The following is a 62,582-nucleotide window of genomic DNA, read 5'->3' on the forward strand; positions in this document are numbered from 1 at the left end:
CACACCAGGAAGCAGAGGCGCTTGCCTCCCAAGAAGGCACATGAAGTCCCAGAGCAGCCCGGCCTGTTGGAAGATGAGGTTAAAGGGCCTGGGAGTGGCTTGGGTCAGGGAGCCCTGATTTCTGCACAGCCAGCAGAGATCCTGAGGGAGCACCCCCCCCCCGCCCGTGACTTTAGGGATTGTTCAGGCCTCTGAAGAGATTAGTAAAGTATGGCATTCCTGGCTGCAGACCAGCTCCAGATAACCTCAGAAAGATGGAAGGAGAAGGGTGGTGCCAGCAGGAAGCATAGGGAGCTTAGAGGCTCAGGGGGGGATTAGGCCGGCACTGCTCAGTCCGTGATAAAAATCTCCTCCTTTTGAAGGGTCGGTAGATGGTAATAACGACCCACTCTCTATGTACCGGACCCTGTGCTGGGCCCTGGGGACACAGCCATGAGTGTCAGGCTCCTGCCACCATGGGGCTCACAGTCTGCTGGAAGAAACAGCCAATAAAGAATGAAGCAGAGTGACAGGAGGTGATGGGGAGGGGTCCTCGAGAGACGCGAGTGAACGAAGGAAGCTAACCACGCAAAGTCTGTCTGCAAAGGTGCATCCGGTGGAGGGAAGGGTCAACAGCAAGCTTGAGGCTGAGTGAGTTGGTGGGCCGGCGGTGGTGAAAGATAGTTGGATGGAAGGCAGGCAGGAGCTAGGTGGCCTGGAGTCCTTCTGGGCTCGTGGCCCGAGTCCAGGTCTTATTTTGTGTGTGATAGGGAGTGAATGAGGGTTTTGAACAGGGTAGTAAAATACTACCATTTCTACTTTTTCAACATCACTGTAGTGGTGCAAGATGGCTAGAGGCAGGGACATGAGACTAGCTGTCCAGGTAAAAGAAGAAAATAGCCCGGACTAGCATTGGTGCAAATGGAGAAGTGTGCGTGGGGGGTGGGGGGGGGAAGCACCTTCTGGAATTCGGGACAGCAGGATCTGCTGACATGAGCTTTCAGGAAGTACGAGATGCAAGGATAACTCCCCTGCTTCTGGGTGAGCTTCGAGCATCTGGGTGAGCATGGGCCCGTGATCTGAGATGAGAAGCCTGGGAGAGCAGCAGAATTTGGTACCAGAGTGGGGATCGTGCTGAAATACAGCGCTAGCTGGGTGGCAGCGGAGAGGGAGGCCGAAGGGCTGTTGATGTCCTCTTGGCTCCCGGCTGAGGGAAGGTTGGGCCCTCAGAGACTGCGGCAGCAGAGCATCTTGGAAAAAGTCAGGATGCTGCAATGTTGGGGTGCTTCTCGCACCCTTTGGAAAGGCCTGCAAAGAGACAAGCATATGCTGAAGATGGTGACCCATCCTCATCATCAGAGGGAAAAGTCACTGCCGCTCGCAGCCCCCTCCCTTCAGTTACTTGGAAATTTCTATTTCTGGCTTATGAACTCCAGACATCTAGGCAGCACTGAACACATCTTCCACCCCTTCCTCAAAGCAGTGAGCAGCTGGGAACCCCTTGCTGAGCACTAACGAAAGCAGGGACGGGAGGTTTAGAGAACCATCACGAAAGAGGCCCCCATGAGTCAGAGTCAGCTAGAGGCTGCAAGAGGCCTGGAAGCTGGGAGGGGGAGTGAACGCGAAGAAGAGGAGAGAAGTCAGGACAAGTAGGCTGCTCGAGGCCAAGTTGCTGGAGATGTACCAGGGACAGGGGTGCACAGGGCCCGGGAGCCGGGGAGCAACACCCCATGAGAAGCATTGGAGTCCTTGATTTTGAAACCTGGAAGATCCTTCAGGGGCCACGTGGCCGGCTCCATCCACAGAGAAAGGAGCTGGTCTTCAAGGAGAAAACGGGAAAGAAAAGGAGAAACCAAAAAGCCAAGTGTCCAAGCTTGAGAAGCCACAGAAAGGCAGTCAGCCACTCTGCCCCGGTTGAACTCAGGAAGCCCCGGTCCTGTGTTTCTCTTATCTCCATTTGGTAAATGTCTGGCCCCCGCCATGTGTGGTCATTCTGCCTGTTTGGGGAGATGTGATCAGAGTCTCCTGGTCTGACATCTGCCCCCCACACATGCCTCTTCCCTCATTCCAGCTCCTCCCCCTGTTACACGTTCCCAGGCACACCCACGGGGACCAGCACAGGCCCCTCCATACGCTGCAGGGAGAGGGAGGGGGCTCACTTCCTGAGGGGCAGCTTGGATGCGCCTGGGGGCGGGGGCGGGAGAATGGTCAGGAGGAGAGGTGGGCTGATGCAGCTTCGCCAAGCCATACAAGGATCCAAAGAAAACACAGCTGGAGATGGGGCGAGGGAGGGGGAAGCCAGGCTACGCATATTGACATCTTGGGCAGAAATCCAACTTGGTGTCCTGTGGTCAGTGGAGCCTGTGTTTACTTACTCGCACCAGTTACTTCCTCCCGCTCTACCTCAGTCTGCCGGTCTGCAAAACAGGGGCAACGATAGCTATCTCAAGGCACTGCTGCGAGGATTAAATGGGGTCATTTAAAAAGAGACATAATTGAGTGGCGTGGTTAAGAGCAAGGGCTCCGGAGCCAGACTGACTTGAGCAAGTTCCTTAACCTCTTTGGGTCTCTATTTCCTCATCTGTAAAATGGGATGATGATACCTGTCTTAGAGGACGGTATGAGTTTTAAGTGAGTTAGTATCTAGAAAGCACTTTTTGTTTGTTGAACAACTGGTTGATAATAACAACCAGAGACATTTATTGAGCCCTTTAGTGGGCCAAGTACTAGGTTCAGCACTTTATATACTTTTTCTTAAAGATTTTTTTATTTTTAATTTGAGAGAGAGAGAGAGCGTGCACGCATGAGCCAGGGAGGGGCAGAGGGACAAGCAAACCTCCCGGCCCAGCAGGGAGCCTGAGGAGGGGCTCGATCCCAGGACCCTGAGATCATGACCTGAGCCGAAGTCAGACGTTTAACCGACTGAGCCATCCAGGTGTCCCATATACTTTAAAAACAAAAAAAGATCTATTTATTTATTTTAGAGAGAGAGAGTGAGTGGGCGAGGGGCAGAGGGAGAGAGAGAGAGAATCCTGAAGTAGATTCCCCACTGAGCGCAGAGCCAGACGTGGGCCTTGATCCCAAGACCCTGAGATCATTACCTGAGCCGAAATCAAGAGTCAGCCGCTTAACCGACTGAGCCACCCAGGCGCCCTGGCACTCTGTATACTTTATTTAAAATCTCACCACCACCCAGAGAAGTAGGCAGGTACGAGATCATCCCCACCTTACAGATGTGGGAACTGTGGCTCTTAAAGAGATTTACTTTTCAGTTTACTCTAGAACAGGGGTTGGCAAACTACAGCTGAATCCAGCGAGCGCTCTGTCCATTTAAGTCTTGTTTATAGCTGCAATGGTAGAATTTGAACAGCTGTGACAGAGACCACAGAGCCAGCAAACCCTAAAATATGTACCATCTTATCTGACTTTTTACAGGAACAGCTCTCCGACCTCTGCTCTAGAAAATGACAGAAGCAGGATTTGAACCAGGTCTGGCTGATTCCAAAGCACTTAATTAATGCTTTGCTCTCCTCGCGGTTTAACAATATCGCTGTGCTGGGTGCACAGTAGAGGCTAGAAAAGCATTTCTTTCCTGTCCCTTTGAGGGCTGGGAAGTCCCTCCTTCCCTCTTCAAAGCCAGGAGTGAAAGTGGAAAGGGACTTGGGGCTTCTGATCTCTCCATCCTTCAAGTCAAGTGTTGAGGACTCGGGAAGGTTGCCAACGACCCTCCTGGGCTGCCCACCTGCCAGTATCACTGAAGTGTGAGGATTGGGGGCACAAGCTCTGGGAGAAAGGGAAAACCCATGTGATGGAGAAGGTCGGGCTGACAGGCCAAGTCCCTGGAATCAAGGCCAGTGAGTACATCTTGTCCTCCAGCCCAGGGCTGTGTTTAGAGTCAGTTGGACTGAGACAAAGGAGACGCAGGAGTTGCTGAAGAATCCAGGGGTTGCAGGTAATCACCCGCCCCCCAAGACACATCTGAGGGCTCCAAGCCAGTTTAGTCACTCAGCAAATAGGCAGGACCTCCTCCGCTCAGGCACTGTTCAAGGTATGCGGAAAAGTGGGGAACCAGATCCCAGCTCTCGTGGAGACAGACCATGTCTCCATCAACCAGTGCTCGGGTAAACCAGTATTAAATAGTCACAAGATCTATAAAGCAAATAAACCGGGCTGATGGGATTGAGAGCAACTGCTAGGTAGGCAGGGACGTCCTGGCTGAGGAAGTGCCATCGGAGCTGAGACAAACGTGGCAAGGAGCTAGCGGAAGATCAGGTGGAAAAGCATTCCAAGCAGAGGGACAGCAAGTGCAAAGGCCAGTGTGGCCGGAGCAGAATAAAGGAGGGTGACAGAGGGTGGGTGACGAGACAGGTATGCGTGTAGCGTGCCTGGAAGTCTGGGCAAGGAGGCAGGAGTTTATTCTGAGGGTGGTGGGAAAGCCACTAGATGCTGGCAAAGGACGCTGATGACTGTAGCTGACATTTTTTGAGCCTTTCCTCAATGCCAGGTGCTCATCAAGCCCTTTAAATGCACGACCTCTTTTTTAATCCTCACATGCAATCCAGATGTGGAAACAAGCCCAGAGAGGTTAAACCACTGGCCCAGAATCATGTAGCTACATTTAAAGCTCACTGGGGCTGCTGTGGGGACAGTGAAGTGCAGGAGACAAGAACCTCCTGGTTAAGTGTCTGCCTTTGGCTCAGATCATGATCCCAGGGTCCTGGGATCGAGCCCCATGAGCCCCACATTGGGCTCCCTGCTCAGCGGGGAGCATGCTTGTCCCTCTCCCTCTGCCTGCTGCTCCCCCTGCTTGTTCTTTCTGACAAATAAATACATAAAATCTTAAAAAAAAAAAAAAAAAGGAAAGTGAGAAGAAAGAAAACTAACACTGCCAGGTTTTCTGCTTGAGCCAGTCTCCAGGAAGAGTGAGGGCTACTAAAGTTCAAAGGCATTAGGGCACTTCCTCCTCTGGATATCCTTAGCTCTTTCTTCCTTCCTCTCCGTCGCCCTTGCTGTCTCTTGTGCTTGTGGTGTGTGCCCCTAATCTTAATAGCCATCATTTACTGGGCACTAATGGTGAGCCATGTACCGCGCTCGGCGCTGCACTAGGCCCATTTAATTTACTCCTGCATCAACCTATTGTTTCTGTTTTAGGAAGAAGAAATGACGTCTCAGAGCTGCTTCAGTAAGGGGTCCAAGAATTGGACAAATTCCAAGAATTTGAATCCTGGTCTGTCAGACTCAAGGGTCTAAGCACTACTACTGGGTTATAAACATCACCGCCCACCCTTTCACAGTTCAAGGTTTTCCAGTAGTAGCTGTAGGATGGTCTTGACCTCTGGTTTCCTGCTGGGGTGGGTCCATCCTAGTGCCAACCTGATAAGTTAAGAAGATGAAGTAAGTCAGTCGAGATCTAGGATGACTAACCATCCTGGTTTGCCTGGGACTGAGGGGGTTCCCTGGAAGGGTGATTTTCAGTTTCAAAGCTAGGAAGGGCCTGGGCAAATCAGGACATGCTGGTATTCCTACCTGGGTGAGGCCTTGATGCTACAGTTGTGTTCAGTGGACGCTCACCTTTATCGCTTTTCCTTTCCACTTTCATCCATTTGACAACAAAAAAGGTAGCAAGCACCTAGTGTGTGCGGGTCCCGGGAGCTGGGAACACGCTGCAGGCCGTGGGTGGAGATACTGTGCAGAGAAGGTGGCTCCAAAGGTTCACACACACACAGAATCCACAGTCCCTGGGCAACACCAAACCTCCCTCTGGGGTGATTCCAGCAGCCTGTGCCCTGTGCTCCTGGGTGGGCAGCCCTTGCTTGGACCCCAGTGGGAGCAGTCTCTGGGCCTGAGACATTTGGGGGGGGGATGTCCCCTGGTGAAGCCTGGTAAGGAGAGGTCTTGATGATTGTGGGTGGAAAGGAAGAAAATGTGTCTTGGGCATTGATTTTATGGGTGGTCCCAAGTATCCCGCACATTTTGCCAGATGAGGAAACTGAGGCTCAGCGACCCAAGTGAAGTGACCCACGTTCAGGATCATACGGGAAGACATGGGCATTTGAAATTTGAACCAAGGTCCCAGAGAAGCAAGGACTGTTGAGATAGGGCGGGCCAATTCCTGCACTTCCCTCCCCCCTTCCCGGCGTGGGTCTCCCACTTGTCTTGACAGCTGCCCGGCCTGTCACGGGGCTCTGTACAGCCCTCTCCGCCCTCCCGGCTGCCAGCGTTCCGCCCCGTCCCCTCCCAACCCCCGGGGGAGGAGGGGAGAGCGGGAGCGAGGAGGGGGGTCGGAGAGGCCCGGCATTATAAAGGCGGCTGGAACAGCACTGCCCGCCAGACCCCGCCGCCCGGATCCCTTGCGCAGCCCGCCGCCCCACGTGACCGCATCGACCCCCAGCTCCGCCGCAGTGAGTTGGGGCGCGTCCCCATTCACCCCCAGGCTCTAGCTGAGCCGCATGGTCTACTGAACCCGGGCTGGGGAAGAGATCCTATGAAGGAGGGCGCTGATATGGGGGGTATCAGGCCGAATCCCGATGGCAGGGATTTAGGACCCGGCGAAGCCGGGAGACCCGGGAGCCCGAGGTCGGGCAGGCGGCCCCCTCTACTCCCCCGGCGCGGGGCCTGGGAGACCGCAAGCCACCCCCCAGGAATGCGCGTGCAGCCGTTTCCATGGTAACAGGCAAGCCGCGCCCTCCCTCTGCTAAAGGAAAGGGGAGGTGGGGGGGGGGCCGCTGGTCCCCGGGAGGTCCAAACTCGTCACGCGGCGGGTGCACGGGGGAACCGAGGATGTCGCCTCTCCTTCCCCCATGCCCCAAATCCTCTGGGAGCCAGAGCGCGAGTCGCATCGCCTCTCTGAGCCTCAGTTTCCGCATCTGCCAAATGGAGGCAATATAATTGGTTCCAAGTACCCTGAGGAGCTATTTTGAGGGTAACGATCCGGCCAGTCCTCTTCTGGTCGGACAACCGGGGAGTGGGTTTTAGCGGCTCTGATGACTCCAGCGACCCCACCCCACCCCAGGCCCGCTCGCCATGGCCCTCTTCGGGGCCGTTTTCCTAGCGCTTCTGGCAGGCGCTCATGCCGAGCTCTCCGCCTGCAAGATCCGCGTCACCTCCAAGGCTCTGGAGCTGGGTAAGGCGCGGGGCGGGGTGAGGGCCGATGAGGGAGGGGTCGCCCCAGTAGTGAGCGCAGGACCTAAGGGTCTCGCTGCTACCTCAGTGAAGCAGGAGGGCCTGCGCTTTCTGGAACAAGAGCTGGAGACCATTACCATTCCGGACCTGCGGGGCAGGGAGGGCCACTTCTACTACAACATCTCGGAGTAAGTAGGGGACCCGGGGCGGGGTCTCGGACTCCGGGGGGCGGGGCCTAGCGCCGGGGAAACGGAGTGGGCGGGGTAGGGGCGTGGCCATATCGAGGAGGCGGGACTCAAGAAACAGGATGGGGCGGAGAAGATAAAGGCCAAGCCCGCCGACATAGGCGGGACTAAACCGCAAAACAGAAGCCTTGGGGGCTGAGGCGTGGCCAAAGAGCACCGGAGAGGGAGAGTCACGAAACTTAACGATGGATGAGAGTGGGGTCTAGGGCCCGGGGTGGAGCTAATGGGAGAGGCCCCGGAAACAGGAGACAAGAGCCTTCCTTGGGACGGTGGGGATAGGAGATATGGGATATGCAGCTCAGCTGATAGAGACAAAATCAAAGGATTTGGTGAAAAGACCAGGTCAAGCAATCACAGGGTGTGGGAGGGAAGGGAGTGCCAGCAATAAGGCACCAAAGAGAAGGGGTCAAGCTCACTTTTAACACCTGGGTCAAGAGAAGCTCATCTCTGAGCTGTCCAAGTCCAGGCTGGGGGCACTTGAGGGGAAAGGGAAGAATTCATTCCACCCCCCTCAGCTTCCCCAGGCTTGGACTGGAAGAGGAGGGAATGAGTTTCCTGTGGTTGGGTGGGACTCCCTCTTAGTGGTCCTGAAATTGACCCTGAGGCTGCCCGCAGGGTGAAGGTCACAGAGCTGCAGCTGACGCCCTCTGAGCTGCATTTCCAGCCGGAGCAGGAGCTGGTGCTTCAAATCAGCAACGCGTCCTTGGGGCTGCGCTTCCGGAGGCAGCTTCTCTACTGGTTCTTGTGAGGACCTGGCACCCTCTGGGGAGTGGAGGGTGGCTTGGGAGGGCTGGGATGCTGTGGGGCTGGGGACGATCCTTTAGCCTTCCTGTGTCTCAATTTTCACCCGTACAATAGGGACAAGCATACCCACTTCATAAGGGTTGATAGGTTTGGCAGAATGGCTAGTAAACTGCCGAAGTGAAGGTAGGGGGATGGCGAGGACACGGTTAAGCTCCAAGCTGGACATTTTGACTGCCCCACACCCCCTTGCAGCTATGATGGGGGCTATATCAATGCCTCTGCCGAGGGTGTGTCCATCCGCACTGCTCTGCAGCTCTCCGGGGATGCCACTGGACGTATCAAAGTGTCCAACGTCTCCTGCCAGGCCTCAGTCTCCAGAATGCACGCAGCCTTCGGGGGAACCTTCAAGTAAGCCCCATCTTCAACCCAGTGCACCCCCCTTTGAGCCTCACTGCCCGTTTGCCTAGTGCAATGCAAAGTGCATAGGCTTCGGAGCCTGCGTCCAACTGGGTCCAACTCTGAGCACCCTCATTTCCCTGCTCTGTGACTTTGGGCAAGTCATTGAAGCACTGCGCCTCAATTTCCTTACCGGTAAGATGAGGATGATAATAGCAAATATTTTGTAAAATGTTGTGAAGACTAGTTGCTAATATATGTAAAAATACTTAGAACAGTACCTGGCATATTAGTGGCTAGCTTCCCAGATAAGAGTAATTGTGAGAATCAGTATGCACACTTGGGCATGAACTGAGTTCTCAATAATTGGTGGCTCTTACTACTACTAATAAAAACATAATTTTTAGGTTTTGGGCTGAGAAGGGGACTTTGTGATAGCTCTCAAAGAGAGTGGGAGAGACAAGATGGTGAATTTATCATCTGGTGTTGGTATACTGTCAAGTTTTTATTTACTTGACAAATAAAGTATACGCCAGTCCCTGAGGATTCATAAAGGAACTCAGAGCCTAGCTGAAGCGACAAAACATTTGTCATCAGGGCTTTGAGGGAGGAACTGAGAACTGCAGGGGTTCAGAAGAGGGTAATCTGGGAAGACTGCCTGGAAGAGGAAGCATCTGGGCCCATACAGAGGGCAATACAGGAAAAGGACATTGAGGGTGGAAGGGAGGGCACGAGTAAGCATCTGGAGGTGGGGATGCTGACAGCAGGTTTGAAGAACTGGGGGTAAATTCATTAGGCTGGTGGGGGGGCAGGGGTTAGGAGAGGTCTTGAGAATCAGGCTAGTGAGGGGATTTGGAAAACCTCCATTAAAGAACTGGTAATACAGGTCAAAGTTGAACCACCTCCTCCCCGTCTCTCTGGCCATTGATTTCTCCTGGATCTGGATTGGGGTAGGACAGAGTGTCTGGGCTCATGTGGTCTCTCCCCTCCTTGCAGGAAGGTGTATGAGTTCCTCTCCACATTCATCACCTCAGGGATGCGCTTCCTCCTCAACCAGCAGGTACAGCCGTGGTGGTGGGGGTGCCCTCTCTTTGGAGGTCGCTGACTCTAAACCCCACCCCGCAGATCTGCCCCGTGCTTTACCACGCAGGAATGGTGCTCCTCAATTCCCTCCTGGACACCGTGCCTGGTGAGTTGGCACTGGCTGGGAGGGGAGCTCCGGGCCGTGCCTGGGACTGGAATGGGGGTGAGGAGGAGGCTGGGTATGCAGCTGCCAGGCAGGGCCTCAGAGTGGGACCCTGCCATGCCTGGCTTCAGATATGGCCTCTGCTACTGACTGGCCATGTGACCCTGGGTAAGTACTCACTTCTCTCTGGGCTGTGGCATCGTCGCTTGGCTGGCGATGCCTCCTCATGGGGGTTGTTCTGAGGATTAACTGAGTGATGATTGTCAAGGTCCTCAATATGGGCTTGCTGATCATTGGGACCCTGCACTTACTAGGTGCTCAACTAACATGAATTCCCTTTTCCTAAACTGCAACCTCTGTCTGCTGTGGGGTAGAGATCACAGGCATGGGGAGGGAGGGAGGAGCCAGGGAGAACCAAGGAGGGAAGGGAATCCCTTGCCATCTTGTTTAGTGATCTGATGAAACCCCTGTAATAGGGGTGGCGATGGTGGCGGTAGGCAGTGTCATTCACATCGCTCAGCACTAAGTGCCTCCCACATAAAACGAATTTGATCCCCACAACAAGCCTCTGAGGGAAGATTTATAATCACCGCTTTGTGGATGAGAAACAGGCCCAGGAGGGTGACCACCTCGCCCGGCCTCACGCAGCTTGAGTGACTGAGCTCCTCCCCACAGTTCGCAGCTCGGTGGATGAGCTGGTTGGCATTGACTACTCCCTCCTGAAGGATCCTGTGGCTTCCGACAGCAATCTGGACATGGAATTCCGGGTGAGCTGCCTGGCTGGTGTGGCGTCTCTGACCTAACCAGACCTCCGCTTGTCCCCTGTGTGGCTCGTTTTGTCCCCCTAAGGCACAGCTCTGATGAGGCCACTCGGCTGCTGAGTGTGCCGTGGCTCCCCACTGCCCCAGAATTAGCTTCAACTCCTGGGTCTGGCCCCACCTTTCTGACTTCACCCTGTTTCTTTCCCAGATATGCCCCTTGCTTCCTACCTCAGGGCCTTTGCTCGTGCACTGCCCTTCCCCATCTCCCCCGAAGCAGGTGGACCTCTATGCACATCCTCTCATTTCACCCTCGCAACTGCGGGACTCAGGCGCTCATGTTTTATTCATTTGGGGGAGGCGGAGACTTGCTCGGAGAGGTGCTGTCCCTTGCCCAAGGTCACACAGCTAGTATGCGGCCATTTCCTGTGCTCTGTGTAGTAGATGGAGGGTAGCAGTTTCAGAGCACGGACGGAGGCCGAAGTTCAGGTCCTGGCTCTGCCACTTACTAGCCGCATGATCTTAAGCAAGTGGCTTAGCCTTTCTGAGCCTGTTTCTTACTAACATGGAAATGGAAATAATAAAGAAAACATCCCTCATGGAGTTTTATGTGGATGAAAGGAGTTAGCCTATGTCAAGGGCATGGAAGAAGCACTATGTAAATTCACATTCCCACCAACAAAACACAGTCACACTGGAACATTCAGACGTACTTCTCCACACAGCTACAGAGAAAGTCCTTCGTGCATAATTGTAGGTTTACGTTGCCCATTTCCTGATTTTATGGAAAAAAATATTTCCCCTATTTCTTTTCAGTGTACAAGGGAGGTTATGCATTTTGTTGTCTTTCATAGGGAAAAATATAATAGATTCTTAGACTTGCAAATATCATTTCTCCCGATTATGTCTTCCATATGCCTTGTGATGTTAATTGGTTTTTGGAAAACCTCTCCTCACTGAACATTGATGATATGTGAGAATTGAGTTTATTTGGTTCCATAATGGTACTGCAGTTCTGTGGACAATTGTGCTGGTATTTTAGAAGCGCAGACTGAAATATTTAGGTGTGCAGTGTTGTTATGTCTGTAATTTACAATACACAAATGTGAAGCAAAAAAAAAAAAAAAGTACTATGTAAATGTAAACAGCAGCTTTTATCATTCCTGCTCTGTATCTTTCAAGGCCCACTCACATGCCACCTCTTCCCCGAACCCTTTCCTGGGCGTCCCTTCTCTGGTCTAATGGGAGTGCTCCGTTGGAGAACTCCAGCTGCCCTCCTTTGAATGCCTTTTTAAGAGGTGTCCTAATGGGGGCACCCGGCTGGCTCAGCAGAGCACGCAACTCTGAATCTTGGGGTCAGGAGTTCAAGCCCCATGTTGGGTGGAGAGATTGATGCAGCTGGGTCCCACCCCCACCATCCCTCATAGTGCCTGGCACCTGGCGTGGGAACATCTGGGTGCTGGGCCAAGCTGACCCTGATCCCCCACCTACAGGGGGCCTTCTTTCCCCTGGCTGAGGGGAACTGGAGCCTGCTCAACAGGGCGGTAGAGCCCCAACTGCAGGAGGAGGAGCGGATGGTGTACGTGGCCTTCTCGGAGTTCTTCTTTGACTCTGCCATGGAGAGCTACTTCCGGGCGGGGGCCCTGCAGCTGTCACTGGTGGGGGACAAGGTATGCCGGAGTCTGTCCGCGGGATGGGAAGAGGGGCCCTGTCCGGAACTCCTGATGGCCCTGCCTCACCCCCCTTCCCCTCTGCAGGTGCCACACGATCTGGACATGCTGCTGAGGGCCACCTACTTTGGAAGCATCGTCCTGCTGGTGAGTGTTGGCGGGAGGTAGGGACGTGGCCAGGGTGGGCGACCATACCACCTCCACGCCAGCGAGGGGACACGCGAGGTGTGCAGGCAGAGGCCCCTGTGGCCACTGTGGAGTAGACCGAAGGCCTGACCTCCCGCCTGAGGCCAGGTCCTCTTATTTGTCAAGCTCGATTCCAAGTCTGTGAAGGGCCCTTGCTACTTCTCTTCTTCACAAAGCTACGAGCAGGGCAGGCGGAGAACCTGAGTTCAGTAAGTGTAGGGACTTCGACAATGACCCATGTATTCTTTTTTTAAGCTAAAGTTTATTTAATTATTTTAAAAATAATCTCTATGCCTATTGTGGGGCTGGAACTCGTGACCCCAAGATTAAGAGTCGCGTGCTCTACCGACTGAGCCAGCCAGGCGCCCTGATGTATTCTTTTTGCTTATTATTTTCCCTTGTTTCATGGGGAGAGGGGTGGGCAGTCAAAATTTAAAAAGTATCTCAGTGATCATAAGAGGACCTGCCCTGAATCTCCTCCCCACACAACCTCCCAGGGCTGTCGTGAGGATTAGCTGAATCAATTCATGTAAAGAAAGTAGGGCAGCCCCTGGCGCAGGGAAGTGCTCAGGACACACTAGCTGCTGTCCCCACTGCTGTCATCGCCATCGTCCTCATCAGCCTGATGGCCAAGCATTGGCAGGGGCATGGACTCTCTGGCCAGACTGTCCGGGTTTGAATCCCAGGTTCTGCACCTGGATGACTACAGAACCCTAGACAAGTTACTTAACTTCTCTGTGCCTCGGTTTCCCCATCTCAAAGATGTGTATGATAACACCTGCCTCACACGGTTATGATGAGGTTTAAATGAGCCAACAGAGGTGAAGTACTGGTCAGCGCCCACAGGAGAAAGAGCACAGCAGTTCAGAGCAGGACGAGATGGCAGAGGGCGGGGATATTTGATGCAAACACTGTCCCCGAGGAGTCTGGTTGGAGATAGATCCCCACTAGCGAGAACTCAGGAAAGCAGGAAAAGGACGCATTCCGTCCCTCCTGTCAGCAAAGGCACAGAGGCGAGACACAGTTCTGAAGGGTCTGGGAGGCCACGCCAGTCCCCCTATTTGTGTATGGGCTCCCAGCGGGGAGAGCGTAAGCCACCCCATCTCCCCTCCTGGGGCTCATCGGGGAACAGATCTGGGACTTCCCCCGCCCTCCCTCCTCTGTCCCCAGAGCCCAGCCGTGATCGACTCCCCGCTGAAGCTGGAGCTGCGTGTTCTGGCCCCACCTCGCTGCACCATCAAGCCCTCGGGTACCACGGTCTCTGTCACGGCCAGTGTCACCATCGCCCTGGTCCCGCCCGACCTGCCTGAGGTCCAGCTGTCCAGCATGATCATGGTGCGGGCACCACAGTGGGGGCCACTGAGGGTCAGGGATGAGTGTGCTGCGGACCCTGTGGGTCGGTAACACTTCCCCAACCCCCCTGCCTGCAGGACGCCCGTCTCAGCGCCAAGATGGCACTCCGGGGGAAGGCGCTGCGCACCCAGCTGGACCTGCGCCGGTAAGCAGCTGGCCAAGCTCTCGGGCAAGTGCTTAACCTCCCTGAATCTCCGTGCCTTTGGGATAATTGCACCTGCCCAACAACTGGGGAGCTAAAATTCACTCAGACCGACAGCCACTGGGGAGCTAGGGTCTTTGTTCATGCACAACAAATGCATTTTATTCAAGTATAACTTCTCTGCATCGTCTTATGACCCAGAGGCAGGCAGAGCAGAGATGAGCAAACTGGCCCAGCAAGGTTAAATGACGGGCCCACAGTCACACAGCGAAGAGCCTAACAGCAGGGGTTCGGGTAGAAACCTCTGCCCAATTTTGTGATCTTGAGAAGTCTCATTGTATCTTCATTTCCTTCATGGGCTAACTGTGGGGGAAATTGCCCTACCATGCTAGCCACAGGGAGCTAGGGGCTCCCCCTGCCAAGTGCAAAGGTGCAACAGTCTGCAGGAAGCTCCAGTGTGCCAGGGGTTAAATGGGATACTGCAGGGTCGCGGTTAAGAGCCTAGATTCTAGAGGCAGGTTCTGCCCTTGACCAGCTGTGAGACCGCAGGCAAATGACTTACTCTCTCTAGGCCTGATTGGCCTCATCTAAAAGGTATAGACGGTTTCATAGTGTCTACTTCTTAGGATTGTCAGGAGGATGAAGTCAAGCTGGCATTTTAAAGTATCTTAATATTTAACTTCTGTAACATGCTTCGTATCTGGTAGGGAGTCGCTCTGTAAGTTTTGTTAAATAAACACAAACCGTGCATGTACACGCCAAGCGGCCAGCACAAGTCTGGGGTACGGGCAGTGGTCAACAAATTAAAAGTAGCAACTTGGAGAAAAGGACCCGCAAGAGGGAGAAACGACGCCCCCAAGGCTGCACACCTGGCGAGTGGCAGAGCCCCCGGACAGGTGTGGAGGTGGGAGCATCTGAGACTGAGACTCAGGGGCTTCTGGTGGCCTAAGGAAGGGGGAGCTTCCGGGTCTTGGGCCTACTGGACACTTCTTTGTCTCCTGTAGCTTCCGAATCTACTCGAACCAGTCTGCCCTGGAGTCGCTGGCCGTGAGTCGGGGATGGGGGTGCCGCGGCCGGGTCAGGGCAGGGCAGCGAAGGCAAGTCTGCTTCTCGCTGGCTGCCCTGACGTCCTGCCTCCCCCCTCCCAGCTGATCCCACTGCAGGCCCCTCTGAAGACCATGCTGCAGATTGGGGTGATGCCCATGCTCAATGGTAGGGTTGGGGGGCAGGAGGCAGGAGAGGGAAAGGGGAGGGGAGCTGGGCGGACCCAGGCTGAGCCAGCTGCTCCCACCCACAGAGCGGATGTGGCGGGGGGTGCAGATCCCACTACCCGAGGGTATGAACTTTGTGCGCGAGGTGGTGACGAACCATGTGGTGAGTAGGGGCTGGTGAGTAGGGGCGGTGGTGATGGAGGAGGGCAGAGCCTCCCGTTCCTCCTTCACAACCGACCTAACTCTGCTACCTGACCCCAGGCCCTCCCTCATCAGTGGCCCCTCCCGTTTTAATCTTCCATCATCAGACTTCTCTAGCCCTCTGCCCAGCTGTGCGGTCACGTTGTAAACCTCTTCCCGGATTCCACCCCCACTATCTACTCATATTGAACCTCTGAGCTAAGAGGTCACCTCCTCTAGGAAGCCCTCCTTGACCTCCACAGACTGCTCCTGCGGCCTCTTTTACACCCTTCACAGGGAGCTAGAAGAATTTCTTTGCTGCTCCTCCTGTCCCACTAAACTGAGAACCCCTCAAGGCTAAGGACTCTGTCTCTATCTTAAAACTTCGCTCTCTGCGATGGAATGAACAGACTCTCCTCTCTGCCCCACCGCACAGGGCTTCCTCACCATTGGAGCCGACCTCCACTTCGCCAAAGGGCTGCGAGAGGTGATTGAGAAGAATCGGCCTGCCAACACCAGGGACCCACTGGCCTCCAGTGCCCCACCGCCCTCCACGACAGCTGCGTGAGTCCTCAAGCCCACCCTGGCAGGGGCATTCAGGACTCCGACGCCTCTCATCCCCTCCCCCAATCCCTCCCAGCCTATAGTGTCCTAATCCCCAGTGCCACAGAGAAGACAGGGCTTTAAACTGTACCCAATTTAATTCCATCATCAGTCAATCCATCAATTACAGTCCGTCCACCCTCCCTGTGGGCTGTCCTGAGCTCTGCTGTGTTCCAGTGCATGAAGGGAGGGGCCAGGCCCCACCCAGTCAGGAATAAAGTGCTAACTCCCCAAGGCTGTCTATGTGAGGCACTGGGGCCTGGTCTGGGAAGCAGAGGGCTGGCGGGGGAGTTCTGGAGGCAGGGACCTGCCCCACAGGGGCACTGTGCATAAAGGAGGACCTCCCTTCTAGCAGGAGGGGTGGGCAAGAGGGGCTGGATCAGGCAGAAGGGGGCTGGTCTCCGTCAGTACGGCTGCTTATTCAGGAAGCGGGAGAACATGGTGAGGGCAGCCTGGGGCTTGTCGGTGGGGACCATGTGACCAGCGCCCTAGGAGCAAAGCTCTGTGAGATCACCTTCTTGTGTAACCCCTGCCCCTGGGTGCTTCCTCCATCCTACTGGATCCCTTCAGCCAGTGACACTCCTCTTCTCCCAGCCCTGCCCCAAGCACTGCATTCTTCCCACCGCCCCCCCCCCCCCCGAAAACCTGCTCTTCTGGGGCCAGATGGTAACCCGGTAACCCAGTGTAAGAGTGAGCCAGAAGGAGAGGACAGGTGGGTCTTGCCCCATCCCCTCCAGCCAAGCCAGCCCTCACCAGGCCCAGGCCCTACCTTGATGGTGAGAAAGGCGATGTGGGAGAACTCCTTCACGAAGCCAGCAATCTGCTCCCCACTATCCCCGTAGTCCACTAACCAGGGCCGGCGCTGGACCTCCATCTGCCCCACCAGGAAAGACTTAGCTGCCTGCCGCCGTCCCATCATCTCTCCTCACGGCTGCCAGCAAGACCTCAGGGGCCTGGAACTTCCCCAGGTTTGCCCTCTCTATCTGCGCAGAGCCCAGCTGCCAGGCCCAGCCGCCCCATCCCTCCCCAGAGCCGGGATCCTTGCACCGTACCTTCTGGTTGAGGGAATCCACAAACCACTCATCCCCCATGAAATTGCAGGCCATGTCCACATCTCCGTTGTAGAGCAGGATCCGGTATTTCTGGAGCAGGGGAGGGAATGGAGGGTCTGTAATGAGCCCAGACCCCAGCCCTTCCCTGGTTCAAGCCCTACCCCTTCAGGGAATTCAAGGGGCCCAGCTAAATAGCATGAAGCAGGAAACACTCCTGTCTTCTGTTTTCTACATGTTCAGCGCTCTCTACTAAATGCTTTACGTATGAAGGTAGATTCTATTGTTAACCCCATTTTACAGGTGGGGAAACCCAGTCTCAAGATATGAGAAACTTGTCCCAGGGTCACATGGCTAGTAAAGCAACTTGCACAGAGGCGATCTGACCTTAGAGCTCGTGCACTAAGCGCTGGTGTACAGCACCCGGTCCTGACCGGCTCCGTCAGGGTGTCCCGGATGGTCTCGGACAAGGCCCTCTCCCACCCTGGACCTCCATTTGTTTGTCTGTAACACGTTCTCACTAGATCTTCTCCATCTAAAGTCTCCGACAACAGAGTGGCATGGTGTGGGGACAAAGCCATGTTCAAATCATGACCCTGCCAGTCACTGGACCTCGCTTCTTGGAGTTTCAGCTTCCTGTGTCCGGAGTGGCACTCTAGAGGGGGCCCAGCCTTATCGTGCTGCTCCCGGGTCCCGAGGCTGCTGGTGGACCCGGCTGGGCCGGCCCCTCACCTGCGTGGTGAGCAGTTTCAGGTACTGGGACTGCATGCTTTGGTAGAGACGGCGGTACTGTATGTTCACCAGGAAGCTGTGGGAACACGTGGGCAGGCCCCAGGAAGACGGCGTAAAGGGAGACAGAGTCACAGAGCAGACCTCCTCTCCTATCCCCTCCTAGCTCTAAGCTCCAGCCCAGGAGGCAGAGCTGGGATTCCGTCCCCTCCTCATGTCATCTCTCTAGGACTTACTTGGATGAGGGGCTGGAATTCAGAGGTCCTCAACTCACCGCCCCCCCGCCCCCAGCTTAGAAATGTATATAGGAACATCTAGTGACTAGTCCACAACCAGCATTTAGTGCAGAGGGGCCCACAGGTGTGGGAACCACAGCACTACCAACAGTAGGGCAGGGGCACCAACCCATTGGAATGGACCTCAGGGGCCCCCGCTGTGCCAGGCGTCACCCTGTTACCCACACGGGTCACAGGAGATCCATGCAACTGGGGGCTGTGGAGGAGTGGGGTTGGGGGAGAGGGTCTGTTTACTAAATACCAGGGCAGCACACCGCCGTTTTACCAACCGACGTGGCCATTTAAGAATGAACTGGCGAAACATCAATGCATTGAAGGGGTTACACATCCTGCAGAGCTCGCCGTCCCTCCCTGAGTGCCACCCCTGAGAAACCCTGGCCAAGGGATCCCTGGGAACCCTTCTGTTACCCACGAGCCCCGAGAGCCTGCCCCCCCAGCCCAGGCCATGGCTGGCCCCAGAGCCTCACTTGCACATGTCCCAGCGGGGCAGCTGCTCAGGGATGTGGAGGGCCTTCCGCACGTAAGGGTTGTTGAGGTAGGTGGAGGCCGCCGTGGTGTTGGTGCAGGGCGGGTCCATGCGCAGCCTATCCCCGGAACGCAGCAGGGCCTGGGGACACGGACCTAGGTCAGGGTCTTCGCCTCCTTGGCCCACCCCCGCCAGGAAGCAGCCCGTGCGCTTGCTTGCACACCTGATGCCACATCCGCTTGAGCGGGAGGCGAGTGAAGATGTTGCCCAAATCATGGATCACGACAGTGCCCTTCTCGTACCTGCAAGTGAAGTGGGGATGGGTGCCTCGGCCTCCAGGCGGGGCTGGCCCAGCCCCCCACTCCCCGGGGCTCACTGAGGGGCCTACCTTAAATGGCCGGGCACACCCCCAGCACAGGGGGCGTAGAGGTTGTAAATGTTGAGGCCAGAGTTGCCCACGATGCGGGACACTTCCTGCAGCTGCAATGACAGGCCAAGCCACCTCGCGTCACGGGACCCTGGCCTCCCCAAGATCTCACCAATGCGTCCCAAGATTATCACTCTCCTACTTCACCTCTTGTCGTTACCCTTCCCCCACTTCTTTACAGGTAGGGAAACTGAGGCTCAGTGGAAGGAATCTGCCAGCCTGGGGGTCCAAACCCTGGTGCCACTACTTCCTAGCACTGTGACTTCAGGCGAGGACTTTAACATTCTTGGCCTCAGTTTCCTCTTCTGGAAAATGTGGACAATACGATCTCCCTTAAAGGAGAATCTTGAAGATTAAACAATCTGTGTTGACCTACGTCAGCCCCGTGCCCGGCACACAGTAGGTGCTCAATAAGTGAGAGATCCTTTCCCTCCCGGGGGTTACAGGGTTTGCCCAGAAAGTCACAGGAAAGGGTGACAGAACACATTCCTAGATGTGTCCTAGAAAACACCAAATTGCTGGAAGAGACAGAATAGGAAAGCCATAGGGGATGGGGTCAGGAGTCCCCAAGGAGGGGATGTGGTCCCGTTCTCAGGGCTGGGGGTGTCAGGGGTGACAGAGGTTGGGGGCAGAACCTCACATTGGTCACGCATTCTGGGTCGGTGTTGTCGTAGAAATTACACTTGTTTTGAGAGCAGCAGTGGGTCTGGAGGGAAGACCAGAGCCTATAGGAGATGCATGAAAACAGTGTTCAGGCCCAAGGCGGGCCCCCCACTCTCTCCTTCCAACCTCCTACTACCACCTGCCCCCAGGGGATGAGGAAATGGATCACAGGGGATGGTATGTAGGTTCCAAACCTCGCTGCTCTGGGGCCATCCTGCCAGCCCTCCTCAGTCCCCTTCGGCACGGAACACTTCCAGGAACCCCAGCCCCCACCTCCTGCTCATAAACCGGGGTAGGGCCCGGATATCATGTGCCTGGAGAGCAGACCTGAGATCTCATGACCTGCCCCACCCTGGAGATTGCCCAACTGCCCCGTCCCATACCTGTTCCCCAGAAGGCCATGGTAATAGGCGAAATAGACCAGGGAGTTGTCGTTCTGCTCATAGGAGGACAGCCCGTTGCCCACGGCCAGCCCCTGTGAAACACCCAGGGCATTCAGGTCATCTGGAGGGAGAGGAAGAGCCTCCCCTGACGACACCCAGACCTCTAGCCATCTGGAAACTGAAATCTAAGGTGGTTTGTGGGGAGGCCACTCAAAGCAAAGAACAGAGCTGGCTGGCTGACAGGTGAGCTTCCTGTCGTGGGAGGCATGTGAGCAGAGGTAGGCCAGCCCGTGGCAAGCATGTTACAAAGCAGACCGGGTTGGACAGGGAAGATGGCCCGTTTGACCTCGCTACCCAAAAGGCCATGACCATAAGCTGCCTCACTCCCCTCCCGCAGCGGCCCTGTACCTGCAGGTTCATGCTGGGATCCTGCATGACCAACACAGCCAGGGTGGGGATGTAAATGCCGGCGTAGCTCTCTCCTGTCAGGAAAAGCTCATTGTCCTTGTACTCCGGGAAGAGGCGGAAGAAATCCTGCAGGGCCTCAAAATTGCTCTGGGCGACCTAGGGAAAGCAGGATGGAGGCAATCAAAAGGTTCTGGTATTTGAGCTAGAAAGAACCTCAGAGATAATGACACCCCCCAACTCGGAGCAAGAGGAAGTGGCTTCGCCAAGACCGCACACAGCTTATGACAGAGCCAAAAATGGACTGTCCCGGGTCGTGCCACCGTTAGAGAACGAGGGAGGCTGGGGCACTGGGCAGGCATGGGGCTCACCTCGGTGTCATTGGTTGCATAAGTCTTGTCATCAGAGTAGGAGAAGCCCACCCCAGCTGGGGACTCAAGGTACAACACATTGGCAATCTACATGGCGGGAGGAAACCAACTGAAGAAGGCTCCCCAACCCATCCAAGTGCCCAGACACCCCCACAGGACCCACAGCTCCGTCTATACCAGGTTCCAAGAATAGGGGTTGTACTCCAGGGAGGCACCATCTGGCTGCACCTGAGGAGGAGAGAGATGGCTAAGTGCCAAGGGCCAAGCGGGTGGAAGTTTTGGGCCCCTGTGCTGGGCACTCCACATTCAGGCAAAACCCCTGAGAGGTGCGGATAGTCAAGCCAATGGTACAGACGAGGGAACCCAGGCTCAGGGAAAGGGCACACTTGGGAACACCTCCAAGTCCTGTTCTCCCTCCTCCCCAGCCCTTTCCTTTAGGGACGCCCGGTCTTCTCCCCTTCCTGGTTAGGGGGGAGACAGTGGCCTTCCACTCACCAGGAAGGGGCCGTGCTCCGTGAGGAAGCCATCGAGGGAGCTGCAGCCCGGCCCTCCGTTGAGCCAAAGCACCAGAGGGCTGCTCTTGGGATCCTTCTGGGACTCCACAAACCTGGGAGGGGAGGCAGAGCAGGGTCGGTGCAGGCGGAGGGGCCCCTTCCAGTGCTCCCGGCTCCCAGGCCCCCTCGGGGGTCTTCAGACCCTCCCCCAGCTCGCGTCCCTTCCCCTCCCCGCCCCGGAGGGAGGGCCGCAGACCAGTAGTGGAGGTGCTTGGAGCCGGAGCCACGAAGGTAGCCGGAGTACTGGCGGAAAGCCGGCTGCTTGGCCAACCCGGGCAGGCACTGGATCTCATCCAGGTCCGGCGCTGCCTGGCCCGGGGGCGCCCAGGGCAGGAGCAGCAGCAGCAGCAGCCAAGGCGGCGACAGCGCGGCTCCTACCATCTGCGGCAGGAAGCGGGGCCGCCTGTTTCCGCGCTCCCTCGCTCCTCGGCGCTTCCGCGTGGCCCCCCCGCGGACGAGCTGGCAGCGCAGCGCCCAGAGGAGTCCCCGGCCCGGCCCCACCGCCCACCCGCCGCACCGCCCCGGGCTGCGGGTCCCCTCCAGCCTCCCGGGGTGTCCTCACCTCTGCTCCCCCGCGTCTTTGCTCTCCCGGAGGGGCCCGGCCGCGGGAGGTCAGGTGGAGTGCGAGTCACGTGGGGGCCGGCGTCACGTGACAGTCATCCTCCGGCGCCTCGTTGGTCCGCCCCCCCCCCCCCCCCCCGGGACCGGTGGCTCGCAGACGGCGGCCTGCGCGGCGTCAGAGTCCGCAGTCCTGCCAGGTCGTCTCTCGCGCGCCAGCCATCAGATGACCCAGATGTGGGCGGCCAGGATCCCCCGGCCTCCCGGGGGCCCCGGTCCAGGCTGGATGGCTGAGCAAGCGGCGCTAGGACCCCAGGGCGGAGCCTCGGCGAAGGCAGTCGGGGGGATGGGAGGGTTACCTTACTTGGTGCCCCCGCGGTTACCCTCTGAGCACGCTGCCCAAAATAGCCCCCGGCGCCCGCTGGCCTGTCTCGCGGCCGGGAGATGGCTGCTGTCTCCGACCCCGTGGACTTGGGTGCGGCCTGGAGATCCGCGCGCCCCGAGCCCCCTCCCACCCGCTTCCACCAGGTGCACGGTGCCAATATCCGCGTGGACCCCTCCGGGACGCGGGCCACACGCGTGGAGAGTTTCGCTCACGGCGTATGCTTCAGTCGCGAGCCGCTGGCCCCGGGCCAGGTATTCCTGGTCGAGATCGAGGAGAAAGAGCTGGGCTGGTGCGGGCACCTGCGCCTCGGCCTGACCGCTCTAGACCCCGCCACTCTGGCCGCCGTGCCCGAGTTTTCGCTGCCCGACCTGGTCAGCCTTGGCCACACCTGGGTCTTCGCCATCACGCGCCATCACAACCGCGTGCCCCGGGAGGACCGCCCGGAGGCAGAGGCATTGGCCCCCAGCCGCCCCCCGGCCCTCCTGGTGGAACCGTATCTGTGCATTGAGCAGTTTCGTATTCCCCGCGACCGCCTGGTGGGTCGCAGCCGGCCCGGGCTCTACAGCCACCTCTTGGATCAGCTGTATGAGCTGAACGTCCTGCCTCCGACCGCGCGCCGCAGCCGCCTGGGCGTTCTTTTCTGCCCGCGCCCGGACGGCACGGCCGACATGCACATCGTCATCAACGGCGAGGACATGGGCCCCAGCGCCCGGGGGCTGCCAGCCGCCCAGCCCCTCTACGCAGTGGTGGACGTGTTTGCCTCCACCAAGAGCGTGCGCCTGGTCCAGCTCGAGTATGGCTGTAGGTATCCCACCCCTTGAGCAGCGACCCCTCCTGGCCCAGTGCGGGGACAGGAACTTGCTAGGATTCCAAGCCATCTAGCAAGGCCTTGGTCCGTCAAGCATTAGTTTAGAAGTTGGGGAATCTGACTTCAAATTCTGCCTCTGCTTGGGATCTTGGACAAGTCACTCCCTGGCTCTGGGCCTCCCTTTAGCCATCTCAGCTGTGATCCATCAGGGTGCTTGCTTTGCCAGTATTTTCTGTATTAAGCTAGGGCAGGGATTCTAAACTGATGTTACACCTGAGTTGCTTTCAAAATTGTGTGCTCTTTTATTAAACGAATGTTCCTAGATTTGGGCATACCAGTTTAAAGGCATCATAGGCCCCAGATTGAGAGTATCTTATTTGTGAGATCTGGTCCTTTATAGCCCTCTTAAGCCCTTTATTTACACCTCTGATCATTTTATGAATTCAGTGAACTAGAACCCACTCTGTGTCAGACCTGTGCTGGAGGCTGGGCATGCACAGGTGAATCAGGCACTACCTGTAACCCTGGCAACTGCTAAGGGAGGGTTCATATAGAAATAGGGCTGCAACATTGTGGAGGTTTTGAAAGAGGTGCTTAGGTCAACCACATAAACAGCCCTGTGACACAGGCTGGACCTGGAGAGCAGAAGGGACTTGCCCAAGTTAATGACAAAGGGAGAACCAGGACCTAGGTCTTCTGTGTCTCAGCCTCAGAGCCCCCTCCAGTTCAGTTTGCCTTTGACAGCTTTCTTTCCACAGTGCCGTCCCTGCAGACTCTGTGCCGCCTGGTCATCCAGAGGAGCGTGGTGCACCGGTTGGCCATTGATGGGCTCCACCTGCCGAAAGGACTTAAGGATTTCTGCAAGTACGAGTAAAGGCCTGCAGCCGCCCTGGAGCAGGGCCATGGGTGTCCTGGCCCTGGCGCTGTGGCTGGTCTGAAGCTGGCCATACTGCTGCCAGCCAGGCCTGGAAATAAACACAGCCGATGCTGACACCGATCACTGGAGGGTCTCCTTGCCCTGGAAGCCCGTGAGGGGGACTTCTTGTAGAATCGCTGTGGGTCAGCAGGTCAGAGCAAGACAGGACATTTTATTTTTTATTTTTATTTTTTTTTAAAGGTTTTATTTATTTATTTGACAGAGAGAGACAGCCAGTGAGAGAGGGAACACAAGCAGGGGGAGTGGGAGATGGAGAAGAAGCAGGTTCCCAGCCTAGGAGCCTGACGTGGGGCTCGATCCCAGAACGCTGGGATCACGCCCTGAGCCGAAGGCAGACGCTTAACGACTGCACCACCCAGGCGCCCCAGGACATTTTATTTTTATTTATTTTTTTTAGAAGATTTTATTTGTTTGAGAGACAGTGAGAGAGAGAGAGAGAGCAAGCGCACACGAGCAGGGGCAGGAGAGGGATAAGCAGCCTCCCCTGCTGAGCAGAGAGCCTGACGCGGGGCTTGATCCCAGGACCCTGGCATCATGAACTGAGCTGAAGGCAGACACTTAACCGATGGAGCTACCCCAGGCGTCCCTAGACAGAGCATTACAGACATCACCTAGACCAGTGGTTCCTAGCCTGGCTACTCATTAGGGTTATCTGGGATAAACTAAAGAGCTAAAGCCCCAAACCCCATCTCCAGAGATTCCCATTCCACTTGTTGGAGGATTAGGCCTACACATTCTTTTGTAAAAGCTCCCCAAAGATTCTAATGTACAGCAGGATTGAGAAGCATTCCCCTAGAATAGAGGCCTTGACTTTGGCATATATTATAACCACTTGAGGGACTTTGAAAAATACTGCTAACTGGGTCTGAGCCAGGGATTCTGATTTAATTGGTCTGGGATGAGGGTGGGCATCAGGATTTCTAAATGCTCGCAAGAGAATTTAATGTGCATCCCAGTGTGAGATCCAGTTCCCTGGACCAACGATTTCATTTTGCAGATGGGAAACCAAAGCCTAGAGATGGGAATGTATTCCAAAGTCACAGAGCAAAGGAATGAGTGCAGAGCGCTCCCTCTCTTGTACTGCAGAGCACAAAGCACTCGCCTCGTTATTTGTATGTCTGATCATTTGCTTCCATTACAGATAATCTCATTTAATCCTCACAACTTCTGTTGAGGGAGTGGGTAGTCCTTACTTCCACTTTACAGAGGAGATTACCAAGGAACAAAACTGTCCAAGTGACTTGCCCAAGGTAGAGGTAAGAACCTAGAATGTCCAGTTCCTGGTCCAGTGCTCTTTTAACCCCATCCCATTGTCATATACAGGTTCTTAGAATGAACAGGTCAGTGCTGTGAGGTAGGTTCCAGGTGTAAAGGGGAGGGACTATGAGGTGACATTCTAGAATGGTGGAAGGGGTAGGACAGGAGGCAGACGACTGTTCCCTCACAAACGGGGGCTTTGGGGCAGCCATGTCCTATTTCATGTCTCCACAAACTCATCAAGGTCTTCTGCCTTCCAGCCAAGGTGAGAGAGGGGCTCCTGGAACTGGAGGGGATACCACAACTTTCCCTGAGAACTTGTTTCCTGGCTCTGGGGAGGTGGAGGCTCTGCTGGACATTTATGGGCTGGCCCTGGAGTCAGTTCTCCGAAGAAAGCCATTCCAAAAGTCCTTGCCAGTAGCTACCCGCTCCCTCACTCATTCACTCAACAAACACTTCTCCATTACTTACTCGGTGTTGGGGACTGGGGGTGCGGATATGAGTAAAACACCTAGTTCCCAGCCACTAGACAGCCCTGGCGGGCTGGTCTTAATTGCTCCTGTTTCCAGTGCTCTGTTCCTATGCCCTGCCCCTCAGGGCCTCCTGAAAGACACCAAGAATAACATTCCATCTCATTCCTGTCTCTACAGGTGGGGCTACTTCTCTGGGCTCATCCCTTGGCCTCTATAGTCCTATAGAGCCAATGGTGGTGGCCTCTGGTGGACTAGGCCCACTGAGCCAGAAAGCCCAGGCCTGGGGCCCGGCCCTGGCAGTGCCAGAAGCCAGAGGCTGCCCTGGGGGGCCTAGCTGGGAGACACTGCAGCGGAAGGAGTATGGCCGATACAACAAATTCCCCCATGCAACGCAGCCGGAGAGCTTGGGCTGGGAGGACGGCTGCCCCAGAAGCAGAGCTCCCCACCTGGGCGGCCCCGGCCGGCCTGGGCCCCTGCTGCTGTGTGGGCTGTCACCAGGGGTTCTACCGATGCCCTCTGAGGCAGGGGGGAAGGAAGCGAGCTCCCAGCCTGACATCTGCATCCTTACCCTGGCCATGATGATCGCTGGCATCCCCACCGTGCCTGTCCCAGGCCTGCGGGAAGAGGACCTGATCCGGGCGGCTCAAGCTTTCATGATGGCCCATCCGGAGCCAGAGGGGGCCATGGAGGGGGCGCGGTGGGAGCAGGCATGTGCCCACACAGCCTCTGGGCAAATGCCCCTAATGAGATCCAGGAGAGGCCAGCCTCCTGGCTCCTGCTTGTAGCTGGATGAAATAGCACCAGACACATAGGGTGGCTTCTCTGTATGGTTTTTGGGCAGATAGAATCGGGAGTGCCTGTGACACAGATGGGGATAGGGTGGTTGTTTGAGCCACTCTGGTCAATACAAGTCTTTCATCAGGGCCCAGACCCCAGGAAATTTCTCTAGATACCACTAAGTCAGGAGACAGGACTTCTCAGAGTAGTTACAGTGAAAATTACCTGAGGCAGGAGGCCCGGCTTGGAGTGGAGGCCTCTTGTGTATGGTTTTGGGGTTCGATCAGGATTTCTTGTACAAAGTCCTAGGTGATGTGGATTCTCCTCTTGCCTTACATTCCCCAGCCAGCTGAGGGGAAGTGATGAGACCAGAGGCAAGGAAGGAAAATGAACAGTTATTTGAGCACCCACTGGCCATGGGCCCATTATATGCAGGCTCTTCTTTAATCTTACCAATGCCGTGAGGATCTCCGTTTTTACAGACGAACAGACTGAGCCCTTTGAGGGGTGACTTGCCTGATATCCCAGAGCTAGTAAAAAATCAGGCAGAGAAAGAACCAGGATTTGCACGTAGTGTCAGACTCCAACGTCTATTCTTTCCATGATACTTGCTCTACTGCCTTCTAGAAGACAAAACACTAGATGAGTGCTGGAATAGGCAACATTTGACTTTAATGACCTCCGGGTGGGGGCCAGGGGGCAAAAGCTGGGATCCATCTCCTCTCCCCTGTGGGTCAGGCGAGTCATCTAATGACTGGGGAAGCTGTTACCAAGCCCCTGCCCTTGATCTCTACCCAGTGTCTTATCCTAGAAGCAGGGCCACTTGTTTCTAAGGCCCTTGAGCTAAGAATGGTTTTTAACCTTTTGAAAAGGCTGCCGAACAAAACCAAACCAAGAATATACAACAGAGACTGTGGCCAGCAAAGTGTAAAATATTTACTGCCAGGCCCTTTACAGAAAAGGTTTGCTGACTCCTGTCTTAGGATCTAGATACGTTTTAGGTAACAGGCTGTGGCAGAATAGAAGACCCCTGTCCTTTCCTGGCAGGAGGGCCCGTGGAAATGCAATAGTGTGAGTGTGTACGTGTACATGAGCACCTGTGGGCATGGAGGGTAATCAGAGCTGGACCTGCTCATAAGGGCCGATCCAGCTGTCGGCCAGCTCCCGCAGGGTGCTGTACCTCCGTTCAAACTCCTCCTGGCTGCACTGCTGCAGGAGCTGCCCCACCTCCTCAGTGAGGAGAGCCACGGCCAAGTGTTTATCCAGCGTCTCACTCCACTTGCTGCCCAGGATGTTGTCTAGACTGGCAGCACAGCCTGCTGTCCACTGGGCTGGCAGCATGTCGGGCTGGAGCACCTGGTGTTGGGCACTGAGCATGGCCAGGATGTGGCGGCAGGGCAGGTGGAAGGCCTGGTGAAAGTAGCAGCTGCAGCTGGCAGGGGGCTGGGGCTGCACCCTGTGGGTGTCCTCCAGAATCTGGATGTTCACCTTTTCTGAGCCGGAGCCGATGAGGTGCACAGATTTCTGGACCACAGCGAGCTCACCCAGACAGAGCTGGGCTGCTGGCCCCGTGCAGATGGCATTGAGCGAGTGTTGGATGCGGGCTTCTACCAGCTGCTCCATTTTGGGACTTTCGGGGCTGACGTCTAAGGGAGCGTGATTGTTCTGGGCACTCAGGCCCAGGCTGAAGCTTGCCTCATCTCCTGCGTTCTGCTGCATGTATCGGAGCAGAGAGACCATGCCTTGTTCCACACAGGGGGTGGTGCCGAAGAACTGGCTGAGGACGCGGGTGGTGACCTCCAGGCCCTGGAAGTAGCGGCTGCTCTCAGCCCGGCTTCTCCAGCGGTGGGCCAGCCAGATGCGGTCGTTGAGCAGCCAGTGTGAGTGGAGCTCGGGCAGCTGGGCCGGAGGGATGCAGCTGCTCAGGAGTGTATACAGCTTCCTCAGGTTGCCAGCTGTGGCCGAGCACATCGTGCTCTGCAGGGAAGTGAGGAGCACCCTCTCAACAGGCTGTTCCAGGGACAGCTGATAGAACTTGCCCTGGAGGAACTTACAGATGTGAAAGGCTGAGAGCAGGACCTCGGCTGCGGGGAACTCCATAGCGAGGGTGGGCAGCGGGAGGAAGTGGGGATCCACGAGGATGGTACAGACTCTCTCCCATGCTGGGTTAAACTTCTTGAACACCTGGAACATCTGGGCTAGGCCCTCGGCATCCTCCTTGGCAGGAATGGCGAAGTAGACTGCCCGGGCGAGATGACCCTCCAGCTGCACCCGAGGGCCATCTACCAGGAAGGTATATAGCACCTTGCCCATTGGGTTATAGGTCCGGTGGATAAATAAGATCTCAGGGAAATGGGCAAAGACACTTTGCATAAAGCAGCTCTGGTAGTTGAGGGTATCTAACTGAGCAGTCTTGCTAACCTGATACAGCAGCATAGGTGGGTTTGGGTCCTCAATCAGGAGCTCATTCAGCATTGTCAGGGCCATGGGGGAGATGGGAGATGTCTAGATGCCAAGGTCAAAATACTTTCTCTGCAAGGCTGCTGTCCAGGAGACTCTCAGGATCTCAAGCTCCAACTAAGCCGAAGCTTGAGGCTGGAATGTAGTTCCCTGATCTTGTTCCAAAGATGGGCCTATGGAGAGGAACAGAATTTTAAGGAGAGAGTAGGGGCTTGGCTCCTCAATTATTCATCCAGACAATACTGCTTACTGTGTATCAGTACTGTTCTGGGGGAGATACATGATAAACATATTAACAGATAAAAATAGAACAGGCAATGAAGGTTGCAAAGACCACAAAACTGGGTAACAGGTAGAGAGTAAGTTGGGAGAGGGAGAGATATTTAGCTAAGGTGGCCAGGGAAGCTCTCTCTGGGTGGGGGGAGAGGATGACATTGGAGCTGAGACCTAACTGGTAAGCTGGCCATGGGAAGATTCAGTTCCCAGAGATTTAAGTGGGTGTGAAGGCTAGACCTGCATATGGTCTTCCCCCCTCCCCCTTAAATAGCATTTTAAATATTTATTTAGCACTTTATATTTACAGATTACTGCTTGGCATCCATTCTTTCATTTGGTCCTAGTATATATAAGAGAACTGTAATTGCCTCCCCCCCGCCCAATTGTATGATTCTGGGCAAGTCAGCGACTCCTTCTGAGCCTCAAGCCCTTCAACCACAAACAGGGGCTATCAAATGTGCATGGGTTCTACTGCCTCTCCATAAATCCCTCTATGAACTGCAGTACTCTGTTCAAATGTTTCCTCTACTTGGCCCCAAACCGGGTTATGTCCCCATTTTACAGATGAGAAACTGAGGTTCAAAGAGGTTAAGTGACTTGCCCATCATTACTCCGTAAGCAGCTGGAAGCTGAGTCTTTGGCTTGGGGTCCTGACTGCTTTCCACAGTACCTCAGGTCCCAACACCAGAGAGGGGACGCAGCCTCTGACCTCTCACCTCTAACCCGGGTGGGAGGATGTAGATGTCAGACGTTCCCATTCCGAGTCCGGCCGGAGCCAGAAAAGTCAACCTCCCACCCCTTTGGGAGCTGTGTCATGGCTGACCACGGTCATCAATCGCTTCACACCTCCACCCCTTCAGAAATCACTCACCCACTGCCTGGCTCCGTCGCCATTTCTCCCTATTTGACCCTGCCTCTGACTCTGACTGACCTCTAGGCTCACCAACCGCGGCACCAGCTTCGCCGTGACTCGGGCCAATGGCCTGAAGAGTTCGCGTTCGGTTTTTGGGGCCTAGACCAATCGTAGCCGGGCGATTTGTGGGCGGGCCCTGTTCCTAGGGTTACGAGGGGCTCGGCCGGCGGTGACCAATGAAAGCCCGAGGACACTAGCATCCTGCCGAGCCTGAGTCCTGGAAGCTGGAACTCAGAAGACCCGCGTCTGGGGAGACAACTCAGGAAGGGCTGGTTACTATGGAAACTCCTCAGGGGCCGAAAATGAAAATAAATAGCAGTGCTTTATGGATTTTTCTTTCTCTTCCAGTCAAATTCCGAAGCCCCGGGTGTGTGTGTGTGTGGGGGCGGCAGGTAGGAAATCGTGCCTCCGTGGTTGTACTGTGTCTTCCTCCTGATGGGGAAACTGAGGCCCAGGTCTCAAATTCTGCCTTCTCCATCAGTGGTCAGGGGCCCAGCCCTTAGAATTGAGAAAATCCGGATCTCCTTGGGAGAGCTGAACCTTGTGTTGCCCAGCTCCACTCCCTCCAGTGTTTTACAGAAGAAAGAGATCCAGAATGGCGCTGTGACTTGTTTGAGGTCATGGCAGACTAGTGCAGGAGCCAACACTGACTGCCACCTTCGACCTCAGTTCCCCTGAAGATGACATCTGGGAAAGCTGGGTAGCTCCCAGGCTTTAGGTGATGAAGATTACAAACTAGCAACAACAACAGAAGTCCATGCTGGGGCTTAGAACTGGAATGAAAATGTTGTTTATGTAAATCTAGAGGGTAAACTGGGATTAGAACAGGCCAACACTATTTTCACAGATGGGAAGCCAGGGGTCAAAGAACTTAGAAACTTGCCCAGTCACCCAGCAAGCGCAGGCAGTGGAATCTAGGGTTCAGGTCCCCCCCCCGTCCCACATCTATTTGGCCTCCTCCTGCTAGAATTATAGGCAGCCTGAAATCAGTGTTGAAGGCTTGGTTGGCAGGAAGAGCATGAAGCCGGTGGTGGACTGTTAAGTATTTGAATTTAAGGCATCAGGTGCTGTGGAGTGCCACAACCCCCATTAGATTCCTTCCCTGTTCAAGCAGCACACATTTCCCCTGCTTGTTTGATTTTATTAAAAAACAAAACAAAACAAAAACCTTTATTTAATATGAATAAAAATAAGTACAAATAACAGAATCTTTGTAAAGAGCAGCAACAGCCAAGGGTCACCCTCTGTCCCTCTATCCCTGAAAACAGGCCCTTTTACCAGGTATATTTTGTTTCATCCTATCCTGGGGCAGTAGTTCATCTCTCTAATGGGAGTAAGATCTGATCTCAAGAGTCAGGGCAGAAAGAGGGGTGACCTTTCGGCAAGGAGATAACTTTGGCCTTGACAATGAAGGAGGCTCCCGAGGAATGACAAAGGTAGGGCAGAAGAGGAATGGATTCAAAGGACTGTCACACAGTGGGGTTCCTCTTCCCCCTGTTGTAACAATCTTCCTAGCCCTACCTAGGAAGACACTGGTGAAAATGCTGACCCCTAGCCATGTCCTGCCCGCCTTGAGCTCTCAGACTTCCAAGGAGAGGGGTCTGTGGTCCAGTGTGCCAGTGCAAGTGCTTCAATCGTGAATCGTGGCTCCAGCGAGAGGGAGTCCCTCCCCTTCCTCTGGCTTTCCCCAGAGGAAAGGGAGGCGGCCCACATCCTTGAAGTCCTCTGGCTGCTGACTGGGCTCAGGCGGCTGGCAGGGGTCCGCCCAGATGTCCACAATCTTGCGCAGGGTGGAACAGCGCTCCTCTAGCTCTGGCCCCTCACTCTGCATGAGCAGGTTTGCTAGCTCCCTGCTTAGGTCCTGAATCATGTCACTCCGTCCTTGCTTCCCAGGCTGGCCTGTGTTTGGGACCATGACGGGGTCCCGGAGCTCCCCACTGGGCCCAAGGAGGTGCTGGTACCTCTTCTGCCACCGGCGGCACACCATGGCTTCTCCCACGGGCTTCTGGCTGGTGTGCAGCAGGGCCAAAATGTGGCGGCACGGCAGGCGGTACCACCGTTGAAAGGAACAGCTGCAGCTACAGCCGTCTTTGCTCACCTGGTGAGAATCCTCTAGAAGCTGAATGTCCACGGAGGAGCCAGCCATGTCCACCAGGTGGGTGGAGTTCTGCACCACCTCCCACTCATGATGGCACAGCTTATAGGCCAGCTGGGAGCCACTGCCGTGCAAGGCGTCTAGCATGCCAGCCTGGGAGGGCCGCGCTTGTGGCGGCTGCTGCAGCTGTACCCGCTGTGGGCCTGGCTTGGTCTCTTCCATGGGGAGCCTGGTCAGGCTACCCCCACAGACTCCAAATGCCTTCTTGGGCTTTGGTGGCATGCTGGCTGGCCGGGCTCTTTTTAACTTGGGAGGAGCTGTGGGGAGGTTCTTCAAGCCTTTGGTATTAAAGAAGTCGATATAATCCACAAAGCGGAGGATGCAGTCCAGCAGAGACTGCTGTTCCCGGAAGAGGCTGGACACCTTGCTGGTGACCACATCTAGGCTGTCCATGTACGTGTTACACGCGTGCAGGCCTTTCCTCACGTGCATGTACCAGAGCAGTTCACAGGAGAACCAGTGGGCCTGTAGGAAGCCAAAGAGCTGCTCGTCTAGTAGGGCTTGGGACATCTGACAGAGATTTTGCAGGCTGGCATCAGAAGTGACAAACACGGCCTCCCGCAGGGCTTCCTTCATGAGTCTTTTAAAGGATGGATTTGCTGAACTCCGATGCAACTTCTTCTCCAGGAGCCGGGTGGTGTGGTAGATGGAGAGGAGGATGCGCGCGGCAGGGAAGATCTCCTGCAGGATGGCGCGATGGGGGAAGGACGGGTCCACAAACACCACCTTGACCTTGGGCCAATCTGAGTTGAACTCCGTGAAGATACTCAGCATCTTGGCCACGGAGGTGGCTGTCTCAGCCTGAAGCACAGCAAAGTGTACCACGCGACCCTCTCGTTCCTTGTTCTCCACCAAGAAAGCATAAAGGATGTGGCCCTGGGAGTTCTCCACCCGGTGTAGCAAGAGATTCTCTGGGAAGCGGAGGAACAGATCGCTCATCTTGCTGCTCTGGAAGCTGAGCCGGTCCAGGTCTTGGCTATTGCCCACGCTGAGAGAAGCCATGGAACCCTCATCTACCTTAAGAAAGTTTTTCATCACTTTTGCTATCTTGGCCAGGTCAGAAGGAGTGATGCCCTCCTGCTCTGGCTTTGAGGGTGCTCGGACCTTATCTAGGCAAAATGATGGTTCAACGGGGGACTTGTTGGCCAGGTCAAGGTCTTTCTTGACCGCGGGCTGCGCAGGCTGGGGTTTCGGCACGCACATTGTCTTCTGAGACTTGCCAGCAGCGTCTCCTCCAGGACCTGCAGTTTTGGAGTCAACATGGATATGCTGGGTGTTGAGTTCACTGATAAACAGTCTATCCAGTTTCTCATTGTACCGCAGGAGCAAGTACGCTGGGCACATGTCCGCCTCTGAGGTTCTCTTCCTGTTTGACTGAGTCCGAATACAGACAAATTTCACCTGCACATATCTAGGGAAGGTAGAGGTGACAGTGAGAAAGGTACTGCCCACCCCTTTCTCTTATAAGATAAGACCCTGTAGGGATACAGTGGCTGATATGTGTCCTAGAGACCTCGAGGCAGAGCAGAATGTAGGGAAGGAAGACTGACATTCACACTCCCATCCCAAAAGGTTCAGCTCTTTTGTCAAGACCCTGCCCGACTAACACTGCGTTCATTTACATTGTCCGCAGTCTAAGCCCCACTCCCTTCATTCACTCTCGTGGCCCATCTGTAGCTCCCAATGATTCAGTGGGAGGCAAGACACAAGGGAGAACAGACAAGAGGCAGCAGCAGAGGGCCAGCTGGTTCCTTGCTGTTTAAAACGTCCCCTTCGAAATTCAAATCAAAACCACATTGAGGTACCACCTTACACCAGTTAGAATGGCAAAAATTGACAAGACAAGAAACAACAAATGTTGGAGAGGATGTGGAGAAAGGGGATCCCTCTTACACTGTTGGTGGGAGTGCAAGTTGGTATAGCCACTTTGGAAAACAGTGTGGAGGTCCCTTAAAAAGTTAAAAATTGAGCTACCCTATGATCCAGCAATTGCACTACGGGGTATTTACCCCAAAGATACAGACGTAGTGAAGAGAAGGGCCATATGCACCCCAACGTTCATAGCAGCGTTGTCCACAATAGCTAAACTGTGGTAGGAGCCGAGATGCCTCTCAACAGATGACTGGATTAAGAAGATGTGGTCCATATATACAATGGAATATTACTCAGCCATCAGAAAGAACGATTACCCAACATTTGCAGCAACATGGACGGGACTGGAGGAGATTAAGGACTAAGACTAAGTGAAATAAGTCAAGCAGAGAAAGACAATTATCATATGGTTTCACTCATTTGTGGAACATAAGGAATAGCAGGGAGACTGGTAGGAGAAGGAAGGGAAGAATGAAGGAGGGATAAACAGAAGGGGGAATGAACCATGAGAGACTATGGACTCTGGGAAACAGACTGAGGGCTTCAGAAGGGAGGGGGTGGGGGACTGGGATAGGCCGGTGATGGGTATTAAGGAGGGCACGTATTGTGTGGAGCACTGGGTGTTATACGCAAATAATGAGTCATGGAACACTACAACAAAAACTAAGGATGTACTGTATGGTGACTAACATAATAAAAAGTTATTATATAAAAAAATGTCCCCTTCATTCCTGCCTTTTGGGAATTACTGCCTTTGCCTCCTCCTCCAGAGAGCAAAGATACAAGTGCCCCTCTCTCACGGGAAAAATCTCTATTCATTTTATTTAAACAAAAATGTCCAAATCCTGAGAGAGTGGGAGAACCCCTGGGTCAGATGATCTTTAGGACCCTGTCAGCTTTGCCACTCTAGGCTGAAAGTGATGATTCAAAGGAGAGGGGTGATTAAATTGAGTATCTGCTCTTTTCTTATCCCCATTCAACCCATGCTTCGAGGCCAAATCAGGTCCCACCTTCTCCAGGAAGGCTTTGTGGATGTCTTCAACCCACAGTAACTGCTCCCTTCTCTGAATTCACAGCATTTATTTAACATAAAAGGCTCTCTGGGTGGCAGTATACCTAGTGGTTAAACGGTGGAGATGCTGGAGGCTGACTGCTTGGATATTAATCAGGGCTCCACCACTCAGAAGCTCTTTGACCTTGGTCAAGTCACTTTACCCCTCTGTGTACAGTTTCCTAGTCATCAAATGAGACTATCTTATGAAGATTGTTATGAGCATTAGGGGTGCCCGGATGGCTCAGTTGGTAGAGCGTGCAACTCTTGATCTTGGTGTTTTAAGTTCCAGCCCCATGTTGGGTATGGAGATTAGTTAAAAATAAAATCTTAAAAAAAAAAAAAAGATTGTTATGAGGATTAAATAAGCCTCCGACATAATATTTAGCCCAGAGCCTGGTTCAGCCTTTTATTTATGCAAAATAAAAGCCTGCCACTGTTATTACAGCTCCTATGCCTTGTGACATTCTCCTAGGTGTTTATAAAGTACTTTTACAATTGGATGGGGCTGTCATCAAGTGGCAGGACTGAGTTATTTCTCAGTGTATTCCAAGCACCTAACACAATGCTATTCTTTCAGCAGATGCTTATCAAAGATGTTCCGATGAATGACGCATAGACCATAGGTGGGATGGGTCACACCCCTGCCTCCTCAGGGAGTGTCCTAGCGACCAGGAGAGGAGGAAAAAATCTCAGCCCCTGGCATGACGTGACACAGCCTGGGCACCTCACTAACCCTTTTCCAAACACTCGAATCTAGCTGGTCCTGTCTGCCCACCCTGTGGGGTATTAGAAAAACAGGATATGTCAGGCCTGCAATAACAGGGTGGAGTGGTCCAGGGCTGAAAATGCCTGCACCTGCTGTGTGCACAGTGCTGGGGCGGCAACACCATCCCTAGCTCAGGGCCAGGAAGGGGCTGGAGCAGCCCAGTAGTATGGCAAGGCCAGTTAGTGGTGACCGAGGTGTGGCCTCTGCTGGTCTCATCAGCCTCCTTTCCCACTCCCTCACCATCTTATTTTTTGTGCCCCAGAAAGACAAACTGTCTACAGCTTCCTGTATTCACTATGCTGTGTCTCAACTCTCTGCCTTTTCTCGTGTTTGTCTCTCTCGGGAATGCCCTTCCCACCTGCCTCCATCTCAAAGCTTACGCATTCTTCAGGACTACATGCAACCATCGTTTCTAGGAAGCCTTCCCTAAGCCCATAGACTGGACCCTACCCTTTAGCTGGCTCAACGTCTGAACATAGCCCTAGCTCATCAAATTAGATTGACCTCATGTGCTCTTAGTACACATATGTTAGGCCAGTTCAAAAAAAGATACTGGTGAATGCCAACCACAAAGGTCTTTCAAATCTTTCCTGGTTCCATTAATGACTGATTGTACCTCCCAGGGTGGAAACCTTGGCATTCTTTTTAATTCCTCCTTTTCCACATCTATACCCAATACGTTAACACGTCTTTTACATTCTTTCCTACCAGTTCTACATGTAGTAAGGTATTATGTGCCAGGCTATATTAAGACCCTAACATGCACCATTTTATACTAGGAAAGGGGTTCTATTATCCTCATTTTACAGATGGGGAAACAGGCTTAAAAATGTTCTCAAGGATAAGGATCTGGGATTTGAACTAAGCCTGCTTGGCTACAGTCTGTGTAATTAACCCTTATACTGCCTGTCCGCTTTCAAAATCTCTCTCCTTTCTCAGAATACTCATTCTTACCCTCGTCAAGTTGACCGTCAACACACTAGTCAGGTTCAGTAACTTCCTTAAAGATCTCTACACATAATGTCCTTGTTGCCATCATGCATTTCAAACATACTGGGTACTAGGTTGAAGCCTGTTTTTACCCTGCTTCGTTTAATCTTTTTTTTTGAGCTATAACCTACATACAGTGAAGTACACACATCTTTTGTTAAGAACTTGTTGAGCACCGCAGTTATTTTAATGTGTACTTAGTTGTCTCATGGCTTAAAGCATCGACTCCCTTGAAGACAGGCACAAGGTTTCACACCTTTCTCAATCTCCCTTCCTGCTTATATCTGAGACTGCTCAACGAAGACCTGGAGGAAGGGAGTCAGCCAGCCTTGCTTCCCACCCACTGTGTAGGTGTATTCCCTACCGGACAGTGCCACCAGTGTGCTCCCAGTGCCCGCTCCCACAGCTAGCACACACCAGGTGCTAGAAGCAGGCATACCAAATGAATGCTAAATGATCGACTGCGGAGCATAGGAAGTTCTCCTTGTAGAACATGAGAAGTACACTAGGAAGACCACTGGGAACGTTCCGTCAGAACGCTTGGCTTCTGGTCCCCGCACTATTCCTTTTCCTAACTATGACTTTGAACAAGTCCTTCATTTAATTTCAAACATTTACCAAATCCTGTTATGTACTGAATGCTATACTAGTTGCTCACAGGGCTATACAGACTAGATAGTCTCCACTCTCTAAGTCTAGTGAGCAGGGAGAGGCTCACATAGGTAGCCAGTGAAATCAAAATTAAGTGAAAAAGCCAGTGAAATCAAAATTAAGTTAAAGAGAGGTACAAGCAATATGCTTATAAATGAACAAAGAGTGATTCACTCTCTGGGGACTGGTACAGATTAACTAAGGCTTTTGATTAATTTTACTTAAGATTTGTGTCCTTGTGTGTAAATCACACCTTCAGCAATGAATAGGATTTTTATAGGTGGAATAAAGCCATTTTAGACAATAAAACTTGAGTTAGGAACAAGACTCCGAGTCAGAAGATCTGAGTTTAAGTTCCAGCTCTACCACTTACTAGCTGTGTGAACCTGGACAAGTCATTTCGCTTCTTCTAAGCCCCCAAATCCTTACCCGTAAATACGGAAATAACAAGAGTACTGGTCTATGAAAAGTCAGTACCCCATCCCAAACCAACCAGAACCACTAGAAGCGAATTCATTTAAAAGGTTGTGACTGGATCTGTGGGTTGCTACCTCAACAGCCCTTAATCCCTTCTTCCTTCCTAACAGAAAGCCAACTTATTTTGGGTTGCCATTCCTCCCCCACATAGCTAAGTACGTCAGGGCTAGTCTAAGCCAATTAAGGTAATCTCATTAGGAATGGGCATGGATACTGGCCCAATTCTGGAGAAAGAAACATGATAGGAAATCTGCAGGAAACCAAGGAAGGCTTTTCCCTTTGGACATGACCCCTGCATTTGTGCCATGTGGGGAGACTTCCTGCAGGCAAAGCTGAGAACTGAGGATGGCAGAATGGAAAGACACAAAAAGCCTGGGCCATGGAAACAGTCACCTTCAAAGGCCCCCCCTCTGGGCTTCTACGAATAAGCCATTCTGAGCCAGAGTTTTCACTTAATTGCAGCTAAAAACATCCCCCCAGAAACAACACATCATAGTAAATAGTAGAAAAAAAAGATTTAAGTGGAACTTTATTTTAAAATAGGAGACTAAAATTATGAAGTTAATATTATATATAGGGGCACCTGACTGGCTCAGTGGGAAGAGCATGCGACCCTTCATCTCAGGGTTGTGAGTTCAAGCCCCACGCTGGGTGTAGAGATCACTTAAATAGTTAAAAAAATATATAGGGATACCTGGGTGGCTCAGTCTGTTAAGTGTCTGCCTTTGGCTAGGGTCATGATCCCAGAGTCCTGGGATCAAGCCCCGCATTGGGCTCCTTGCTCAGCGGGGAGCCTGCTTCTTCCTCTGCCTGCTGCTCCCCCTGCCTGGGCTCTCTGACACATAAACAAAATCTTAAAAAAATACATTAAGTTTAACAAAATGTAAGTTATAATGGCAGCATGTACCAATTCTTAAAATAATCAAAGCATGAGTCATAGTGTCAACTGTTGGGGTTTTTTCCTGGTACATTTTCTCCAATTACTGATACTTTATTTACTGTCTCACTTTTACAATATGGAAAGGTCAGTTTTAGGGAAACATTCCTGGGTTTTATCAGGTTTCCCAAGGGCCTAATTAAATCTTTGCTATGCATATTCTTTGTCAAATTCCTATCACATCATCAGCCTTGTTGATTTCCCTTCTTCCCTTGTTCACAGGTGTCAGGCTGAGGGTGATGGAAGGAATTCTCAACCATTACTTTCAGAGACTTCGCTAGGTCCTACAGCTCTTGGGAGATGCGTAATTCTAGTTTGCAATTAGTTTTATTTCCATTGTGTTATCCTGATGTTTACCACATCTATAGATTGGCCAGAAACTGAGTGCCAAAGATGCTAATGGGACTGGTAGGGATAAGTAGGAAATTATTTAGTAGTGACTAATTTTATTAGTGGCTGGTTTATTAGCAAGATTTTCGCATGACATCTACTTTCCTACCAGGCCTTGCGACTACCGACACATGGAAAATGAAAACTCAGACAATGAGGACCTAGTTCAAAGGGTGTGATGAGGATTAAATCAAACAATGGCCGTAAAGTTCTAAGAGTGTCTGGAATGCGGTCCAAGAAAACATTCTGAAAAAGGTAGCTAGCTATTAAGCTAAACAGCAATGGAGAGAGACAGGAGACTACTCCATGGACTGTTTGAAGAATATCAATCCCCAAAAGACATAACAAAAACAAAACACAACAGCCATATATAAAAATGAGAGGAAACTGGGAATAAAAATCATAGAATCTCCCTGTGGAATGGGACTTTTGGTCATTTAGTGATAATTCGCAAAGCACATTTGCTCTCAAAGTACTGAGTTCAAGTACCATTTTCTAACATGTACTAGTTACAACTTCGGTGAGTACTTACAGAGCACCACATTTCTGCTCCTATATGCATTTTGGTTTTTACTCTTCACCACATCCACCTCATTTTACAGAAGACGAAACGGTCAGAAAAAACGAAATCTTGCCCAAACTCTACGGTAAAGCCTATCTTTCTAACCCTAAAGCTTTCCCTTTTAACCACGGATGGGGTTCAAGGCAGGCTGCCCCAGAATTTGTTATGTGGATTATTTTGAGCTGAAAACAATCAAGGTCCAACAGGCTCAAGAAGAGGCTTTCACCGCTCCCTTAACTGCCTAACATAATTCAGACAGGAAGCCCCTAAAGTACTTTGAGTAGGCCCCCACGGAGTGTATTCAAATTTGAACTGACTTGCAATTTTTAAGAAGTGGAGATATTGACCCAAAGCCTGGATTCGTGACTTCTGCCCCCAATTCTGGCAACACCGGCTCATTTTCACCTGGCGGCCATTAGCTGGAGTTGATTAGATAGGGCCTGCTCTTCAATTCGCTCCAGACACACCTCCGTGGTCCCTGCTACAAAGACCTCGGGTCTGTTGTTATTTCATCATTCTTTCTCTTATGGTGAAATTAAAAGTAAAACTTTCTTAGCTGGGCTGTTTCACGGAACCCTGAACACAATGGAGCTCTCAACCCATATCTTAGCCTCTCAGCCGCCAAAAGGGAAAAATAGCATTTATCTATAATTCTCAAAACAGCCCTCGGGGTAAAGCATGCATGCCACAGAGAAGGATGCCTGGGGCATGGGAAGTGTTTGGAAACGGTTGTTAATCTCAGAAGAATCTCAAGAACCAAGTACAAAACAAATGAATGGATGAATGGGCAAACTAACCAACAATTGAGCGGGTTAATTGCTTTGTGAAGAGAACACTAATGAAGGAAATCCTCGCGAAGGCGTTTTTATCTATTTGTGAAGACAGAACCTTGTATGAGGGACACTGCAGGTGCTCAAAGAATGGGGCAAATTGCTGTTATTCCGGGAATTTCGGGAAAGCTGTAATAGAGTGAATGAGTGAAGGGGAAGTGGGTGGTCAAAACGCGATGCCTGTGAAGGTTTTGCTTTTTCCACCAGGCACAGGACGGGTGCTTAATGCCTGTCGAACGCTCGAGACCAGGGCCCCAGCTGCACTCCCTCCTCCCCCAGGTCCCCCTGCAGGGGACAGTCCGGCCTCCTCCCGGGCCTCCTCCCCACCCTCCTGCCCCGCCCCCGCCCCGCCCTTACAGGATGTCCTCGCGGATGGAGGTGCCATGGTTGAGGTTGTGGAAGCGGACGGAGACGCAGTCCCTGAGAATGAAGGAGCACCTGTTCTCCTTTTTGTAGGCGCTGAAACACTCCTTGAAATCCTCGTAGGTCTTGAAGCAGCTGCCCAGCTCCATGGCCGCCCCCTCAGCCCACACCAGGGGCTGGTCCCAAGATCAACACCAGGGTTCAGAGGTCACATATGAGGGCCTACAGGCTGGCGTGTGTCCAGTATGCCTTAAGGGTCGGCCCCAACTGAGTGGCCTGTTATGGAGCTTAGGAGGAGCCCTAGGGCTGAGAGGGATATAAGGGTCTGGGGGCGTCTTTGCTATCTGACAGAGGGGAAATGACACTCAGCTCTTATTAGTCTGTCCCAGGTTCCGCCCCCTCACAGTCACACCCAATCACACACGGGATGCTCAGACTGGCACTCATTTTCTCCAATCGTCAGAGAAAGATCGCCCGTCACTCGCGAAGACTGACAGGAGCTCTGGCCAATCATAACTTGGATCCCTCTTTCTCAGGGCCGGCAGGGGATTTCCGGTTATTGGTGCAAGCTGCCGGAAGAAGCTTTGCGTTCAGTGCGGGTCTCCTCGTGTCCGCCCAGCGCAGTGTCCTGGCCGGCAGCAAGTGAACCACATGTCGTCCCGGCAGGCTCCAGAGGACGAGCAGGGCGGCGGCGATCCCCCCGGGGACCTCCGCAGCGTCTTGGTTACCAGCGTGCTCAGCCTCGAGCCGCTAGACGAGGATCTGTTCAGGTAGCCGGCCGCATCTGGCTCGCACCCCCCCATCGGGACAGAGGCTTCTGATCTCGACTGCCGCCACCGCGTTGCCCCTTGCTGATAGCCCTCTGGACGAGGATGGGCTTTGCGTGGGGTGCAGACTCTGTCGCGATTGGGAGAGAACCTGTCCGTGACAGACCTGGCCTCGCTGCCCTAGCTTCCTCCGTCTGCGCGCCAGGTCTGCGCAGCCCCGCGACTAGGAGGTCCTAGCAAGCTGGGCAAATAAAGTGGTGGCTTGAGATAGCCTTCTCATCAGCCTCCCTTGAGGAGTCATGCCCCTGGGGGAGCCAGCCAAGAAAGGGTGGTGACTTCTCCAAGTGCACGCAGCTGATCAGATTTAAAATTTATAAGCAGTTTCTTGCATATTCATTGCCCTTTTCCTCTTATACACCTCGCTTCCTCCACCGCTTGGAGGGACGTAGTAGCTCATCATTACTCTTTCTGAGGCCTTTTCCTTCCAGATGCCACTTAAATGCTTTCTGTAGCTAGGGATTTAATAGTTTTGACCTTCAAGTTTCCTACTGGCTTTTCAGAAGCAATCTTAGGTGCTAACTTCCCTTTCTCCTACTTAATGAGTTACAAATAACTTCCTGGAGGGCCACTTGGAATGCATTATATTAAAAAATGCTAACCTGGGGCTGGACTGGGTGGGGCTCTGGTAGGAAGCTGGAGTTTCACCTGTGGGGCCTCGGTTTCCTCCTGTGTGCACTGAAGGGTTAGACTTGAAGCCTGAGGGCGCTTAGAGTTCTAGATCTAGTCCTTGGAAGGACTGGGGTGTTCAAGTTGAGACGTGTTAAGTGGCAGGCCTTAATGTAGTCTGCCTCCAGCTTTTGGGGTTTGTCTTGGCCCTAACAGTCTTGAGAAGCTTCTGCCTTATCCTGGAATCAGCAGTGGAAGAAACATTGGACCTGGGGGCAAAAGACGCAGATACTGCTCAGGACTGGCAATGTTTAAGTTGTGTGACCTTGCTTAGGTCACTTTCCCTCTCTGATTCCTGTTCTCTTTGTGTAAAATAAGGGGATTGGTTCCTTTAACTGAAGCCCACAGAAGGGTTGGGCAGTCTTGAAGGCCCTGAAGTTACATGTATGCTGTATGCAGAGTAAGGGTATTTGCCTGGGAGAAGGGTCCATGGCTTTTGCCAGATTTCAAAAGGATCCCAGAGAGATCCTGCCCTATAGGCTCAATGATGGTTGCAGGATTTGGCCCTGTGTTCAGCCCAAGTATTTCCTGCTTTCCCCTCTCCCCACAGAGGAAGACATTACTGGGTACCCACAACCCAGCGGCTGTTTGGGGGTCAGATTGTGGGCCAGGCCCTGGTGGCTGCAGCCAAGTCTGTGAGTGAAGACATCCATGTGCACTCCCTGCACTGCTACTTTGTACGGGCAGGTAAACTACCCCCTCCTTATCCCCAACCCAACCCTGATGGCCCAGCAGCCACTTCTTCCTGCACTTGGGGGGCTGACTGAGAAGGGGGAGGGGGAGAGAGAGACTGTTAGTTGATTCCCCTCAGGGGAGCCTAGAAAGGAACAAGGCCTGGGGCCAAGAAGAGTGTTGGACCTCACACCTCCTGAGATCACTGAGTGCTTGTTGATGTGAAAACGTTGGGGTTCTCGGAGCAAATGGTCCAGAATTCTTGAGATGTCTTTGGTGCAAAATGGTGGTTTTGTTTGTTTGTTTTTAAAGATTTATTTTTAGAGAGGGGACGTTGCCTGGATGGTTCAGTTGGTTAAGCGGCTGCCTTCAGCCCAGGTCATGATCCCAGAGTCTTGGGATCAAGCCCCACGTTGGGCTCACTGCTCAGCGGGAAGTCTCTGCTTCTCCTCCTCCCTCTGCCCCTTTCCCCTGCTCATGCTCGCTCTCTCAAATGAAGAAATAAAATCTTAAAAAAACATAACAAAAAACAGAGATGGGGGGGGCGGGTTGGAGGGAGGGGCAGAGGGAGAGGGAGAATCTCATTCAGACGCCTCTTGAATGTCTCCGAGATCCTGATCTGAGCGGAAATCAAGAGTTGGATGCTTAATCAACTGAGCCACCCAGGTGCCCCCAGAAAGATGGTTTTACTAGAGCATGGGACAGGACCCATGGGCAAAAAGAGCTGCACTGGGGTTGTGATGAGTGACTGATTATGTATTTTCAAGTTGGGAGGGGTTAGGGACAGCACAAGCCTCCAAGGTATTTTGGAAACAAGGTTTCCAGGATCTTGAGGGGGCTAGCTGTTGTTAGGAAAAGGTCATTTATTACTATCTAATGAAACCTTAGTCATGAGACTTTTCAGATATATATCAGTGGGCCACATACTTGGAGAATGATTGCCAAATGCATCTTCGGGGGTAGAGATAAAGGAAGTTTCCAGAGGAATTTCTATATGTTTAAAGAAGACCTGCAGGATCCCGGGGGTTGGGGGGTGGGGGTTGTCGGGATAATGTTAAGCTAAGATTGCCTTTTGCCCTTAGCAAAGTATTAACATTGAGGCAGCTGAGTTCCTAGAGGAATGTCACTCTGCCTGTTTCAAGGACTTGTCAATGGGCTGTAAGTAGTTAAGGAAATTTAATTTTTTCTTTTGCCTTTGTTTCCCAGTCACTTGTTACCTGGCGTGAAATGATCTAAGACTTTGTTGCTTAACTGCTCCCTGCAGGTTTTTTGTTCATTCTTTACACACCTTCTGGTGCCAAGCACTGTACTGGATCCTCAGGGGGGTGCTGTCACCTCTGCTAGGAGTTCGGCAGTAGGCAGCTTGTCTTGGAGAAGAGAGCACCAGCCTGCAAGACCTTGGGTCTGGTTTCAGCTTTGCCAGTAACTCTCCAAGCAATCTTGAGTGAGGTTACCACCCCCACCCCTATCCCCCATCCCCCATCCCACCAGGCTTGGTTCATCCCACCTGAAAAATGGAGAAGGGGAGGGTCCTGGACTGTTGCTGGTTTTCTGTAAATGAGAACTACCATTCTTTTTTAATGAGGAACTTATGGGACTAAGAAAAATTCACATGATACAGAGCATAGCTATGTACATTATCTTGTTTGGTCCTTATAAGTCAACATGAGGGGTGGGCATTCCTGCCACCATTTTACCTATAAGGAAATGGGGACGAGAAGAGGCTATGTAACCAGCTCCCGCAGTGCTCAGGGAAGCAGAGCTGGGATTGATTGATTGATTGATTGATCTATCTATCTATTTATTTATTTAAAGATTTTATTTATTTGACAGAGACAGCCAGCAAGAGAGGGAACACAAGCAGGGGGAGTGGGAGAGGAAGAATCAGGCTCATAGCAGAGGAGCCTGATGCGGGGCTCGATCCCATAACGCCGGGATCACGCCCTGAGCCGAAGGCAGACGCTTAACGACTGAGCCACGCAGGCGCCCCTTGAGCTGGGATTTAAACCTGAGTGTGCGTGTCTCCAAGCTTCACACTCTGCCCTCCTCCTTTGCTTTTCTCTTTCACTCTTGGTAGGTAATTCCAAACCATGGGAGAGCTACCAGGTTTTGGGGGAAGGATCTTTTTTCTTGGAAAGTCTCCATCCAAGGGCAGTGTGAAATGAGGCATGCCCGCGCTACTATTTCAAAATAATCATCAGTCATTTGTGTCCTTACCTGCTTCTTGAAATGCTGCAGCTTTTCAATATATATTGACTAATCGATAGCTATTACAGGACTATTAAAATAGAAGTCGGGACAGGAGACTAGTAGTAACAGGATTTGGGAGAGATGATTGTGTTAAAAAAAAACAACACAAAACTAGGCTAAGGCATATTGTTGCAGTTTTATAAAGTTCGTTCTGAGCTTCCTGGCAGCAAGGTGAAAAGGGAAGCTCTCTTACGAGCGTGAGATGTGACCTCCTAAACACCAATGATGATGTTTCAGTATTTTTAAATAAAAGATGCTGGGATGGGGGTGCTTGTCCTTGGCTATTTACCATATCAATTCTTTTTCTGAAAACCCAGGATAGAATGATAGTTTAATTTTTTGTGGTCTTATTTATTTATTTTTTTTCCTTCAGGCATTTCTCTAGAGATGTAGAAGAATGTAGCACAGGAGTCATCTGACTTGGGATAGGTTTAGAGCTTGGCAAATCAAGAGTAGAGTCCTCAAACGTTATTCTGTAAAAGGCCAGATAAAAAATATTTTATGTTTTGGAGCACCTGGCTGGCTCAGTCAGTGGAGCATGCGACTCTTGATCTCAGGGTCATGAGTTCAAGCCCCACATTGGGCCTGGAGACTACTTGAAAAACAGTATTTTAGGTTTTGAGGGCAAAAGCAACAACAGACAATATGTTAAAAAATGGGCTTGTGTGTAGTTAAAAAATGTTATTAATGCTCTCAGTTTCCTCATCTATTCAATGGGGGAAAAAGCCTTTGCAAAGCTATTGTGAGACCCACTTGAGAAAACCTGCCTTAGTGTCTTTTTTTTTAAAGATTGATTTATTTTAGTGAGCCTGCTGGGTGGGGGGAGGAGCAGAGGGAGAGAATTCTCAAGCAGGCTCCTCGCTGAGTGTGGGGGGCTCCATCTCAGGACCTTGACATCATGATCTGAGCCGAAACCCAGTCAGATGCTTAACCGACTGAACCACCCAGGTGCCCCCAAGCTGCCTTAGTTTCTAATGCCACCTGGAACCCAGCAGTCACTCCACAACTGTTTGCTCCCTTCCTTCAATATATTCCAGGGCCTACCTGCTCTGGTCCAATAAAAATGTCCAAGAACAGGTCTGGAACTCATTCACACTGAAAGGTAAATCACTAGTAACTGGAAGTACTGTGCGTTAGCTACAGCCTAAGGATTAGATTAGAGCTTTTTTTCTTTTCTTTCTTTTTTTTTTTTAAAGATTTTATGTATTTATTTGAGAGAGTGAGCACGAACAGAGGGAGAGGGAGAAGCAGGCTGCCTGCTGAGCAGCGAGCCTAATGTGGGGCTTTATCCCAGGACTCCAGGAGTCGGCAAATGCTTAAGCGACTGAGTGACTCAGACACCCCATTTCTTTTTTCCTTTTTTAAGTTTGTTGGTAGGGAAAAGAGGGTTCCTTTCCAGCCCCTGAAATCGGATTGCACATGTAACTATTTCCAGGATCTGGACTCTTGGGAAGCCCTTCCTAAAGGCCTTGAGGAGCCCCCATTCTGATAAAAGTGCCCCTTTGGCAGTGCCGGCCAGCAGATTGCCGAGCAAACAAGCCAGCTTTGGATGGGTGGTGATATTTCTTGCTGTTGAATGAGCCTCCGGTGCCTGGTTGGCTCCCCATTCGGTTGATGGTGGAGGAAGCAACACTTGTTGAGACCTGCTTCTTTCATCTGAATATTGAAAATCGTCCCCAAGATGTCTCACTGCCAAGGTGTCAGAGTTCTCCACCGTCGGCCTGAATCAGAGAGACATTGAAGGACTTCAGGGACACCAAGGAGACTCTCTCCTCCCAAAAACCCTCCTGACTGGTTCTCTGAGGGCTAGCTAATAGGCCTCAAGCAGGGCAAGTGGCTTCCATCCTGCCCCGGGGATGCGGACACCCAAAAGAGAAGGGCCAAGTGACTGTTGTTTGCATCTGGGATGAAGTGGCTGACAGCAGGCTTTTCCTGAGAGAATGAATAGTCCCACAGATAACAGCCAGACCATAGATAAAAACAGAACTCTGGGCTACCTGGGTGGCTCAGTCAGTTGTGTGTCTGACTCGGTTTTGGCTCAGGTCATGATCTCATGGGTCGTGAGATCGAGAGCCCCGCGTCGGGCTCTGCACTCAGCGGGGAGTCTGCTCGAAGATTCTCTCCCTCTGCTCCTCACCCCCTAAATAAATAAACCTTAAAAAAAAAAAAAACAGAACTCTGATCCACAGTTGGCAGCAAGCAGCACAGGAAACCAACCTGCTGTCTACACGTCAGACTTGTAGGAAGTCAGGCCACCAACTCTAGCAACCAGTCCTGGAAGCCAAACCCCCAAACACCAAAGACTTGATTAATAGCTGATAGCTTCCCTAATATCTGTCCCCACTTCCAACTTAGGACCAACCAGAGAAAGCCGAATACGCACACCTACCAGTTACAGAGGCTGCCCTGCTGCTAGTTAGCTTCCCTACGGACTCCCCATGCCAGCAGCCCGCGTCGTGGCGTATCGCCGGTCTGTTTTCACTGTAATGCTTTCCCACTCCTCTGCCTGCCTTTGAGTTTCTGCCAAACGTAAGTGAGGGTGACTGACTCCCTTGCTATATAAACTCTGAATAAATAGCTTTTGCTTGTTCTAAAACAAAAAGGCGCAGGCCAGAGTTGCTGATCTCTGATCTAGAAGATTAGTACTGGACGCGCGACAAGATCCCAGTCACAGATAAAACCACACAAAAGCTGGGATTATTCTGACAAACACTTGGGGCGCTTACTGTGTGTCGGATGTTATCCTAAAGACTTTACAACTATGACTAATTGAATTCTTAAAATCCTGAGAGGTGTGAGCACTGATGATCCTATTTTACAGATGGGTAAACTGCTCAGAGATTTTCCCATGGCCACGCAGCGAGTGAGTGGCCGGGCCAGGATTTGAATGCAGGGAATGTCCCCCTGCCCTGTGCTGTGGAGAGAGAGGCACTCCGCTTGTCCCGGAACACCCGAGGACGGGCTCTGGAATTCTCGCTGCACCCCTCGTCCGTGGGCTGTAGGAGGCCTCAGTCAGGGGCCACTGAGCAGATAAGGAGTAGAGAAGGAGTAGCGGAGGTGCCTGTCCAGCCGTGGTGATGACGGCCGCTCGCACGGGCTCACTTGGACTCACCGTGTCACTTGTGCCCGCCACAGGGGACCCCAAGGTGCCGGTGCTGTACCAGGTGGAGCGGACGCGGACAGGGACGAGCTTCTCGGTGCGCTCGGTGAAGGCCGTGCAGCACGGCAAGCCGATCTTCATCTGCCAGGCCTCCTTCCAGCAGGCTCAGCCCAGCCCCGTGCGGCACCAGTTCTCCATGCCCAGCGTGCCCCCGCCGGAAGAGCTGCTGGACCACAAGGCCCTCATCGACCAGTACTTAAGGTGAGAGAGCTGGAGGCTCCAGTTGGCTCCTGGGAGTGGGAATTGGAATCCTTTAGGGGGTCTTGACCGGCATTTAAAAAAATACAGATATTGGAGCGTATCGTGTGTAGTAAGGGTAAAGTCTCCTTTGGTGAAACTTGAGTTTCAGTTGTGTGTGTGGTGTGTGTGAGTCTGTGTGCACGGGCGAGCGTGTTGGGTCACGATGTAAATGCAGAGCTTCTGATCCAGCCAATTCAGGTGTTGTCACTGGTTGTTAAAATAGTGAAACACTTCTGTGGTCACTTGGTACCTACCTCTCCAGTCCCTGCATGATCCCTCTCCTCCTTTGGGATCACCCGTGATCCAGCAGCCTGGGAGGTCGTGCCTGGCAGGGGTGACGGGTCCCTGCTGTCTTTGCCCTCGTGGGTGTTCAGTATTTTGAATATCACCTGGTGAAATACATTTCTTTCTTGGATTACAGCTAATGAAGTTGGGAAAATGGTGGGGCAGGGGAAAGAGCTCTGGGTCCCGACACAGGACAGACACATGGATTCTGGCCAGGTGTGTGCCTCTGTTAGTGCTCCCCTGCTTCGTGACTTTGCCCGACTCCCCAGCCCTTCAGAGTCCTGCCTCGTCTGAAAATGGGGATGGTCATGTCGGTCCCGCGTACTTCACGGCCGTACCCTAAGGACAGCCCCTTGTCCTGTGCTGTGTGCTGGCTCAGCAGCAGAATATCGTTGGGATAGATATGGGTTTGATCTTTTGGTAAAGGCCTGGGTTCGAATATAGACTCTGTTTCTGCTAGCTGTGTGAGTTTGGGCAAGTTGCTTGCCCACCCTGAGCCTCTGCTCACAGGCACAATGGTGCTAATCATAATTCCTACCTCATAAAGCTGCCGTGAGGATTCAGTGAGGTAAGAGATAATAAGTCACTTCATGACCACTCAGTGAATTATAGTTAAACCGCTACTGACAGGAGAGGAGGAAGCACAGAGCCTAGTCTGCTGTCAGAGCTCAAAAATGTTCGCTGAAATGAAAGGAGGACACTGTTCTTAAAGGTCCCTAAATTAGAGAGCGGTGCCGTCCAACTAGGAAGACACTAGCCACATGTGGGTCTATTGAGGTGACATTAAACAGAACGAACAATTCTGTTGTCACACTAGCCACACTCCAGGCACTCAGTAGCCACGTGTGGCTAGCGGCTAGCAGAGTGGGCAGTGCAGGTTCAGAACGTCAGGTCAGGTCTGTGGGACAGTGCCCGGGGGGGGGGGGGGCTGAAAATGGAAAGAAGAGCACTCAGGGTGGTTGTTACCAGGGCGGAGGGGCTTCCTTGGAGATGGCCCCCCACGCCCCCCGACCCGGGACGCCGTCTTCCCAATTGCGTAGGGTTGGGTAGGTCGGTCCAAGTTGCGCAGGCTGCTTCCTGAAAGTTGAGAGTAGCGAAGTGGGTAAGAGCCTGACCCATGGAGCCAGACTGCCTGGGTCCACGTCCTGCCTTCTCCACTCCCTGAGCGAGCTCCGTGAACTCCAGCTGCTTATTTCAGGTCGGTTGTCAGATGGGGGCGATGACAGCATTGTCTCGCAGGGCTGTTGTGACGAGGTCGTGTATGTGAAATGCTTAGAAGGGTGCCTCTGATAGGGTCCCCCCTGCTACTCTGAAGGGTTAGGAGGTCGGCTGCTGTCATTATCTACATTTTGTAGATGGCAAGAGAGGCTCGGTGAGGTTATTGACTTGCACAAGGTCACAGGGCTCCTGAGTGGCAGAGAAAGGATTCAGACGCTGTGCAGGAGGGGAGCTGTGGGGAAAAGTCAGGAGTCCCTGTGGAGGAATGAGGGGGTCCCAGAGGCAGCTCAGAGAGGCTCTCCCTTTCCCCTTTACTTTCAGGGACCCCAACCTCCAAAAGAAGTACCTAGTGGGACTGAACCGAATTGCTGCCAAGGAGGTGCCCATTGAGATCAAGCCAGTAAAGCCGCCTATCCTGAGCCAGCTGGAGAGCCTGGAGCCCAAACAGATGTTCTGGGTGCGAGCCCGGGGCCATATTGGTAAGAGGACCCCAAGGACTGGAAGAAAACATTCTTCCCAGCGCTAGGCCTGGACCTCATGCCTTGGTGGCATTGGGCGTGTTACTTCCCCTCTCTGGCCTGTTTCCTTGTCGGTGTGATGGGCAAGTTGGCTTAGCTTCTCACCAGGACCCTCTCCGCCACTCGTATGGGGATGAAGGGCGAGGTCACTCTACTAATCCTAACAGAGGCCCTTTCTGGGGAAGGCAAGGGACCTTGCTGAGGTTCTTCTCCAGGACCCCTGCTAACCATATGGCCTCTGCAAGCTGGAAGAAGACACCCCTTAGAGGGCCCAGCGTGGGAGACTTAGGGAGTGCAGACTGGATTTCAGTCCTCACTTAGCCCTGCCCTCTGCCCATCCCTACCTCCTCTGTCACTTCACACACACACATACACACACACACACACACACACACCCTTGGGCAGGTGCCCTTACGCAGCAAACACTCTGCACATCTGTGCATGGCAGCCCCTCTCTGCCCGTCTCCCTGCAGGTCCTGAGCTGTAAAGCCCAGGGCCCGGGGCTGACGGGGCCCGCACGCGTTGCAGGGGAGGGCGACATGAAGATGCACTGCTGCGTGGCTGCCTATATCTCGGACTATGCCTTCCTGGGCACAGCAGTGCTGCCCCACCACTGGCAGCACCAGGTGCGCCACATGGTCTCCCTGGACCACTCCATGTGGTTCCACACCCCGTTCCGAGCTGACCACTGGATGCTCTATGAGTGCGAGAGCCCCTGGGCTGGTGAGTACGGGGCCCCGGGGGACAAGGGGGCTGACTGGGGGGGTGGGCACAGAAAGCCTGCTTTCTCAGGTGATCCTGTGAGGCGCTGCCCATCACTTCCTCTCCTGCCCCCCTAAGTTCTGGCATTTTTGTCTTCAAAATGACAGCATGAGGCTCGAGAAGGGACACCTGCTCAGCTTAATTTCTGTAGCATGTGGGGAGTATCAGAGACCCAGTTCTAGGCCCAGAAGCACTTCAGAGTGTCTGTGTGATCCTGGGCCAGTCTCCATTCTTCTCTGAGCCTCAGGTTCCCTATCTAAACAAACAGGGTCGCATGGGAGCAGTAGTGTCTGACCGTGGTGGCGTGAGATTGCCAGTTGGGGGAGCTTTTTCAAATAGGTACTCAGATTCCACCCCTGAGGTTTTGACTCAGCGGGTCTTGGATGAAATCCAGAAAACTATTTTTAAGCAGCTCCCTGAGCGATAGTGCGGATTAACCAACCTGGTTGGGGGTCAGGGCCCTCTGCAGTCTCTAAGGGCTCTGCTACTTGGACACTCGTGGTGCACAGAGAAGCCCAGACTCGTTCATCACTGTCTAGTCTCAGAGCCCTGGGCTGAAGTACACTTCAGATGAAGAAAAGCCTTGCTCTGTAAAACAGGGACAGAACTTCAGGGAGTCTCTCTTCAGGGAAGGGGGAACTCTCCAGCACTAAGGGCGTCGCAACACAGGGTCAGCAACCTTGCAATTAGGACACCTGGGTTCGGGTTTGGCCAGCTCCTTATGGCCGAGTGCCTGGGGCTCCCTGGACTTCAGTGTCTTCATCTGGAAAATGGGCTGAGGCCTGCTTCACTTGGCTACTATGAGAACTAAGTGAGCTCTACTCTGTGTAAGGGAGACCAGCAGCTCCCTCCAGAACCTTCCACTCAGGCCCAAGGCTAGCAAGGGAGTCTCTAGGTGGGGAGGGAGGGTGGCCAGATGTGATGGCCCCAGGTCCTCCCCCACCCCCTTCTTCCTGGTAGGGGTGAGAATGGTGTTTTTTTTTTGTGAATTACCGCCCTGGAGGACCCGGTTTGATTCACTGGAAAGGGAACTGCCGGGTTTCCGACCACAAGTGGCCAGAGTGGGGGTGGATCTGCTTAGCCAAGCTGCTGACCCAAGACTGCCCTCAGAAGTCTTCCCCCGTGAGCTTTTGGAGGAAGCCAGTGGATATGTGAAAGTGCTTTCAAACTGTCACGTGGGGTTCTCTCAGGAGTCAGCCCCAGGGACCATTCCTAAGAGGCTCATAAAGGGGCACTTAGAGATTGGGAGAGGCCACAGCACTCGATGTGCCCTTGTATGGGGCAGCCATACCGGTTGCACACTTTTCAAGAAGCACGTTTGGCCACGCTGCGAAGGAGAGAGAAGGCCGTTCTCACCCTTCCCCTCACCCACAGGTGGCTCCCGGGGGCTGGTCCAAGGGCGGCTATGGCGTCGGGATGGCGTCCTGGCTGTGTCCTGTGCCCAGGAGGGCATGATCCGAGTGAAGCCCAGGGTCTCAGAGAGCAAGCTGTAGCCAGAGGGACCAGCTTGGCCTGGGGCTTCAAGGATCACCCTTCTCCCCCCAAGTCCTTACAGTCGAGGACTGGGCCTTCTGTCCCCAAACCCAATAAAAAGACTAATACCACTGGAGCTGCTGGCCTTTAATTCCCCTGGGCCAAATGGCAGCCCTACTCCAGGACTCCAGAGGAAGAGTCCCTGGCCCTCCGGCCAAGGAAGAGGTAACACTGACCTACCCTGGGGCATAGTCCCCAGACATCCATGAGCTGGAGAGACTGCATCAGACTTCTTCCCTACACCGCCCCAGGGCGATCCCAGCTGAAGCTTGTCCTGAGCCCAGCTTGACAGAAGGAACATGTTTCCTTGGTTTGCTACAAATTCTTTGTAGGACTTCTAGGGGTTCCCAGCACCCCTTACAGGTTCCCACCTGCTATTCATGTCCTCCTTGCCCACCCCCACCCCCCTTCCCCGGGGCGGTGCCTCTCCCCACAGTGGCCTTAAGTCTAGGCAAGGTCAGTTCAGTACCTCCTTGATGAGCAATTCTTTGAGGCTGGGGGGTGGCGTGGGGGTCAGGCCTGCTTCCTGCAGGGCCTGGAGCCGGGCCTCTGACTGGCGTTTGTCCAGGCCCAGGCGCCAGGAGAGCCGCACGTGGGCCTCCAGAAAGGGTGCCAACAGAGGGTGGGGGTTCTTGTCCCCCAGTAGTTGCAAGGCCCTCTCACAGCATGCCCGGGCCTCCCCAGGGTCCTCCAGCTCCTGGTGGCACACAGCCAGCCCAGCCAGGGTCAGCAGAGGGCGGTCTGGGCCCAAAGGGGTGCCTAGCTGGGTCTGCAGCTGCCAGGCGTTGGCCCAGAGCGCCAGAGCCTCATGATAGAGGCCGGTGCAGGTGAGGCTCTGTGCCCGCCGCAGCTCGGGCAGCACGAAGAAGTCCTGCAGGTCCGGGGCGTGGCGCAGCTCAGGCACTGCCTGCAGGTGGCTCAAGAACTGCTCGAAGGCCCGGCTGCGGCGGGCGATGGTCTCGGCGGTAAAATTCCGGCGCAGGCGCTTCCGGGGGAATGAGATGGCGGCCATGGGGCCCCGGAACTGTCGCTGCAGGTTTCGGTGCAATCGCTCAAAGTCCGAGTAGCGGCGAGAGATCTGGGCTGGCTGGCGAGCGTGTGGCCCTGGACCCATCACGGCGAGGGTGTAGAGCTGCGGAGAGGGTGGAGTGAGGGTAGGTGTGAGTTGTCCGTGCGCCCCTTCCCTCCCCACCCCCACACCTCAAGCTGCATTCACCCACTTCTTCCCTTCGCCCCTGAGACTGGGCCCAGGAGGGTGGGAGCTGCTGGGGGAGCAGCCAGGGAGCCCAGTCCCATCTTACCTGAGGCTCGTCTGAAATGACCCAGGCCCAAGGCAGCACGGGGAGAGAAAGACAGAGATGAGCTTCAGTGCCTGGAGCTGCCACCCCTTTTGCCCCTTCCAGGGAGCACTCCCTTCCCATGGGGCAGTTAGCTCTTCGGACAGCCCCTCTGGTAAACCAGCTGGGAGCTGAAATCCAGGCCGATCTCTTGGGCCTCTGAACCAACCTTCAAGGCCAGCTTGGAGTATGTTCCACTCTGGACACAGAGCCCCCACATCCTTAGCCAGGTTATTCCAAAGCAGACCTGGAGGAGAGGTCTTCAGATAGACCAAGTAGCGAGCATGGTGAAGAGGACATCGGGGCACAGGCTCGGGTCCTAATTCCTGGTCAGCTACTCCTTCGCGGTGCGTCATGAAGCAAGACAGCCCCCACCCTCACCCCTGTCCCGGGTCTGCTTTCCTCTCTAGTGAGCAAAGCTGTGGCCTAGGTCAGTGTCCGCTCACATGTGGGATGTGTGTAAGTAAATGTTGCTCCTGAGATTCTAGGTGGTATGTGCTGGAGTAAATACCACTGAAGCAGAGACAGGAGGTGGGCCCCCCCCCCCTCCGCCAATTCCTTTTGAATTCTGACTACAGATCAGGAAGCTCTCTCAGTTTGGTTTTTAAAACGCACTTCTCCGACACTTCTCATCTCCACTTTCAGAGAAGACCTAGAAAGTGAATCTCCGGTCAGGGCCTTCCGGCAACAGCATTCATGCAGGGTTTTAATGACCCGGTTTCATTGTCACTGCTTTTATTGTATTTAATTAATTAATTTTTACGGTTCTCTTTATAGCAAGCAAGGCTTTCCACGTACAGTAGTTCTTTCAAGTCTTTTGAACTTATTTACGAAAAAATAAAGGTTTCCTTAAAGAAAAATGTTAAGCAAGGAATGGTACAAGTAGGATTTAGCTAGGACAAGAATCCTGAAGTTGGTACTGGAATGACTGATGTTTGAGAGGCGCTGATCGAGAGGACCATGAAGCTGTCCCCGGGTCTGAGCACATGACCACAGCTTAGTGTGTAATAATGCTGACCCACCAGGTTTAAAAAGGGGGATGAGTTAAGCATGAGATGTTGAAGGCATGCTAACACCAAACCCAGACTTTTCTCTCGAATTTGTTCTGTGAAACTGCCAATATTCTAGCCACCTCTGGTCTATTTTATACTTTTCTCAAATATTCAGTGTACATTAATACTAAGGATTAAAAGGTTTAACCTTAAAGAAATTTATTTTATTCCCGTTCAGTTGTGCATTCCCAAAACATATTGGCTGCAAAACCTTTTTATTTTATTTTTTTTAAAGGAACATTATCAACATTCCAGGAAACCAGTTTCCTGCAAAATACACTTCAGGAAGCATTGTCTAAAATGACCCCTTATATTCATGTAGCTTTTACTTTTATTTTTAAATTTTTGGCAAAAAGGAAACATTTTATATCCATTATCTCATCTGACCTTTGTAATGTCCTGCCAAGATGGGTAATGATGACAGTAGCTCCATTAACTGAGCGCCTGCCCCTGCCACGACGTGCTGTGCTGGGCACTTGACTATGGAGCACAGCAAGGAGGGAGTCCCTGACGCTGTCTGACAGCCAGGGAAGCCACCAGAGGCAAAGGGCTCAAAGACTTCCCCTAAGTCACACAGCTGGTAAATGGTCCAGCTGGGATTCAAACCCAGGCTTGCCTAATTCCACAGCCTGGGCTTTCAACCCCCCCTGCCCCGCCCCCGGCGGTAAAAGTTCAGTCAGGACTTAGGGTCCCCTTTGGACAGAGGAGGGGGCTTGTCTGTCCAGACATGGGCCAGGGCATATCTGGCCATCCTGCTCTATGTTATCATTCTCTTCTCAGACTCACCCCATACTTCCCTGCTGCCCGGCTGTTCCTTGGGGTCTGTTTCCCAGTGCATGAGGCCTGGCTGGGACTTTTGCCTCTTAAGACGAGATCATCAGAGTCAATCCCTGCTCAAATTGGAGCAGTCACCCCATGGGCGTGGCCCTTGTTTACTAAAAGCAGCAGAATGGAATGGAGAGGCCCAGATGTGGGACAGGGCTCCAGGCCCCTTTCCTGCTGAGTCAGAAATGGAGGAGGGTGTTGAAGATGAGGGAAGTCTGAGTCTGCCAGGACTGGCCAGGTCACGCTGGGTTTCGGGACCTGGCAGACCTCGTTCTCCCATGTCAGTTTCTCCTTTCCATGGGCAAGGAAAACCAGACTCCAAGGTCTTCCCCCACACTGCTCTTCATCCCAACCCCTCCTACCCCCTAAATCTAACCCTCAGAACAAGATTATCGTACACTGTGTGGGTGCCCAGGGACTGATTCACCTGGGCTGTAAGGAGGCCACAACAGGCCCTAGATGCCAGACATTTTCAAGCCAAAGTTAAGTCATAATAATAGAGCTACCGTTTTATCAAGCTCTCCATAATGCTGGGCACAGTGCTAAGGGCTCTCTGTGCACTGTCTCATTTAATTTCTGCAACAACCCTCTGCATTATTCCCACTGCTCAGATGAGACAATAGGGTCATCAAGGTTACACAACTCACCCAAGGTCAAACAGCTGGTAATAGTGGAGTCTGAATCAAGGTCTGGATCCAAAACCCATTTTTTTTTAACCACTAACCAATGCAACGTGGGTCTCGGGTCTGACCCAGATAATAGTCTTTCCTGTATATCTTATATTTTGCTACAGTTTGCAAAACCTGGGGGCTGGGGCCCACACACCAGTTCTCTTAGTCTCAAAACCAGGATGGGGTCAGGTCCATAATCCCTCAGAAAGCTAAGTCATTTGCCTAAGGACTTGACCAAATTACATCCCCTTTCTGACCTCAGTTTCCCCATTCCTAAAATAGACTGGCCATTTGTAACTATACAGCTAGACCACCCCCCCCCAAAGAAGTTGGGAGTCTTCCCTACTTTCTCTTAGCCAGACTTCTAGACTCACAGCCCAGGGGTTCCTGGACCCTCACTCACCACGTACTTGGAGGGTGGGTCCTTGACCACGTTGGCACTGGTCACCTCGAAGAGCAGCCGCTGGGGCACCAGGGTGTTCCGGGACTTCTTCCAGAAATCCTGCAACTGCCTTGCCAGGGGCTGACTGCCCCTCTGCCCGTCAGGTGGGGGGCTCCGTTCTGCATGGGCACATGACCAGTCACATCAATGGGCCTGGAGCTAAGGTTGACATAAACCATGTGTGGTGACCTCACTCATCCACCAAGTGAGACAGGCTTCCATTTGACATAAGTGGAAATTGAGGGCCAGAGAGGGGCCAGGTGCCAAACACCGTGCCTGGCAGACAGCAGGCTCTAAATATTTCCACCCCCAAAACATCGCTAGCACATTATTACGATTTGTATCCCAGACCCTGTACATTTAATGCCCCCCAGCCACCCCGAGATGGGAGTGATTTCCCCCATTTGACACGAGCGAAAACTTGGCTCAGAGAGGTGTTGCGACTCTCTCAAGGTCACACAGCCAAGAGATGGCTGGGGTGGAGGCCTAATCGAGCCCCGGGGTTCCCGCCTCTGTCTTCGGGAACTCGCCTGCATCTTCTCCCGACGCCCCGTCCCCGGAGGGCAGCGGGTCGGGGCCAACTTCCCCGTCGTCCTCTTCGTCCTCCTCCTCTTCGTCCTCGGCGCTGGTGAAACTGAGGGTGCCGCTGAGGCGGGAGGACAGGCCCTCGGCGTCGTCGTCCTCCAGCTCCGAGCTCTCCGGGAACTGCTCGGCCTCCGGGCCGGTGGCCGCCTCCCCAGGGTTGTCGCCGGCCAGGGCGTGCCGCAGCCGGTGCAGGAGCCGCGAGGCCATGGCACCCTGGGGGGAGCGCGCGACGCAGGGTCCTGGGCGGGGGCGGGAGGGAGACCCGGGGCCCCACGCGGGGAGGAGGGGCGGGGCCCAACCGGCGGGGGGAGGGGCGCCGCGGAGGCCCCGCCCCAGCCCGTTGGGGGTCCTGCGAGCCCCGGACGTCGCCTGGCGTCTCTCCCTGCCCCGCCGCAGCCTAGGGCCGCGCTCTTCCCGGGAGAGGCCGGGACCCTCCCCTCGTCTCTCTCCCCGGCTGGAGCGTCTCTCCCTCCCGCGGCCCGTGGTGCGCTCAGGGGCTCGCGGTCCCCCGGGGTCCGCGGTGCAGCCCCGGCAGCTTACCGAGGCGGGCCGGGCTTCGCCGGGCCCAGGCCTCTCCCAGCGCCGCTCCGGCCGCTTCCTGCCGCCGCCCCGCCCCCGGCCCCGCCCGCTCCCCGGAGCCTCCCGGGAATCCCGGGCCCTTCGCTCCGGGAGGGACTTGGGAATCCTGGGTAGGCAGGGGCGAACCCCAGCCTCCTGGGGAATCGTACCCAATGCGCAGGGGCTCACACCCTCCGTGAATACTCCCACCCGTCGAAGAGCCGGTCTGTCCTGGCTGCCCCCAATCTGTCCCACAGTTTCCATGCAGCACTCTTAACTTTCCGAAGTCATGCCACAGTGGGAAGCCCATCTCTCCGGTGAAAAAATCGAGGCCACGTGAAGACACATTATCTGAGTTGGAATCTGACTTCGAGGCTAGGTTTTCTCCTATGTAAAACAGGGACAATTAAAACTACTACTAATTTTTTTTTTTAAGATTTTATTTATTTTTGTGACAGAGAGACAGCCTGCGAGAGAGGGAACACAGCAGGGGAGTGGGAGAGGAAGAAGCAGGCTCCCAGCAGAGGAGCCCGATGTGGGATCACGCCCTGAGCCGAAGGCAGACGCTTAACGACTGCGCTACCCAGGCGCCCCAAAACTACTAATTTTGCAGTCCTTGTAAAGGACCCTGATCCAGGGCCTGGCCAGATCTGTTACATAGTGATTATTGTTTCTTCAGTGTTCACAGGTTCTTCCCATCTCGTTGGATCCTCACACATAGGAAGTAGCAAACGGGGAAGTGAGATCCAGAAAGGCAGAGTTATTTGCCCTGAGTCACACAGCGTGCTAGAGGTTTCTGAGTGTGGGGCCTTGCAGCCTACCTCTCCTGAGTTCCTCATTCTGTTCTTTTCCCACACAGAAGGCCTGGTAATCTCAGCAGCTTCTCTGAAGGGCTGCCTGTGTGTTATCTTTTACCTACCAGGAGGGCAGCAGTGGGTCAGGAAGAATTTATTGTCACTTCCTGTCAAAAGGCCTTGCTATCAGTCCCTAGCAAGGCAGATATTACAGTCCAACAAATAAAATCTCTCTGACAATCCTTCCTACCCTTTCTGAATGGAGCGCGAGAGAGGTGGGGGGAAGTAGTTTTGATTGGGAAACACACTCCCTGCTCCACTACGTGCAGGGGTTCTGCTGTGCCCTCCATCCTGTTCCAGGCATTTTACATGGGGACACAGCTCACACTCACATCTTGGGGGGAGGCTGTTATTGGATAATGTCCATTTTCAGGATGAAGAGGAAAATTGACTTTGCCAAAATCCAGAACTAGAAAATAGGCAAGGAGATTTATGGCCAAGTCCATGTAATCTCAAGGCTCCAGCTACTCTTCATTCAGCTTAGCAGTAGGGTGTGGGGGCAAAAAGACACACGTCATTTCTTAATTCATTCAGCACTCATTCACTGAACACCAAACAAGAACATTAACTTGTATTTTGGCATATGTCTCACAAATCTGGGTACAAAGCAGGTGTTCATAAAACCACGGGTTGTCAGAAATCTGGTCTGGTACGTCTGTTTAACAGATGGGAAGTCTGAAGCTCAGTGAGGGGAAGGGACCTACCTTGGGTCATGCAGATAGGACCAGAACTAGATCTCCTGAAGTCTTGTATTCTACACTATTCTTGGATTCTGTATAATGTCTCCCTACAGCCGCCCTGAGAATGGCCATTAAATTCCTGGTTGCATACATTCAGTAAGCGGAAGCTCATTATCTTCGGAGGCTTCCCATTCCCATGATTATGCAAACTTGACGGTTAGGAATTTCCTCCTTATAACCAGATGCCACTCCGTTTAGTTCTTCGTATAAAGAACACGGTATTTATTGAGCACCTGCTAAGTACTGGGTGCTGGGGGATGCAGTGATGCACGGATAACAGTCTTTGGTCCGTAGAACTCAGAGCGGGTCATGTCACGTGGCACGCTCACGGCTAGGATTGAAGAAACTTCTGAAGACTGCCTTGGACTCCCTTGGCCTGGGTAGGGGAGGAGGGATCCCAAAGGAAGTGTTGTTATTTTTGATTTGTATTTTTTTTTTCAAGTAATCTCTACACCCAATGTGGGGCTTGACTTTACGACCTGGAGATCGAGAGTCACATGCTCCACTGACTGAGCCAGCCAGGTGCCCCTTCAAATATATATATATATAAGTTTATATATATATTTATATAAATATACACACATATATGAAATATTTATATAAATGTATTTAAATATATATACACTTCATATATATGAAATATTTATATAAACATGTTTATATAATATATAATATATATTTAAATATATGTATACACACTCTTATAAATATATAGACACCCATGACCCCAAGATCAAGAGTTGCATGCTCTACCATCTGAACCAGCCAGGAGCCACAAGGAAGTGATGTCAAAGCTGAGAAAGATGACAGGGAAGTAGGCAGGTGAAGGGAGAGAAGACGGGAGTTCCCGGCAGAAAACACAGCACGTGCAAAGACCTGGAGGCCACCCAGGGTGTTGTTCGGAGCTGTATCCTAGTCTGACCAGAGCAGAGCGGCATGTGGGATAGGGAAGGAAGGGGACTGATTGGAGGGGTTCAAGGCAATAGATAAATTTGGACCTTATCTATTTTCCTGAATAAGTGAAAGAGCAAATTAATGAACAAATGATTGTTGAGGGTTCCAAACTCTCTGCCTTAAAGGAATCATTAGTGGCTCCAGGGCTCACGTCCAAATTGGACTCCCCTGGTGTTGCTGCCCCTTGGCCCTCTGCCTGGCCGGGGGAGGCCTTACGCGTAGCCTGGCCTAGCTCCACTGAGCTTTTCTTGGGAATGTCTATAAATAGAGGAAGATGGCGGCCCAGCTGCCACTGTCCGTCTGCCTTCCTTGGAATCCAGCCTCCTTTCACTGGCTCCAGGCTCTGCACTCAGTTGTCTTCGAGCTCTTTCTGTTGACTTAGCCGCGGTCCACAGCATCGCCTACCTCTCCAACACCCAGCCTGGACCCTGTCGATTTGAGGGATGGGCTCCCTTCGGCCTGGACTTGCTCTACCCATCCCTTCACTCTCCAGAAAGCCAGCTGAGCTGCTCCAGACTTCTTCCTCTCCTCCTCCTTCTTCTTCTTCCTCTTCTCCTCCTTCTCCTTCTTCTTCTTCTTTTAAGATTTTATTTGCTTATTTGACAGAGGGAGAGACAGCAAGAGAGGGAACAGAAGCAGGGGCAGAGGGAGAGGGAGAAGCAGGCTTCCTGCTGAGCTGGGAGCCCGATGTGGGGCTTGATCCCAGACCGCTGGGGTCATGACCTGAGCCGAAGGCAGGCGCTTAATGACTGAGCCACCCAGGCGCCCCTGCTCCGGGCTTCTTCACCGAGCTCTGGGAAGGGGCCGGCTGCTGCCTTACTCACCCAAAGAACCTGTCCCTATCCCCCTCTCCCTCAAAAAAAAAAAAAAAAAAAAAAAAGAATCTCAAACACCCTTTCCCTGGACAAGGTAAACCTGACAGAAAGATCTGCTTTCAACATTTATTTCTTCTCCAACTGCATACCCATCTCCTGGACCCCTCCCTAGATTTCTCATTTGGACAGGTCCCCTCAAGGGCTGTCCCAACTTCCCTTCAGGGTTAATAAGAATCACTGACATGACTAGAGACCTTTATGATTTACAAAGCTCCCTAGTAAAAAGGGAATAATAGCTTCTCCCTCATGGGATGGGGCTATCTAGGTGAGATCACGTGGTGAAAATGCTTTGCATATGGGGCGCCTGGGTGGCGCAGTCGTTAAGCGTCTGCCTTCGGCTCAGGGCGTGATCCCGGCGTTCTGGGATCGAGTCCCACATCAGGCTCCTCCGCTGGGAGCCTGCTTCTTCCTCTCCCACTACCCCTGCCTGTGTTCCCTCTCTCGCTGGCTGTCTCTCTCTCTGTCAAATAAATAAATAAAATCTTTAAAAAAAAAAAAAAAAAAAGAAAATGCTTTGCATAGAGTGTGGCTTGTCATGTCCTAGAGGTT

General features: G+C 53.1%; 8 protein-coding genes across 11 annotated transcripts; 4 read left to right on the forward strand and 4 right to left on the reverse strand.

The window, feature by feature from the left end:
• Nucleotides 1-6,224: 6,224 nt before the first annotated feature.
• On the forward strand, nucleotides 6,225-16,009 carry PLTP (phospholipid transfer protein). Its single transcript, XM_045804784.2, has 16 exons — nucleotides 6,225-6,380; nucleotides 6,992-7,102; nucleotides 7,190-7,289; nucleotides 7,962-8,090; nucleotides 8,343-8,498; nucleotides 9,483-9,546; nucleotides 9,612-9,675; nucleotides 10,348-10,439; nucleotides 11,924-12,100; nucleotides 12,188-12,247; nucleotides 13,457-13,621; nucleotides 13,717-13,784; nucleotides 14,786-14,828; nucleotides 14,930-14,993; nucleotides 15,079-15,155; nucleotides 15,609-16,009. Exons 2-16 carry the CDS (start codon nucleotides 7,003-7,005, stop codon nucleotides 15,738-15,740), a joined length of 1,491 nt encoding a protein of 496 aa, XP_045660740.1. The 5' UTR covers nucleotides 6,225-6,380; nucleotides 6,992-7,002; the 3' UTR covers nucleotides 15,741-16,009.
• Nucleotides 15,855-21,819, reverse strand: CTSA (cathepsin A). Its single transcript, XM_045804785.2, has 15 exons — nucleotides 21,681-21,819; nucleotides 21,315-21,499; nucleotides 21,060-21,171; nucleotides 20,742-20,792; nucleotides 20,565-20,651; nucleotides 20,197-20,352; nucleotides 19,789-19,880; nucleotides 19,383-19,467; nucleotides 18,704-18,795; nucleotides 18,539-18,617; nucleotides 18,317-18,456; nucleotides 17,557-17,632; nucleotides 16,828-16,917; nucleotides 16,545-16,649; nucleotides 15,855-16,263 (listed from the first exon to the last, which is right to left on the reverse strand). Exons 2-15 carry the CDS (start codon nucleotides 21,497-21,499, stop codon nucleotides 16,180-16,182), a joined length of 1,434 nt encoding a protein of 477 aa, XP_045660741.1. The 5' UTR covers nucleotides 21,681-21,819; the 3' UTR covers nucleotides 15,855-16,179.
• A 67-nt stretch (nucleotides 21,820-21,886) lies between these two features.
• On the forward strand, nucleotides 21,887-23,867 carry NEURL2 (neuralized E3 ubiquitin protein ligase 2). The gene is made up of 2 exons (XM_045804786.2): nucleotides 21,887-22,862; nucleotides 23,628-23,867. Exons 1-2 carry the CDS (start codon nucleotides 22,121-22,123, stop codon nucleotides 23,741-23,743), a joined length of 858 nt encoding a protein of 285 aa, XP_045660742.2. The 5' UTR covers nucleotides 21,887-22,120; the 3' UTR covers nucleotides 23,744-23,867.
• A 148-nt stretch (nucleotides 23,868-24,015) lies between these two features.
• SPATA25 (spermatogenesis associated 25) lies at nucleotides 24,016-27,084 on the forward strand. Its single transcript, XM_045804791.2, has 2 exons — nucleotides 24,016-25,328; nucleotides 25,714-27,084. Exons 1-2 carry the CDS (start codon nucleotides 25,208-25,210, stop codon nucleotides 26,319-26,321), a joined length of 729 nt encoding a protein of 242 aa, XP_045660747.1. The 5' UTR covers nucleotides 24,016-25,207; the 3' UTR covers nucleotides 26,322-27,084.
• Nucleotides 27,085-27,225: 141 nt separating this feature from the next.
• On the reverse strand, nucleotides 27,226-28,800 carry ZSWIM1 (zinc finger SWIM-type containing 1). The gene has a single exon (XM_045804788.2). It carries the CDS (start codon nucleotides 28,798-28,800, stop codon nucleotides 27,430-27,432), a length of 1,371 nt encoding a protein of 456 aa, XP_045660744.1. The 3' UTR covers nucleotides 27,226-27,429.
• A 2,073-nt stretch (nucleotides 28,801-30,873) lies between these two features.
• Nucleotides 30,874-41,532, reverse strand: ZSWIM3 (zinc finger SWIM-type containing 3). The gene is made up of 2 exons (XM_045804787.2): nucleotides 41,004-41,532; nucleotides 30,874-33,528 (listed from the first exon to the last, which is right to left on the reverse strand). Exons 1-2 carry the CDS (start codon nucleotides 41,156-41,158, stop codon nucleotides 31,593-31,595), a joined length of 2,091 nt encoding a protein of 696 aa, XP_045660743.1. The 5' UTR covers nucleotides 41,159-41,532; the 3' UTR covers nucleotides 30,874-31,592.
• A 29-nt stretch (nucleotides 41,533-41,561) lies between these two features.
• ACOT8 (acyl-CoA thioesterase 8) lies at nucleotides 41,562-53,216 on the forward strand. 3 transcript variants are annotated; one of them, XM_045804790.2, is made up of 6 exons: nucleotides 41,562-41,779; nucleotides 48,560-48,785; nucleotides 49,246-49,325; nucleotides 50,649-50,806; nucleotides 51,374-51,568; nucleotides 52,982-53,216. In XM_045804790.2, exons 1-6 carry the CDS (start codon nucleotides 41,661-41,663, stop codon nucleotides 53,098-53,100), a joined length of 897 nt encoding a protein of 298 aa, XP_045660746.2. In that variant the 5' UTR covers nucleotides 41,562-41,660; the 3' UTR covers nucleotides 53,101-53,216. The 3 variants fall into 3 exon arrangements, with proteins under 3 accessions (XP_045660746.2, XP_087709663.1, XP_045660745.2); XM_087853537.1 differs by lacking the exons at nucleotides 49,246-49,325; nucleotides 52,982-53,216 and adding exons at nucleotides 43,053-43,189; nucleotides 52,241-52,975 and having other exon boundaries at nucleotides 51,374-51,572; XM_045804789.2 differs by lacking the exon at nucleotides 49,246-49,325 and adding an exon at nucleotides 43,053-43,189 and having other exon boundaries at nucleotides 41,563-41,779.
• SNX21 (sorting nexin family member 21) lies at nucleotides 53,213-58,672 on the reverse strand. 2 transcript variants are annotated; one of them, XM_087853535.1, is made up of 4 exons: nucleotides 58,593-58,672; nucleotides 57,998-58,265; nucleotides 57,429-57,586; nucleotides 53,213-54,272 (listed from the first exon to the last, which is right to left on the reverse strand). In XM_087853535.1, exons 2-4 carry the CDS (start codon nucleotides 58,257-58,259, stop codon nucleotides 53,598-53,600), a joined length of 1,095 nt encoding a protein of 364 aa, XP_087709661.1. In that variant the 5' UTR covers nucleotides 58,260-58,265; nucleotides 58,593-58,672; the 3' UTR covers nucleotides 53,213-53,597. The 2 variants fall into 2 exon arrangements, with proteins under 2 accessions (XP_087709661.1, XP_087709662.1); XM_087853536.1 differs by having other exon boundaries at nucleotides 54,116-54,272; nucleotides 57,436-57,586; nucleotides 57,998-58,664.
• Nucleotides 58,673-62,582: the final 3,910 nt, after the last annotated feature.

The sequence above is a fragment of the Ursus americanus genome, chromosome 22, assembly GCF_024610735.1.
Source record: "Ursus americanus isolate L20-20 chromosome 22, mUrsAme1.1.p, whole genome shotgun sequence".
In the NCBI taxonomy this organism is placed as follows: Eukaryota; Metazoa; Chordata; class Mammalia; order Carnivora; family Ursidae; genus Ursus; species Ursus americanus.

Excerpts from the sequence above, each read along its gene's own strand:
- SNX21 (XM_087853535.1), bottom strand. The coding sequence starts at position 58,259 with ATGGCCTCGCGGCTCCTGCACCGGCTGCGGCACGCCCTGGCCGGCGAC. Across the intron at positions 57,587-57,997 it reads GGCGTCGGGAGAAGATGCAG|AACGGAGCCCCCCACCTGAC; the intron begins GCGAGTTCCCGA and ends GTGCCCATGCAG. Across the intron at positions 54,273-57,428 it reads ACCCACCCTCCAAGTACGTG|CTCTACACCCTCGCCGTGAT; the intron begins GTGAGTGAGGGT and ends CCCTCTCCGCAG.
- NEURL2 (XM_045804786.2), top strand. The coding sequence starts at position 22,121 with ATGGCTGCTGTCTCCGACCCCGTGGACTTGGGTGCGGCCTGGAGATCC. Across the intron at positions 22,863-23,627 it reads GGTCCAGCTCGAGTATGGCT|TGCCGTCCCTGCAGACTCTG; the intron begins GTAGGTATCCCA and ends TTCTTTCCACAG.
- ZSWIM3 (XM_045804787.2), bottom strand. The coding sequence starts at position 41,158 with ATGGAGCTGGGCAGCTGCTTCAAGACCTACGAGGATTTCAAGGAGTGT. Across the intron at positions 33,529-41,003 it reads TCCATCCGCGAGGACATCCT|ATATGTGCAGGTGAAATTTG; the intron begins GTAAGGGCGGGG and ends TACCTTCCCTAG.
- CTSA (XM_045804785.2), bottom strand. The coding sequence starts at position 21,499 with ATGGTAGGAGCCGCGCTGTCGCCGCCTTGGCTGCTGCTGCTGCTGCTC. Across the intron at positions 19,881-20,196 it reads ATCCCAGCATGAACCTGCAG|GGGCTGGCCGTGGGCAACGG; the intron begins GTACAGGGCCGC and ends GGTGTTTCACAG. Across the intron at positions 16,264-16,544 it reads TCGCCTTTCTCACCATCAAG|GGCGCTGGTCACATGGTCCC; the intron begins GTAGGGCCTGGG and ends CTTTGCTCCTAG.
- SPATA25 (XM_045804791.2), top strand. The coding sequence starts at position 25,208 with ATGGTGGAAGGGGTAGGACAGGAGGCAGACGACTGTTCCCTCACAAAC. Across the intron at positions 25,329-25,713 it reads TCTTCTGCCTTCCAGCCAAG|GTGGGGCTACTTCTCTGGGC; the intron begins GTGAGAGAGGGG and ends CTGTCTCTACAG.
- ACOT8 (XM_087853537.1), top strand. The coding sequence starts at position 41,661 with ATGTCGTCCCGGCAGGCTCCAGAGGACGAGCAGGGCGGCGGCGATCCC. Across the intron at positions 41,780-43,052 it reads CTAGACGAGGATCTGTTCAG|AGGAAGACATTACTGGGTAC; the intron begins GTAGCCGGCCGC and ends CTCTCCCCACAG. Across the intron at positions 48,786-50,648 it reads CTCATCGACCAGTACTTAAG|GGACCCCAACCTCCAAAAGA; the intron begins GTGAGAGAGCTG and ends CTTTACTTTCAG.
- PLTP (XM_045804784.2), top strand. The coding sequence starts at position 7,003 with ATGGCCCTCTTCGGGGCCGTTTTCCTAGCGCTTCTGGCAGGCGCTCAT. Across the intron at positions 9,676-10,347 it reads CCTCCTGGACACCGTGCCTG|TTCGCAGCTCGGTGGATGAG; the intron begins GTGAGTTGGCAC and ends TCCTCCCCACAG. Across the intron at positions 12,248-13,456 it reads TTGGAAGCATCGTCCTGCTG|AGCCCAGCCGTGATCGACTC; the intron begins GTGAGTGTTGGC and ends CTCTGTCCCCAG.
- ZSWIM1 (XM_045804788.2), bottom strand. The coding sequence starts at position 28,800 with ATGGCCCTGACAATGCTGAATGAGCTCCTGATTGAGGACCCAAACCCA.